This window comes from Cygnus olor, chromosome 2, assembly GCF_009769625.2.
Source record: "Cygnus olor isolate bCygOlo1 chromosome 2, bCygOlo1.pri.v2, whole genome shotgun sequence".
Taxonomy (NCBI): Eukaryota; Metazoa; Chordata; class Aves; order Anseriformes; family Anatidae; genus Cygnus; species Cygnus olor.
This window is the reverse complement of record NC_049170.1, coordinates 110,177,056-110,248,874: the sequence shown is the minus strand read 5'-3', so window position 1 is coordinate 110,248,874 and position 71,819 is coordinate 110,177,056. Positions and strand designations below refer to the sequence as shown.

Sequence of the window (71,819 nt, the reverse complement as noted above, 5' to 3'; positions counted from 1 at the left end):
TCCCATGCAGGAAATACACACGTGCACACACATGTTTAATTGTATGGGCTCTCAGAAAATTGAGAAATTGAGGCATCACTGTGGGAAGGTTTTAGAAAATCAGAATACTTCAGCTCAAGGCCTAACTACTAGTTTTAGAAAAGACAGTGGTTACCATTCAATTAAATTCTTATTAAGTCCTGTAGTTACCGTCATACAACTAAGAGAGTAGTAATTACCAATTTATTTATACATTTCCACAGTTAATTTGAAATTACAACACATTCACGCATCTTACTAAGCATTCTGAGTTACATCTCCTTTTAACAATGATTCATGATTGATGAGTAACATACCTAAATGATAAATTGCATAATGCACATTGCATAGAGAAATGCAGCCATACAATACATTTGTTAGCCACCTTGGTTTGGTATTTACAGAAAATCCAAGTGGCCCTTCAGAACTGTTGAATCAATATTTCAAGAACAAAAATTTACAAAAATGCTTAGAACAATTTTTCATATTGTAATATTTAATAGTACACTTTGGAGGTATGTATTCAGTGTTTAAGGAAAGGTTGGATGTGGTGCTTAGGGACATGGGTTAGTGGGTGACATTGGTGGTAGGGCAATGGTTGGACCAGACGATCTTGGAGGTCTTTTCCAACCTTTATGATTTTATGATAATTTCACACGAAGACTACAAATCGGTTTATATATTACACCTCAGAATAGCCTCTGCTATCATTTAGACTTCTTATATATATACATAAATTCTTACATATATATATAATATACATATTTAAAAGCCAGTAGTTTTTTTCACTTGTTCTTTTTCTTTTTTTGGGTAACTACTTCTATTCAACAACAGTTGAATTGCCTGTAAAGGCCTCTTGTCGACCTCAGTGGAGCTGCTCAGGACAGAAAAAGTTTTTGAGGAGAGCATACCTTTTCATAACACGGAATGTAACTTGAAAAGTACCTACGTGAAGTTACACCCTTCTCACTGCAACAGGAACTTATGCCTTCAAATACATTATGACATGTACAAGACATGCATGTCTTGTAGAGCTAAACAGCAGACAAATGTATAAAAAAGAGGGGACCCTTTGACATCTTTAAAATTCAGAGTCAGAAGAAGCCTGTTGCTGAGGTAAGAGCTTTAAGAAATACTGGAGTACAGGGCTTGGGAAGGAGGGGCAACAATCTTGTCTCCTCTCTCTGTGGTGGCTCTGGTTTTAAGCACAGCCTCAGGGAGTTACATTGCAGGACACCACACCCAGCAGCTGCTCATCCTTTAAGGCTTCTTACCCTCAGAGCTTGCTAGCTGGGGAAGCACCAGGACAACCACCCTGACACTGATTTTGGGTGGAAGTTTCAGAAACCTCTGCAGGTCAGTAGATCTGGTATGGTAGCACTGGCAATCCAGAGATCAGGGTTTTCTCCCTGCCTCCCTCTCTGGTTTGCTTCAGCCAAATTATTTCTCCTGTCAATCTGTAGGATGTAGTTAACATTACTTAATTTTTTTGCATGCCTCTGTGCCTTACAAGCTGCAGTTAAAAATTATAAATATCAATAGTATGATACACATAAAAGAGTGTATCATTCAATATAACTGACACTTTTGATTTTAAGAACTCATTTCAATCCCAGTTTCTTTCAGAAAAGATAACTGATGAGGACAAAAATAAATGTTTTGTCAGAAGACCTCAAAAGATTTCTTTAAAAATTCCCCCAAACCTTCTATTTATTGTTTTTTGCTCGTTTTGTTTGTTTTTAAACTCAAATGCACTACATTTTTGAATACAAGATTTTTATTAATAGAAAGCTGTAGAAACAAATATTCTCAAGCACGCTGACAAGCTCTAACTTCGAAGTGGGCAATTCAGTTACAAGTTACACTCAATTATGTTTGTGAAAGGAGAACCTACACTAGAAACAAAGCAGTCCAAGGGCAAGCCTGTTCTTTAATGCAGCATTAGAGTACGGATGAAGAAATGCATTAACCAAAACACTGGCTGCATGCTGAGGGCCTCGTTGTACATGAGAGGAAACAAGGAGTGCAGACTACATTCACCACCCATCCACCATGGGCAGAGACAATAGCCAGTGTTGGACAAGTGTAAAAATAACTCCGCTAAGAGGAGAGCTAAATGCTTGCTGTGTTCTCACAAAATAACTCATGTTTGATTTTGAAGCTTCTATCAATCCCCCAAACATTGTGTTTCAAGGAAGTTCTCGTTTCTGTGCACATAGTTGCTTTGCACAGGATTTTCTCAGCAACTTGTGTTTGCCAGTCTTTTGGTCTGTATTGCCCATAGGATATTTATAAACTCTCTGTAAATGCCTACAGGTTGTTACAGTTAGCCTGTCCCTCCAAGGAGAAGTTTAAGCTGGTTTTCCTTCTTTCTTCAGACTTGACCATTGCTCACTGGGAGGCTTTTCCCTAGGGTGGCAGATGGTGGGACATTCATTGGAAAGCTCCTCTTGTGCATCTTCCTGAAGGCTGCGTGGTATGATGAACTCTCTTTATACCACATCTTTTTTCACAGCTGCACAGGGACTGAAATCTCTGTGACATTTGTAAACTTTTTGTGCAAAACTAATCCTGCCCATGCTCCAGACCTTTTGAAGCTGGAGTTGTTGGAACAAGTGGGATGCATCTGAATCAGGTTTCTTACCAGGCAGGCGTGAGACTAAGACAGGCTGAGCCTAAGAGCCAGGACTGTGCAATGCGTCACCTCGCCAGAATGCAGCCTCCTACAGTGTTTTGCTATTTCCATGGTTTGCAGGAGACATCTTGTGGTCAAAAAGCAAAATCACACAGCGTGCAGACCCTGTTGTGCAACGAGCGTAGTCTTTCTCCTGCGAAGGCTGAGGAGTCAGGCTGCCACTGTCTTTCAAGTGTTTAATTTTCACTGCCAGGGAATAAGAGAAGTAAAAGCTATCCATCTGTCTGAAGGGCATTTTTGAACTAGGGCACAACAAATGAGTGTGCATTTGTATTTAACTTCAGCTGTTTTTTTTTTTTTTTTTTTTTTTTTTTTCTTTTAATGATGCTACTCCTGAAGGTGGACACCATTCAGCCAATTCTCCTAAATCTCACTGATAACTATTTTTGCAATAAGAGTGCAAGCCAGCACATGTACCAGGTGAATACAGAGGGACACTGAGAAAGCCCATTATTTGAAGTTATCTGTTTTTGTTGTTTTTTAAAGCATTTTTTTTTTAAAAAGTGGATCAAAAAAAAAAAAAGCATAAGAAAAAGCAAAAGGGGAGATAAGAACACCCCAACACCCCAGGGAAGCAGAAAGACGAGGTTGTTTTAAGCATTTTAGTTATAGGTCTCTCTCTCTTTGATGTTAATTGCAATTATTACACAATTATATAATAGCATTTCTCAGCTGGCCTGGCTTTTCACTGTGGCAGGTGCCATTTAGATACACATAGAAAATGACAGTACTTGTTTCAAAGAAAGTATCAGCTAGGTGACAATATAGAGCAGATGAAAGAGAAAAATAAGTGGATTGTGATGGGGTGATGGGAGATGTGGTAACTGTAATAAGAGGATGGGTGTAATTCTAAACTTATCATCATACCATGCTATGTTATTAAAAAAACCTCATGAGAAAGCAGAGAAATAATGGGTGTCCATGCTAGGTGAGTTGGGAACAAAACAAGCAGCAAAAGGTAAATCCTAGAAGATGGGTAACAACGTATTATCTGACTACAGAAGCCATTCAGCAGAAGCTGTCTCAAGGCCAGGAGTCTGGTAATGAGACCATATAGTAATCGTTTGTCTCCAGGCTGCTATTATCCGTGGTGAGAAAATCTGATTCTTGCAAGTGTGCAATGAGAAAAATCATGACCTTCCAGACCCCTTGAAGTTACAATTTATTAACAGAGCCTTGCAAAAGATGGAAATTCCACCTGGCAAAGGACTGGACACTTGTCCTCATTAGCTGCAGCACCAGTAACTTCACAGATTGTATGCAGAAGGGTATTTCATAAAGGGTTAGTTTCAGGTCGACCTGGATATTTCATTTTGAGATGTGGCCATTTTATAGGAAAATATAAAATTAAATGAATGGTCCTTCTGGAAAAAAAAAAAAAAAAAGTACACCTCAGAATGTTTCTGAAAGTGACAAAAAGAGCATTTTCAACATTTTCAGAACTTCTCTCACTTTTTGTTCCCATTTGTTGAATGAAATTACAGAGAAAGTTATGCCATTTTGCAAATGTGTCGATGATAATGTAAGTGAATTCTCTATTCCAAAATTGCTTCCCCAACAGGCTCTGTTAATCAGGTCTCACTGGTCTTCCAGAGCTAAATTTTGTCCCCTTCTTTGAAAACTGAAACAATTAACTCTTGGTCCAGCAGTGTACATCTGTAACATGCTGGCTTGAAAAAGAGCAGCCCTTCTGCAACTCAATGCAAACTGTTCATGTGGGAGCCAGTGCATCTCTGGCAAGATCTCTTGGAGCCAGACTGGGGAAATGGCACAAACATGGGTGGGTTGGGCCATCTGATCTCTTTAGAGCTTGCTGTTGTCCTATGTACAGGGCAAACCTGCCCTGATTTAAATCTTTGCTGTATTTGCCTGTCTTGGTTGCTGAAACAGCCCGGAATGGCTGACATAACAGAAAGACCTGTACAAACAAAAATCTGGCTCTTCTGAAATGTTCCTTATGCTAGCCAACAGAAAATAAGCCAAAGCCTGAAGGCTTTTCTTTAATTTCATCCCATGTGGCTGTCGGCCCTGGTCTTCCTTCTAGCCAGCATTAACACTGGGATGGCCTAATGCATCAGGAAGACATATTCACCCCTCATCCTTATCTACCCAGCCACAGATGGTTCCACATCAATACTGGACCTTCCAAGGATTCCCTATAAACTGTGAGAAGGGAATTCCCATGTCTCAGAAATGCCTGTAGGTGCTGCAGGGTGGCAGGCTCATCAGAACAGAGCAGACACAACATATTACTCTGATGTAAAAACTGAGATGTAGCTCTGTGCCATTGCTGTTGCTGGCTGGATTGGGACTGAACACAGGAGGAACATCCCAATGGCAGCTACTGACAGTCCAAACCACCTTCTTTCCTTCCTTTTCCTGGCTCTTTGTGGAATGGGTATCATTTTCTTCCGTATAGAATTTTCTTTGTTAAGTGAAATAGTCTCTGTAAGAGTAAAATTGTCCCTTTCTTGGTCTTCTACAGAGAACACTCGAAATAGAGGGAAAAAAAAAGCTTAAAACCCATATAACATTTGCAAAATTTATGTTTAAATAAATAATAATAATAAAAAACTCTTTAAAACAAATTAATTGTGTTTACTCTTAACACTGGAAAATATTGTTTGTGACTTAAATACAAAAGCTATGCCTGCTGTCAAGGTGTTGAATTTTGTGCTTTGGTCATAATACCAGCAAAGTGAACAGAGAAACACAATGCTCCATGTAAAATGGTATTATAACCAGTGCAATTTAGGTATTCATACTGCTGTTGATCACCTCAGGGCAAGCCTGGCTTCAATCAAGGCAAGAAAGTAGGTTTGCAGCTATGCTGCTACATCAGTTTAAAAATCCATAATATAGATATGTTCTTTTCTGCACTGCTACAGCCTCTAATAAGGTATATCAACTCACTTGGTTTCTGTGCTACACAGCGATATGGATGTAAGACAAATATGAAAGACAAATATCATATAGTAATTAAGTGAAATAACAATACTCCCTTTTTCACACTAGTAATTAAAGTGCAAAATAATATTTTGTAAGTATTTATATATAAATACTGTAAGCTACAATACTGACTGATTTTTGCTTCTAAACGGACATTAGTGACTGGTAGCAGACAATGCTAATCCTGATCAAACAATTAGCTTCTCTCTTCCTCTTGCCTGATAAGGGGAGGGTAGCCAAGACCGGTGTGGAAAGCTTGACACTGTCAGCTCTATTATTTCCCACCCTACTCAGTAAGAAAGCTGTAGTTTAAGTTAAACCTGCTTGGCACTTGATTCTGAGCATGTTTGTCTGCAGGGAGCCTGGCACCAGCTTTTGAGCTACCCAGCCTCCAAGTTGCCTGTGAACTCTTTGTTTGTGTTTGAAGGGCAAGTCAACAGTGCTAATAATATGCAGATAAAGAATTCAGTTGTCATCCACAGAGGGCAATTTAGTATTGCCCTGTATACCAGAGAATAAGAGCAAAGGCATGAAACAAGTAGCAGTTCTGGTTTCAGAAAAGTGTTGAACTGAAATTCTAGTCACACTAAAGATCCCTTTGAAACAAGATGAAGGGGGAAAAAAAGCTCATAGTCCAGTTCAGAATAGACACTTGATTAGGCACAGCTCCTAATTAAGCTGTGAAACTTGTTCACATATCTAATGGAAGTCAAAGGTATAAACCAGTTCAAAATGCAATTAGACACATTCACAGGGAAAAGTCAAACAAGGACAGAACATCAGAAAGAGGATACACTTAAAATCTCAATAATTCCTTAAGCCACAGATACCCAGAAGCTGTAAGTATGTGAGGAAAAATCATCAATATATGTGTGGCCTGTTCTTGTATTCTTTCCCAAGCTTCTGGTAGCAGCTGCTGTTTGAGATAGGCAAGCAGGTTTGATGGACCACTGGTCTGAGATAGCACAGCAGTTTTTACACTCTTACGTCCCCAGCTGTGTTCTCTACAGCTCTGAGGTGCTCTAGTCCCAGGAGCTTCAGTCTGTGTCACCTGTGTTGCAGACAGACACCTCCAATGTGGGGCTGTGTGCATTTTGAACAAGTATTTGGTAGAATGGTTTTCATAAGGAAATACAGAAAGTAATGGCATCTATAAAGTCTCATACAGTTCCTCCATTGTCTGTACAAACAAATACCAGAGTACTCCAGGAAAATCAGAATAGGGTCCCAAACTTATGGCGCAGCAGATTGCTATTAGTCTCAGCTATTAGTGTTTCTGCAATAAATTCATCTCTCCAAAGCTTTGCCTTAGAGTAGGAGAAAGCCTAGATTTTGACAGCTGTCATTTTGTGTTGAGGATTCCCTACACAGTTTAATTGCAAACACACCTGATATTTAATTTCAAACACATATTCAACAGCTATCATGTGAGTACAGTGCAATTTCTGCACAGAGCTTTTCTCACAAGAGACTCATTGCTAAGGTAGCATTGGTACTGCCAAAACTGAAGGCCTGGAGCCATGTAGATTGTACTAATCTCAGTGAAAATTCAGTTTATGGGTTTACATCTATTAATACTAACCGAACTGTGAATCTGAAAGTGGAAAAAATGCAAAGTACATACTCTGCAAAGCAACAACAATATTGTATGCATTATGTCAGTATAGAAGAGAACCCAGTTGATTATTGATATTTTTCCTGAAGAAGAGACTATTGAAGGACTAATTTCTGGTAATATTAAACATGGTTTAAGTAGATTTGACCCCCACAGATCAATTGCAGTTTTCAGGAACTGAATACCACTAGTGACATAAAAGCATTCCCACAGGAAATCTATTCGTCTCTACCCAAATGTCATTATCTAAAAGTGGATAAAGATTATTTGCATAGAGAACTTGAGGAAGATATTTTTCAGCTATTACAATGCCACTGGGATTAGCACTTTCAGAAAAGATGGTTTCTTCTTCCTTTTATTTTTCTTTTAAATGGATGAAAAAGTCAACCTTTCACTCAGGATTTTATTTTGTTTTTCCTTTTTTGCAGGTAAGAGATGGCAATTTTTTCTGCTTTTCAAAATTCTGTTTTAATGCAAAGGTGTCAAAGATAATCCTTCTTTTAGGACTGGGAAAATAAAAATATATTTTTTTTCCTTATGTTTTGGGGTTTTTTTTGGACTGTTACTGGGGGTCTTGCTCCAGAATACATATGTGTTTTTATACTACATAATAAATATGGGTAAGATATTGTTTGTATTTCTATACCTTACTCTTAGCAATAATAGAAATAGAAATCGTAGAAATTTAATGTGTTAAGGACTTCAATAAATGACCTAATCTAATTTTTTTGGTGAGAGGTATCAAGTATATCTAGGCTACTGGCAAAGATGTTTGTCAAATGTTTCCTAAATGCCTTGAATGAAGGAGGTCCCTCAGCATTTCTCTGTGGCTTTGCCTAGAGACTTGTCACCTTCCCAGTTAGAAAGTCCTCTGCATATCTCACTTTGCTAGTCTTGGCTGAAGATTAACATGGTTTCTTCCTGACCTTCTTTCAGGTGGTCAGCACACTCCTGCTTCACTGCATAGCACTTCACAGATTTCTCTGCACTACAGGGGTGATGGCAGTCTTCCTTCTCAGCGTCCTGATGCCCAGAAATAAGACTCTTTTGTCACCTTCCATGAATCTGCGCTATCTCAGTGCAGTAAAAAGTTTATTCAGAGAATGAAGCTCATCACATGTCTCTCAATTGTCTGCATATTTTTTGGTTGCATCCGATTTCTTTTAAGGTTTTGCCAGGATCTTTGGGACAAGCCATGAAGAAGAGACAAGAAGTTTTCTGTTCCAGAAAGTCTGCAGACCAAACCCAGTAGCTTATTTATTTCTTTGGCCAAACAAAGTGAGGTTTGGTCAACTGATAACTTATTTGGTTTGCTTTTTGGCTAAACAAGGCTGAAGATGTGAAACTTAAATGATTTTCCCCTTCTGGTGTGAAAGAACAAAAATTAAAAACTGTGGATCAGAACTGCCAAGTACAGCACTGCAGTTCTTCCTGCCCACTGGAGTGGGTATGAATCACAGTCCTTCCTTCCCTACTAAAGCGGGGGCAGATGAAAGCCACTTGTGACTGCAGTGATAAGGCCCCATGGGTGAAAGCAGAGCCTTTCCGAAAACTTGGTTCTTATACTTCCAAAGTTGCAAATCAGGGTGAGACACTGTATGCTGTCAGGTGACAATTACTATTTTTTGCTCTCATCTCTGCCTTTGTTAGTTAAAATGAACTGGGAATTGTCTAAACTCCAAGCTTGTTGTTTACATTTATTTGAAAATAAATATCTTGCCTTTAGAGACTATTATATGTCTGCAAAGAAGTCTATTTTTTTCTGATCTTACAAAAGTAATTTACCAGAATAAGATTTTTTTTTTTTTCCTGGAACTGGAGTACTTAATTGTTTCTAAGCAAATGTGGGAAAGAACTGTCATGTGTCCTTTGCTTTGTAAAGCACCATTAAGCCTTGGACCTATTAGCTTGTGTTTGGAGGTTTCATTTGTCACTCTTTGTAGTTATATAATGAAATATTTATTGGAAAAGGAGTAACCGTTAACACTCTTCCATCAGTAAACAAGTGTCTCCTTCACCTTCTGAAAATGGAGGATGGACTGATCTGCAATTAAACGACAGTTGGATGCATGGGTTTGCTGAACACATTTTGTCTGAAGAATGGAACATCTGTTCTGCCTCTCAGATTTCCTCAAGGAATTCCTCTTTTAAGCTATCACAGTTTTACTTTCTGCCAAGGATTTTATTTATTACTCTGACATGTTCAAAATTGCTAACCTGAGGTCCATTCAAACTGTACTAAAGTAACTACAGTATCTGAAGGATTTTGTACTTGGTTTTCTGTCTTAAAGTTTGTAAGCATCTGTTTTCCCATAAGTATGTGCACAACTTGCATAACTAATTCTCCTGTGCCCTTTCTTGTCAGACACATGCAGAATTCATTTGCTAATAGTGTCTGATTTCCTTTTAGGCACTTCTGGTTTATGATTCTTTACATTTTTATATGTTGCTTCCATTCCAATATTAACTGATGCTTCTGTGATATTTTATAGGGTTTTATTGTGTAATTAATAAAAAACAGCCTTTAAACAATGCTAATTTCTGACAATTCAGATGCTTAGGAGAGTCACAGAGGTTTTCTGTGCATGCCCATATCAAATTATTTCTCTAATTACGTGTTATGATTTGTCTTTTCTGGCATTCTATTTCTTCTGTATGTTGCTGAACAAATTGCTTTTCAGAGTTATTAAGAGAGAGATTATCAAAAGAATTCAGCACCCACCTACAAAAAGATAATGATTTTCAAGACCTTAGGAACTCACCTTTGCAGTACTTTTGTCCAGATTTTCAGATAAACCCAACATCCAATGCCAGGAGCTTGAAAACCTGAGTACCTCTTCTGATGCCTAAATTGGCCATGGGTACTTCTGTTCATATGCGCATTTCTTTGACATCAGGATCCCAAAATACAATGTGCAGTCCGGGATGAAAGATGATTTATAATATTAACAAGAACATATTCAAAATAAGTCCTGGATTCTATAAAAAGATATGTTCCTATACACAGGAATCACCTGCAGCTCTGGCAGCATAAGTCTGTACTTCATCTGGCTGATTTCTGACATAGAATTTAATAGACATGGCAAGGGAATCTACTGTGTAAACTCCAAGGCTGGCGACACACCAGCCTTAACCTGACCTCTAAAACAACTGCCCTTTCGGTTGTGGATCCATCTCAGTGTTATTGTCAGTTTTACTATTTGCCTTTATTTTGGGGAAGTACAGGGAATGGCATTTTAGGAAGACATAGGAAGAAGCATAAAACTGGTGTTCTTTTGGTGAGCTATCCTGCTGTGTAAGCCCATGGTTCAAACTGTAATTAACAATTGTAACTTTCTACCTCTTCTAGTTTACTCATCCAAGAGGAAACACGATCCTCAGAAACTAAGAAACTAAATTATGCTCTTAAGAACCTCAGGTCTAACTTTCCTATTTAAACCTTTTCCTGCATCTGGAGCAGTCTTGATCTGTCAATTAAAGGCATTGCTTCTAAAAGAAATAATAATAAAAAAGCTCCAAGCAAGCTCAGAAAAAAATTCTGTTTAGATGCTAACCCAGACTTTACCAAATTCTTTGTAATTCAGTTTGTGTTATCCTTAATGCTTCAGAATCCCAAACTTTTCTGCCAAAGGTAATATCCAAAGATTCAGATATGGTGTTTCCATCCTAATTGTAGAAAGCTGTAGGTACAGCAGTGATAATAGCTTTCATGGAATCATAGAATCATAGAACAGCTTAGGTTGGAAGGGGCCTTAAAGATCGTCTAGTTCCAAACTCCCTGCTATAGGCTGGGATGCCAATCAGTAGTTCAGGTTGCCCAGGGCCCCTTCCAACCTGGCCTTGAACACTTCCAGAGATGGGGCATCCACAGTTTCTCTGGGCAACATGTTCCAGTGCCTCACCACCCTCACAGTGAAGAATTTCCTCCTAGCATCTAATCTAACTCTCCCTCCTTTTATTTTAAAACCATTTTCCCCTTGTCTTCTCATTGTCTGCCTGAGCAAAAAGTCACTCTCCATCTTTTTTATAAGCCCCCTTTAAGTACTGAAAAGCTGCAGTGAGGTCTTCCCAGAGCCTGCTCTTCTTTACGCTGAACATCCCCAGCCTTTCTCTCTCAGCCTTTCTTCATAGGAGAAGTGCTCCTGCCCTCTAATTATCCTCGTGGCCCTCCTCTGGACCCCCTCTAGCAGCCCCACATCTTTCTTGTGCTGGGGGCCCCAGACCTGGATGCAGCACTCCAGGTGGGGCCTCACAAGGGCAGAGCAGAAGGGGACAATTACCTCCCTCCACCTGATGGCCACTGCTGTGGTGATGCAGCCCAGGACGCAGTTGGCTTCTGGGCAGCAGGTATGCACTGCTGGCTCTTGCCGAGCTTTTTGTTCACCTGAACCCCCAAGTCCTCCTCTGCAGGACTGCTCCTGGTGAGTTCTCCCACTCTGTGTTTGTGTCTGGTATTGCCCCGACACAGGTGCAGCACCTTGCACTTGGACTTGTTGAACCTCATTAGGTTCACATGGGCCCACTTCTCAAGCTTGTCCAGGTCCCTTTGGATAGTACCCCTTCCTTCTGCTGTATCAACCACACCCCACAGCTTAGAGACATCTGTAAACTTGCTGAGGCTGCACTTGATCCCACTGTCTGTGTCACTGATAAAGATATTAAACAGCACTGTTCCTGGTAGAGACCCCTGAGGGACATCACTCCACCAGCCTCCACCTGGACATGGAGCCATTGACCACCACTCTCTGAGTGCAGCCTTCAGACAATTCCTTATCCACTGAATGGTCCACCCATTGGACCTCATTTCATCCTACGCGAAAAAGTAGGAAGGGGTGATAGTCTTTGGGACCCACCAAGCTTGGCAGCTTCTTCATAATATTGCGTATGCGGACACTGGGCAGGCAACAAACTTCTCTGGAGAGATTATCTGGATGGCAAATGGGTGCCTCAGTGCCTCTCAGAGAGGAGTCTCCAGTGACTAACACCCTTCATGCCTTTTTTGTGGCACTGGTTCCGATGCAGGTGGCAGACTGAGCCAACTTTGTGTGGTTTGCCTTTCTAAGGTCTTTACTGTTACTTACAAAGTCTCCTCTCTCCTGCCCTAAAAGCAGGGGCTCTTCAGGGGCAACCTGTGTTGCTCTCTTGTGAGATGCAGAAAGCACAAGCTACTAGATTAAGCACAGAATGCTTAGATTCAGTTTTAACGGAACAATAAACTAGTCCATAGGCTGGAACTCACAATCAGTAGTTTAGGCTGACAAACCTGGCTAATTAATTGATTTAAGGCACCAAAGGCATGGCCTACTTTATTTGTCTTCATTCATCTTCATTGCAAATATTTTTGGTTTGTGAGGAATGAGGAGTGAAAGTTGAGGTGGTTGGGGACAGAAGAATTATCTAAACCAGAGATAGCGTTGATCACTGTAGGGAAACACTGTGCAACAGCACCAAGCTATGCTCCTTTCTGTGCCTACAAAGAAAACAACATCCACTGCTGCACCTGATGTCTAAGGACTTTGCTGTATTATTTCTAGTTCAAGCACCTTGGCTGAACTTTAAATATAAAAAATATAAAAATATCAATAGAAAATCCAGCTTATTAATTCTTTTTTTTTTTTTTTTCTTTACAATATTTTAGAAGCCTAGAGCAGATTCCAGGTTGCCTAAATGTGAGAACCAGGAGCTCTTCATTTGTAAAGCAAGTAGAGGAAAACATTGACAAGCTCAGTTCTCATGTTAAACAGAGAATTCTGTTTGCTTAGCTGTTTTTTTTTTCCTCTCTCTCAATATCTTCTACATCTGTCAGTAATGAAATTAACTGCAAACGGAAATGATGTGTCTGATCTCTGAAGCACGGTGTATAGAGAAAAAAAATCTTTTAAAGGAGAATCTACTGTACTGTCAGCCCTTCCTCCACTCCCATCATGTTTAAGGACAGCTGATTTCAAGCTGCTTCTATCTATAGTCTCTAAACAATAATTTTGTCAAGAGAACAGGAAAATGGTGACTGGTATAATGACATTCATTATTTTTGCTGTATTAAATATGATTTCTGCAAGCATTCTTATTCATCAGAAATTTGCAAATTGAGAGGAAGCACCAGATATTTACCAGCTTCATAAAAGTTATTTAATTTCCTCATCTCCCTCAGTGCTGAGTCTGACCTTTCATTTTGTTTACCACCCACCACCAGTGCTCTGGGTATAGCTACCCACGAGAAAGGCCATTCAGCTCCCAAACCTGGTTTCATATGTCAATTAACCACATTTTTTGTCTTAGCCAAAGCACCATGCACAGCAAATCTGAAATGAATCATGAGGAGCTGGATAAAAGCAATTTGGAATAGGATTTGTTGTAAGGAGTTCATCCGCCTGTACTTCCAAAGGGACTTTTGGAATTCTCAAAAATGAATTATCAGGTTGTAGAATAATATCAAGCATTTATGACAGCATAAATACAAATATTGAGAAGAAATTGTTGATGCTGTCATTCATTCATCCACAAATGTGTTTTCTTCCGAATTTTTCCCATATGCAGCTGCATGTTCTCCCTAATTAATGAATTGCCCTCAGGTTACTCACCCAGACAGATCTAATCTGTCTCTGTCCAAAATGACTAAACTCTGTCCTGCATTAAAGATGTAAAAGGCCACAAATTACTTTCTTGGTCTTTCCAACTAGAAAATCACTGCTTACTGAATGGCATTCTCTCCATGTGGCATTCAGGGTGATTTCATCACCTCAGGGCTGAAGCTTTCAATACAAGTGAAGAAAAACCTCTATTGCTAAAAAGTTTCTCAGTTCAGATTACAGTTCAACAGAAGAAACATTCACTTCAGGTTTAAGCTTATAATAATGCCATGAATGCAATAAAATGTATAAGTATAGCATTCTTTTATCTTTAATGCACTTTATAAATATTAACCCATCTTTCTTGAGAAAGGTTTCCATGTAAAGTTATGTGATTAAGATGAAGGATCAATATATTGTTACAGAAAGGTATTTTTTTCCAAACCTTATAATAAAAAAACTGTATTGAATTAGCATATAAAGTGAAATATGGACAAGTACATGTCATCTTTACTACTAGCTGACCTTCAGTGCAGTTATAAGACTATAGATATACGCAAATTTCATGTGAATTTTACTGTTGTTCTCTTACATAGCTTGATATGGTTTCACCCTTAAGGCCACCAGGGGGATTTACAAGCTTATAGGTAAAAATAAAAAATAAAAAAAAATAAAAAATCAACTTCTGCTCTGCTGTCTGGTATGAAATAGAGAGAGCATCAACAATACTTGGTAGTCTGAGGAATTGGAAATGATAGTGCTGAATGTGAATTCCCCACAGGAGTGCAAGCAGCAGGAATGCTTGTTTATTGAAGTTGAAAGGAAAAATGTCCATACAGTTTGATCTCTGTTTCCAGTGTGAACACTGCAAGTGAAGTAGCTAACACCATGCTAATATTGCTGGTTATCTGGCAGGCACAAATTTGGTCAGAAACTTTAGACTTGTATTTCACAGAAAACATTCCCTATAATCTCTTGCTGGAATTTGCCATTGAGAGCAAACCTTGTTAAATCCCTACATCTCTTTCTGCATTCATCATAATAAATGAAGAGGAAACAAACAAACAAACAAAAACAAGAAACAAACAAACAAACAAAATCTCAGATGTGTACTGCAAAATTGTGTGGTGAAAGAAACAGAACAGTAAAAGTGGAGACGTGGAGTTGATCTCCCACTTCGAGACCAATTTGCCTCTATTTTTCTTTCCCTGTACAGGGAAAGCAATCACTCTTGTTCCTACAGTTGCTCATTCATCTCTATCCTCTCTGTTAAGACTGTGAAGTCTTTGGACCAGAGCTGTTTCAAGCAGGTGCATAGAGTGCCTAGTACAATACACTGCCCGTACTAGCCAGTGCATTATGATTTGATCCTAATGTGAATAAAAATCTGAGGGGAACATTGAGAAACTCTCTGTCAGTGTGATATTCTAATATTGGAAGAACATTTGCTGTTCTTTGTTAATTTTAGAGTGAAGTAAGTTAGAAATATGAATGAAACAAACCCATCACCTAACTATTTAGAATGCATAAAAGCTTTTGTTGATTTCAGAAGTTTACTTTTCAAGCATCCTTTGATCAAGTTGTGTATGCAAGATGAAACTAGAACTTCTTAAAAATAGAACAGAAAAGAATGAGTTCTAGTGAACGGTACTTCAAGAATACGTGTGTGTTTTTGCATTCGAAATAACTACAAAGATTGCCCATTTGGGAGAAACAAAGGTAATATTGCAGTGATTTTCCAATTTCTGAACCACTTTTCTACCTTTCTTTTGTAAAAGGTACCTTGAAAATCATGAAATTCACAGCTGGCAGGCTGGTAGCTTTGTTTTCTTACCCAACTTGATTGGAAATTCTTTACTGTTGTTATGGTATGCCATACTGTATACTGGCTACCACTGTATATTTCTGCTTTTCTAATTACGTTTGGGTTTCAGAGAAATAGTGACAGTGTAAAGAATTTTGGACCTCAAGCAGTCACCCACATTTAGGACAGTGCAATCAACCCCCTGGGAAGATAATACAGGAAAGCTTGATTGCTGGTGCCAATAGGTTTTCTTTTCCAGGTCACTGCACAGGGTGAGGCCTAGAAGGTGGATGTTTTCCATTTTGTTTCTTTTTCTAGTCATTAAAGAGGCCAGCTTAGTCATGTCCTTATTTTAGACTTTTCCACATGATCCAGAGTTAATGTTCCTCAGATGCAGAAAGTTCCATATGGTCCTTCATAATCTTCAATGTTTAGTATGTTGCAGTCCTGGTGTAGTTCCTCAGGGTTTGTATTGCAGTGAGATGAAGTATTTTTGCTTCTTCTTTGGACACAGTATTTTAATCATTAAAAAGAGAAAAAAAAAAGTGATGTTGAATTTTGTACTACGCATTTTGAGATTTTTGATAACTACATCTTAAGAAAGGATGTTCTCCACCCTTAGAGTGTAAGGTATCACTTTTGAGATCAGTTTGCAAAGTAATTGTTATTGACGGGTGTCAGGGTCAACTGTCAACCTGAGCTCCAAAGTCTTCACAGACTGAATTGGTTCTGAACATCTGAAATTTCATTTTTACTAGCTGTCCAAGCAGGTTGGTTTTCTCTGATTGACAAGGTACTGACGCAAGCTGTAGATTGCCCTCTTGTTAGAGATTAAAAACTCTTTGCAAAGCATCAGCTGACCCAAGTTTTATCACTTGCATGATTATTTCTGGAAGCAGGATATTTTGGTGCAGGATGACTAATTTTTAGCTACTAGCATCTTTGATGCTTCCTATTGAATGATCATAAAAAGCTTTTTAAACACAAAATAAGTTGGTGGTTGGTACTATTCCAAACCAGTGGGCTCTTCTTACTGTAATACTAGTTTCTCTCTGTACAAAAACACAATTCCTTCTCAGCAGCACCAGCACTAACATCTTCTAGAGTTTTCATTCTTAACCGCATGCTGCAGTGGCCAGAGCTGTAAGCAATCTCCAAAATATGGAAGTCTGGTAATTTATAAACTAATTGGCTATTTTGACTTGCAAATTCCTGTGCTGAAATTGCTCTATATGAAGCACAAGCTTTACAGTAATGAGATGATCAGAATGAGAGCCAAGGGAGAAGTTTCAGGAGACAGAGCTCTGAGTGCCCACTCCTTCTAAGAAAAATGACTTACCTAATTGCTGAGAGATGAAAAAGGTGAACGTGGTGCCACGTCCATATGTTCTCCCAGAGACAGCAATGGCAGCAATGTACTTGAAGTATATGAGATGGGTATGTTTCTCTCTGTGTGACAACTTGCCTCTTAATAACATCAAAAGTGGAGGAAAATCTGAGTTAGGAAAATCAGCTTTCTGCATCCTTTCAGCCACTGCCAGGATGCTGATACCTGTGGATGAAGGGTAAAGGAGAAGGGGAAGTAGATATAGGAGAGAGTAGTGATCATTTGGTGATGTGACCTGGGCCATGGCCACCATGTGCTAATGGGACTTGTCCTCCTCTTGATGCCTCTGGTAAATTTTCCCTACAGCAATTTTATATTAGCACTGAGGCAAAGGCCTGTGTATTTGAATATGCAATTTGCAAAGACTATGTTTACAAATTACCTTGAAATTGTTATGGGAATTAATCTCACGACATGTTTCCTTACTCATGCAATTAAAGAATATACTTCTCTGAAGCCTGAGAATAGACCAAGTCTGGAAAACTATAAATAAATAAATAAAATAAAATGAAGAAGTGTTTTCCAGAGCTTGAAGACTCAAGTACTTTTAAAGGAAACTGCTGTCAATGTTTGCTTTTGTGTTGAGAGAATCCTTTTAAAAGGTTTTGTGGTGCGAAAAGCTCCTTTTAGTGGGTTTTCGTAATGCACCGGGAGAGAACAAGGAAATGTTTTTCTCACCGTGGCCAGCCGTGGAGCTCGCCCGGAACATCGTGTACCCAAACTGGGAGGCGATTTTCCCCACGTCTTGTGGGCAGAGCCAGCGGTGTGGGCTCCCTTGCCTGCCCCCCTCGCCTTGGAGACCCAATGGCCGCTTCTTCCGAGTGCTCTTCAGGATGACTCAGGCACCTTAATATGCTTGAAGGGGATACTGAAGGCGAGGGCTTGCACCCCCCCCGAAGTGACAGATTGACGTCCCCATGGCTTGCGGGAGGCGAAGTGGTTTTATTCGGAGTGTGCCCACGGAGCAGCAGGAGGGGTGGCATCCCAGCTATAATCTAGCAGCCACAAGGTGGCACGAAGGCTTTGTTCTGTGAAATGCATGCCATCGAGCGGCAGCCAGCCGTCCGCTCCCTCCGTGTGCTGGTCTCCCCCAGCCTGCAAAGCTGTTTGGCGGGACCCTGAGGGTTGCTGTGTGCAAAAGGCAGTGCTGCTACGTCCCTGGGGCTGCTGTTTCTCAGCCTGGTTAGATTAAGACCAGCCTGAGTGTATGCCTACTCTTGCACCAGTCCTCCCTTCCCATTCAGATGACCCCCGGGAGGTCTGCCACTTTCTGTCCTGTAGGGTCAGTGGTGTCTGAAGAGCAGCCTTGCAAACACAGTACAGCACGCAGGCTAAGGAAGACAGAGCCCCAGCGCCTGCTGGTGCGAGCCCGCGGTACTCAGCTGCCTGCAACAGGTCTTACGCAGCAGGGTGTAAGAGCCCAGATGAGCAACAGGTATTTCCACTGCAGCTATTCTAATATCTCCGCTCTCAACCTCATCTACAACAGATATAACAGCCGGCAAAATGAGGAAAAGCACTGACACAGGAGGCTGAAGCTCTCTTCTGCACTGAGACCTGCTACAGTGGGAGACACTCGACGTCTTCTGTTGCAAATAAGTCCCTCCTTGGGGCATTTGTCATACCTCTGTCATACATGATGACTGTGACATTCAGCAGGTTACGGCTGGCTGGGGGTGGACAGGACAGGATGGGATAGGATGGATGGATGCATCTTGTACTGCTGCAGCATTTGCTGAGGTGAAACTTGAGTCATGAGGATGTGGTAGAGAGAGAGGGAAGCTGGGGCCGGGTTATTAAAGAGTGTATCATGGGGCTTCTTTGAAATGCATTTTTATGAACTTTGCTGTTCTTTTTGCCTCTGTCGGAGCCAGAGCTTTCCCTATATCTTACTTCCCAGTGCGTAGTTTGGATGATGTTTAGATGTCACCATCAGAGGTGCAGCTTCTGCTGGCCCCCTTGCAAGACTAGTTCTTACCCTGAGAAAGTCTTCCTTCCACCCCTGCCTTAACATTTCAAATAGAAGACCATCTGAGGGTGTAAGATAATATGAAATAAACACTTCCTACACCTGGTGCTGTGCAGGTTCCGTTAACAGTCAAGCCCTGAGGATGTCAGGCATTCAACACTCCCATTCGTTGTATTTAATATTTAAAACTTGGGGGTTTCTACTCAGGACTCCAGGCCATGCAGGGATGTTAGCAGCGTGTAATAGTTCACTGGGAGCTGCAGGGATGCAGTGTTCAGCAAGTACAAGGCAGTGGCTGTGAGTTAAAGCAACCGTAAGTGCTTTGCTCACAGGTCTCAGTGGAATTAGAGAGCTATACCTGACTGCACTTCGCTCCTTTCATAAAAACTTCACAAAAGAGAAACCCACAGCCCCCTCACCTTTTCCCCATTTCTTACTAGTTAAAAAATAAAAAAATAAAAAAATTGAGTTTAATATCCCTGTGACCTTTCAGTTTTATATTGCCTAACTGGAGCAGAGAAGCTATTTTCTTCTCCACGATGAGCTTCCCTTTCACTGCAGGCTCATTTAGGCTTAGGACTAATGTAGCACAGCACAGAATACTACAAGGATTTGAGGTTTTGCAGTGCTGTTCCCTGATAACAGTTCCTAAGTTTTATAACCACGAATCATATGTTCTGGGATGTTTTGCCTCCCATCCTTTGTTATTTACAGAAATAGGAAGGAATAATCCTGAGAAAATATTTGCTATAGGTTTAACTTAAACCAAATGCAGGCTCTGAAAACAGGAGGCATCGCTGGACATTTCTCTTCACATTCTAATAACAAGTTTATGTTTTTGGTTTATGGGTCCATGCTTGGGAACTTTTGTCATCTTTCTAATGCAATCCAGTGACCGTGCTGACATTACCTGGTGCCATGTTCCAGAACAGCAGTACACACAATTGTTCATTAAGAAAAATATGAGGAAAACTCATGATTCAGCTCTCCCTACTGCCTCTCCTTCCCCCAGGAAAATCAAGGAAGGACACCGACTATATTGAGTGTAATGACTAATAGTACTGTTCACCAATCAACACTGGAAGATGGGGAAAGATTTCTTCTGAAGGACAGCTTTTGCTCAGTTGCAAAGTCTCCTTTGATTACCTTGTTCTCTGAGGATGAGTTAAGTGGTTTTAATTATTTTTAGTTTAGTTCAAGGTTATTAATCATCTTCTAGCTATCAACAACTACAGAAATTCACCAGTGTTTCATGTCATTCAGTGTAGATTTTCTTTTTTGGATGCGTAGTTTTCTTTGTCATTCTAAATAATGTTGATTTCTACCTAGCCTGGTGAAGGCCACCACTCAATGGTGTCTGTCTTGGGAGGTAGCATGGGACTTTCTTGAACTAAAATCACCCCTATAGAGGCTGAACACTGTACTTCCCTGAATCCATGCCAGAACCCATCAGTGGATATTTGTTTTACAGATTAATGGCATTGAGTGTTTGGAGGTAACGGGTGGTGTAACTCCTGAGTAGCAAAGCCACACTGACGGCAAAAAAAAAAAAAAAAAAAAAAAAAAACGAGTCTGATTACCAAAGGTGATCATCTGACCTCACTGAAGTCACTAGGAGTTTTGCCTTTGACATCAGTGAGGTCAGGTATTTATCTTAGAGCTATTCTGTTTTTTAGCTACGTGCTCCCAAGGAAGTCACTGAACTTGCTGTACATCATGCTGTACTGGGTAAAATAAATAGATTATACTTATAAATACATGCCTTATAAGAGCATTGTGAGACTAGCAGTAATGGTTTTTGATGAAAGGTATAACATCACTGTAGAATATTTTATAATGATGAAGAATCCATAGAGTAAGTATGGATATGTCATCAGCAGATCACATGAAGATTATCTTTCATGCTAATTCTGTGATGTGGGGATTTTAACACAATTTTCTCAGAACTGAACAAATATTTGCCACTTTCATAAATAGAACTTTAAACCCTTATTCCTGTGTTTACCTTGTAGTTCAGGCTCTGGAGCTCTGGGATAATTACATAAAAATATTCTGCATTGGGAGGAAGCAATCCCTAGCTCAGAACAGAACTGGGAGAACTGATCTGAAGAGGTAAGTTCAGCAGATATATTCAAAACAGAGTTACTTTCTGTAGAAGAGAGGTTTGAGTAGATCATATTCTTGACAACAGGTTTTATTTGTCTGCGATGGAAAGTTTTTCTTTCCCCCCGCCTGAGAAGTACATGAAATATATAAAGGTACCTCCCTTTGGAGTCCTTATTAACAACAATGCAAAATTGAAACCCAAAAGGCAAACTACCTTAAATAGTTACAATTAGATAATGAGATAAGACTATTTTTATAATTCGTTGCTCATACTTCCTGTCTTTTGTGTTTCACAACAAATTCTTTTCTCCCCCAGATTTCACTTATCCAGTGATAAAACATTCATTTCAGACTGTTAAAAGACCAGTGAGACCAATGTATACATTTTACAGCAACCTCAAGAGCTGCTGAGACTTAGAAGAAAGCTGTTTTCATTGTAGGGTGAAATATGTCAGAGAATCACCCCAAATTACATGCAATTAACTCCTTTTTCTAAAAGCCCCTAGGATCCAAATGCAGAGTCAATAGCGTACTTGCAAATAAGAAAGCCCCGGGAAAAGGAATTACACTACAGTGCAAAAAATCATGTTAAAGTTTCAGGATTGTAAACATCTCCACGGAATAATGTAGTTTATTATTTCAGACACAGTGGTTATTGTTGACAAATACAGTTTTCTCTGGTGATTTGAGGATCGAAAGAGAAAGTTCAGTCCTGCAATGTCCTAGCAACCTCTGGTTGTCTTGAGCTCTCTAAACTGCTATGAAATTCAAACAGGACCAAAGGCAACAGTATTTACATAATGAGCTCAATAGACACATGCCTGGAGTTAAGAAATCACATAGGAGTTTCTGCAGACAACCCTCATTCCTAATGAGAAAGGTCAATAAATCTCATCCAGTTCTGTCTGAAGTCAGTGATATCCTTTCCTGTGGCATTACAAGGGTCAGAGACTGATTTTTGGCATTACAAGAGGCCATTACGAACATCTCATCTGACCTTTCCATAAAGCAGGCCAAGGAATTTTGCTCAATACCTCAAGATCTTTTAGGAAGACAGCAAGCCTGACTTTAAAGATTTTAAAGTAATGGAGATTGTAATCCAATTTTGTTTAAGTGATTAATTGCCTCAGCTGTTACAGAAATGCATTTTATTAGAGGATAGAGATGGATCGGGCCATAAAGACATACAAAAGAAATTCTTTGTGCTTTCTTTATATATAAAAAATAAGAATCGCTCATTTCTCTTTAGGCTAAGTAAAATCAAGTGCTTTACTGAACTTAAATGAATAAATAAATTAAAATATAGTTGCAGTCTTTGGTCCCTAAACATCCCCCCATGGGTTGTGTGTGCAGCTAGATGTTCATTTCATGAAGCTTGATTATGGTGTGTTTTGGGGCAGGAAGCCCAGAAACTGGTGGTTGAAGGCAACTGGGTGCTACTATAGCCCCTGGTCTCCCACAGCTGGAGAAGTGGCCATGGGTGGGAGGGAGCATGAAGGGCTGTGGATGGAGGGATCCAACTCACAGCCTCGCTGGGGACATCACCTTGTAGATGTTCCTGTATTTCCTGTGAGCCCAGTTGCAACAGCAGCCAAAGCATGTGTTGGCTGCTGGTCCTAGTGTCTGTCTGTCCTGCCTGGCACGGTGGGGTGCACAAACTGCCTAGAAAGGTCATATTCCTAACCAAATGTCTTTCCTTTTTTTCCTTAATGAGACAGCCTTTGCAATTCTGTCATCGCAACGTGCAGCTCTGACTGATATTTACCAGGCTCTGCATGACCCGTCCCTGTCGTCTTCAGTGCGGTTAATTGGAATTATTGAGCGGAGCCCGGCTCCAGCGAGCTGGGGCCCACCCCTGTTGGGACAGTCCTCACCTGCCCACCTCGGGCTGCCTCCGCACAGCCTCGCTGCTGGCAGGCAGGATGAAGCCGCACTGTCAGAAGCCAGGGGGGCGTTCGACAGTTTTCCAGCACAAGCATCACCGAATTGGTGTTTTGTAACAGGCCGCACACTGTTTGGTAATAAGAAAATATGGACGATTCTATTTATTCTCTCTGGCTCCCGCGATGATAAGAAATGTTCTAATTCATTATTAATTTGTTCCAACTATTTCTGGTAATTCTAACCTATGAATAACTTTAGCTATGCCATTAGCAATACCTCAAAACTACAGATGGGTTTTAGTTTCTGGACACAGGCACGAGGCAGTCCCACTGTTTCTAAACGTGTACCCAAAACTCCGTCATATTTGGGTACATAACCAATACTTGCCATTCACGCTGGGTTACAGCTTCAGCAAAAGCACAGAGAAAATGTGGCTGTTATTTGTCTGGTATAAATTATTGTAGCTCAGCAGCAGCCTGTGAAACTTTGCATATTCAATCTGTTTAAGGATTCACTCTCCCCTGAACACTAGACCAAATAGAGAGGAGAGAGGGAATAGGTCCAGATCTGCTGCCATTACCGAGGGCTTTTATTCCAGGAAGAACTTCAGTGACATTTTGTAGGTTGCTGGCTCACAGAGTAGGCCCTTGGAATATTTAATCTTCAAAAGCTGACTTTTTGTTGTTGTTGACTTTCGTACTTTATTTCTCCACTGTTGAAACGTAAATGACTGATCAAAGAACCATTGTCAGAAAGGATCAAGGAAAACAACACTTTTATTCCCTCATAGAATATGAATTTACACAGGTGAAAGATGGGGATTATAAATATACCTATTGCTCATCCAAGGAAATCAGCCATCACACGCGTAGCATGGTGGCACCTCCTTGTGGAGCCAAGTCTGCCGTTAGGTCTTTCGTTAATCCAGAAAGTGCTTTTCTTGCCTTTGTGTTTTGATAGGAATGACTCTTCCTTCGCATCAGTGTTGTCGCAGTCATTGTGCTGGGTTTGCTGCACAGGGGGAGGAGGATGCCCATCACGTAAGGTCAAGTGTTGAACCCCTGTGTGGGCAGTCTAGCAAGGCCCTGACAGCCCACTGCCTTTGTCTCTCACCATGAGCTCTACACAGGGACAAGAGTGGGATGACTGCGCTCTCTGTACTCCCACGCTGCTGTCCTGAGAAATACTGTTGTGGCTCATCACTTCAGAAAAGAAAAGAAAGGCAAAAACCAGCCCTTTTTCTCAGAACATATTTAAGAATGGGTTTCAACTGTTTGCTTGGAAATGGAGGTAAGGTGATAAAAGTCAACAAGGAATTATCAGAAAAATCCTCCCAAAGAATTTACTATGGGATGCTGACAGCTAACTCTTGCTGGTCACCTGTGAAGAGTTTGTCAAGGGACTCCATCAGCAAGTGAGCCCTCTCCATTCGGTCAATGCATTTCCCTCCCCTCCTGGGATTTTAGACTGTTTGTTTTTTTTTGCCTCAGACCCTTCACTGTACGTGTCTCTAGAGTTGCAGTACCAGTTCTGTTCCTGGTTGTTGCTCTCATTTTTTCTGTGGTTTGTTCCTCCTTCCCAAAATGTTCCTGAGTGAATAAACTTTCTGGGTAACAGCTTTACTCTTTGAGTCTATGGCAGATGTGGGGAAGCACACTGGTGTTTGTGCTCTTCACAGTGCTCCTAAACGTACTGCTGCTTTTACTTGCAGAAGAAACCACAAGAGAGAACAGTTTAACCAAAGGAAACCATCTTTGTAAATGATGCATTTCTCTGTGTCTGAGCCTATTGCGATCTAACCTTGAGGGGGAAACTGAGGTTTTCCTGCCTCCACTGCAGGTGCCAGGTCTCAGCTGGAAGTGCTGAGATATCCAACAAGCCCTACCTTCCCATGCTGGAGCTTTCTTAAGTGCCTTCCCAGGCACCACCTCATGGGGAGGAGGAGGCTGGAGGGCTGTGAGAAGATGAAGGCTGACGTTACAACCATGAAGCTGATGCAGACATGAACAGAGTTCATCAGCAGACTGGTTTGCAATGGGTTGCCCAAGCCATCTCTGTAGGATAGGAGGCCAGGGGAAAGACAGTGACAAGAAACTCAGAAACCCATAAAGGTGCATGTGTGAGAGAGAGGCAGCTGGGTCGGTAGGGTTGTTTACTTTTGAGAAGGAACAATTCATTCCTTTCTATATTGGCAGAAAAATGTATAACCTTTCATGATAACATTACATATTCCAGGTCCATCAGTCTTCCAAATTCCTTTTAAAACACACAGCTAAGGTGGGATGTGCAGAAAAAAAATGTCGATAGAGTGGCTGCACTTCCAACAAGTGTGTGTGACATATCATCCAGCTTTATGGACCAATAAAATTCCCGACAGTTTGATGGACTGTTCTTGGTATTTCTTTATAGAAATCTGCATAAATATGAAAAAAAAAAAAGGGGGGGGGGGGGGGGGGGGGTGTTCTGAAGAGTGGATAAGATACCCATCATTTTGCATGATGAAATGTGTTTCTTTGAATTATACATTTGGCAGTAGGCTTTAGAGCAGTCAGTCCCAGTCAGTCTTAACAAGGCTCAGGGGTTGTAAGCTCCACTAGAAATATCTATAGAATTATAATGCTCTACTTAATAGAATAGATATTTAAAATAGCGTAGTCAGGTAAATTAAAAGGTCTAATTTAAGCTGATAGCAGAAAGATGAAGGAAATTCTGCCAGTGAAAACCTACTTTCCTTCAGATGCTGCCTTAGGAATTTGCCTTAGAGGCAAGCATTACAAACACCAAATCCCTCTCAGCCCTGAAATTACACAGTTATCTAGAAATTTGCTTCTACGTGGAGGACAGATTTAAACCTTTATTTATTCAGCCTCAGCTGTGTTCATGTTGTCTGCATATTCACGTTGTGCGCACACACCCATGAAGTACACCGAGATGCGATGAGACTTTTATTGGCATGAATCATTTGTGAGTTACTCACTCACCCTAAATGAGTGTCTAGAAGCCGTATTTTTGCGAACCGTCCTGGCATCACTCCTGCGTGCACAGTAACACCAGGGGCGGCACCGGGCCGCTCCGGAGCATCAGGACCCTTGTAGGTGAAGCGGTACCGCTGCGATGCCGATGCCTGGGATTTCGGGCATCCTGGCACTTTCTGGAAGGAACCGGGGGAGCAGGGGAGACAGGAGAGGAAATGAGGCAGTGTAAATAAAAAGTGGTAAAAAAAAAACTAAAGTGAAAACAGCCACAGCCTTAAAATGTATTCCCCGCGATTCTGGTCTCTTTGGAAAGAGAGAGCCTTTCCTATTCTTTACGCAGAGACTGCAAAGGCAAGATATCCACCTAACCCCAGCCACGCTTGTTTCCCTAAAACCTTTTTTTTTCTTTTTTTTTTCTTTCTTTCTTTACTTTTCTTTCTTTATTTTTATTTAACACCGCTGTCGCAGAGTCACTTCAAAAGGACACAAAAAAACCAAACCAAACCCACCAGCCCCCCAAACCCATCTCCGGCAGCGAGCGAGGTTCCCCCAGCATCCCCTCCCAGGGCAATCCCCTTTCACAGCCGGGACCGGGGGCTTCGGCGGCGGCTGGGGGGGCTCCCCCGAGCCTTCCCCAGCCCCCGGAGCGGGCACCCCCGGCCCCACCGACGGCGGCGGCGGCAGGCGCGGAGCTGCCCGCGCGGTGGCGCCGTGCGCCCACGGACGATGCGCGCTGGCGCAGCGCCCGCAGCTCCCCGGCTCCGCGCCCCGCGGAGCGGCCGCCGGCGGGGAAGCCCCCGGTGACCCTCGCGGGAGCCGTGGGGGCCTTCCGACCCCTGCCCGGTGTCGCTTCCTTTTTGCTCCCCCCACCGGGGACCCCCGCCGTCTCCAGCCCGTGGCCCCCGTCCCTCCGCCCCGGCATTGCGTCCGTGGCCCTTTTGGAAGGGGATAATTCATTCACGCTAAATTTCCTTCTTCTCCGGAAAAATGTTGCAGCTGCAAATGAGCATAATAGGGACGTAATTGTACGGCGTGCCTTTTGTTGTTGTTGTTGGTTTTTTTTTGAGAAATCGATTTGGGCTCAAATAACTCGGCTAAGCACGTTACACCGAAACCATTCAACTAGGAAACAGGAGAAGTAAATTATTGCTGCTTCCTGAACTCTCTGCTTATGATCCCAATAATTAAAATGTGCAGTAATGGCTCCTGCAGCCAGCCTGCGCTTCTCGGGGCAGTTCTCGGAAATGAAGGGCCCGCTTTGGGCGCAGGGGGAGCTGCTGCGGGGCCGGGAGCCCGCCGGGGTCCGCGCCCAGCGCTCGGCTCCCGCATCCCTGCTCCGGGGGAAATAACCCCCGCGGCGGGGGACTCCCCGGGGAAGGGATTTCCCTTCCAGTCCCTCCCGCAAGTCAACTTTCTTGGCTTTTTTTTTTCCCCCTTTTTTTTTTTTTTTTCACCCCCTCTTTTTTTCCCTTAATCCCCTCCCTCACTGCCCCTGCACAAGCATGGGAGGAGAGAGTCCCGAGTCCCCCCACGGGCAGCGGTGGCCACGCGTGAAGCCCCCCACGCGGTCACGGCACCTCTGCTCGCCCCCGAGGAGGGACCTTTGCGTAATGACAACAACATTCCCAATAGTCCTCCAAAAAAAAAAAAAAAAAAAGACCCTCTCCATCCCCAAATCCGGGTGGAAGTGGGGGTCCTGCATGGGGGTGAGCCGGAGAGGAGACCCCCCCCCATCCCCCACCACCCTCCTCCGCCCCTCGGCCCCTTCCCGCAGCAGGTACAGCTCGGCCGTGGCGAGCACCCTCGTAAGGCTTTGCGGGATGGGGTGGGTTTTCTGGGTGTTATTTTCTTCTTGTTGTTATTATTTATTTATTTTAGCCTTATTTATTTTTTTTTTTTGGAAGCGTGAGTTGGTGTTTATGAGAAGCTTTATGACTCCTGATAAGCTCATCTTTGAGGACGACACAGAACCGTGTTCCTTGAGGAATTGGGGTGGTGACGTCTTTTCTGATACCCGATTATTACGTGACCGGGGAAAAAAAAAAAAAAAAAAAAAGAAAAAAAAAAAAGGCATTTGATTCATGAATAAAAATCCGGACACCACCACGGGGGCAACAAACAATATTGCCCGTCCTCTAAGGTAACGAGCAGGCGAATGTTTACGAAGAGGGCTCTTGCCGAAGCGGGGTGTTTGCAAAGATTTGGTTGCTAATTGCGTATCAGACGGAAGGCTGCGGAAGGCTGGTCAAGTTTGGAGCCACCGAGCAGGAAGAGAAGAAGAGGAGAAGGCTGAGAAGGCTCTCAGTGAGGGGAGAGAGCTGGGGAAGACAACAGCTCACGCAGCCAGCCCGCGGCTCCCCGCCTCCGCTCCCTCCCGGGCTTGCTCTCTCTCTTCCCCCTTCCCCTGCGCTCCCTTCTCCGGCGACACCTCGCTCCATCCATCCCTCCTCTCCCTTCCCTCGCAGACTCCACTCCAGATCCGTGCTGCTACCTGCAAACTTTTTTTTTTTATTATTATTTTCCTTTTCGCTTTTTTTTTTTGCTCTTTTTTTCCTCTTTTTGGAGCGGATCCCTCTAAAATCAGCAAACAATTCACTGCTGCTTTGGCGGCGTCTTCACCCCGCGGGTCCTTCGCCCATCGGAGAGGCGATGCCACGAGCGTTTTAACTCCTTTCGGCCGCAACTTGGGAGACAGCTCTATTTTTTTCCCCTCTATTTTGGGTTTTTCTTTTTTTTTTTTTTTTTCCCCATATATTTTTTAAAGACCTGCCCTTTTAGTTTCGCAGCCAAACGCTCTTAGTGCCGGGTGTTTAGAGTTTGATGGTAAGGACACGAGGCGGCTCGCCGGGGCCTCCCCGCCGCGGTCCCGGGGCGGGCGGACGGGCGGGCACCGACGGGGCGGGCGGCGGCGGCACCGCTCCGAGCCGCTCCCCGCTCCGCGCCGCTCCGCCGCCGAGCATCCTTCCCCCGCGGGCTCGGCCAGGGCTTGGTGGGTCGTGGGCGATTTTTTATTTTTTATTTTTATATATCTTTTATTTTTATTTTTATGTTTTTATATTTTTTTTGACAGCGGTTTTCCTTTCCCTCCCGCACAGAGTGGCAATGTGTAGCAAAGCGATCCTAGCACTCCTGGTCTATGGCATAATAATGCATTGCAGCGTCTACTGCTCACCTGCGGCTGGACTTCAGTACCCGGCGCTCAGGTGGGTCCGGCCCCCGCCCCGGGGCTCCCCCGGGCCCCCGCAGGCCCTGCCCTTGCTAAGGGAAGGGGGGACGAAGTAAGAGGGGAAGGGGGGACAGACACCAAAAGAAACCCCCTCCTCTTTTCCTGCATGCCCACCCTGTCCGTCCTGAGAGAGGAGACCCTGGCAGGGCTGTAAGCGCCGGGGGGGGACAAGTTGGGGGGATGCTGTGCTGATGGGACAGGCAGCGGGTTACCCCCCGGCTGCAGCACTAACTTCTCCGGGGAGCCTTTTGTCCCCAGGGACCGGGAGAGGAGGGGGTGGGGAGTTGCCTTCCCCAGGACCCCCCTTCCTGTGTCCCCCCGCCCCAGGACCCTGGCAGCTTTGGTTGTTTGCAGCCGGCCGGGGGAGCGGCGAGCATCCCTGCCCTGCCGTGGGCTGGGGGCGGCAGGGTGCGCCGTCGCCTGCTGGCGTGCGAGAGCTGCCGCGGCTCGTGTGGTGCCGGCGGAGTTTGCGGGGTTTCGGTCCCTTCCCCTATTTACCTGTCTTTGTGCCACCTCCCTCCTCGTGGGGGAAGGCGGCTGCCGAGGTGTCGCGGTTTTCTCTCCTTATCCATCTACTCGGCATCAGGGGCTGGTGCCTGTGCCGCCCCTCTCGGCTTGTGCCGGGGGTGCTCGGAGCCCCCCGGAGGCGTTTGGGGCAGCAGCGGGGTCCCCCCGTGGGATGCGCACCGGCCTCTGGACGGCTCCCGGCAGCCCAGTCCCACCCTGCTCGGGGGGCTCGGGGGGGAGCTGTGGGCTCGCTGCTGCCGTCCTGCCCCCCCCCCCCCCCCCGAGGTCGGTTTTGCTCCGGGGGGACCCTGTGGGGGACCCCCGCCTCGCGGCTCGGCTTTTGGAGGGGAGCGAAGCCGGGTGGCCCAGGAGGGTGTCCTTTACGGGGTGTCCTTTGGGGGGCTCCGAGGTGTCCTGGCAGGAGCCCGGAGCCCGTCGGGGCTGGCCCAGAGCAGCCCCTTCCCCTCCCCGGGCAGAAGGGCGGCAGGGCAGTGGGCTCGGTGGCCTGCGGGGCCATTAGCCGGCGGCAAGCTGGCTCCCCTCCATTCAAGCGCCTGAATTAGCAGGAGCGAAACACTTTAGCGGCATCTATTATTAATACCTCCGCTAAAGCTCGCAGACAAAAATAGCTGCCTGTATCGTACGATGACCTACATCGTACTGCAGAGAGAGAGGCGGGGAGGGCTTGGGGGGGGGGTGGGGAGGGGGGGGTGGGGGGACACGACACCGAACCGGAGGGACCTCAAAGGGCAGAGCCACCATTCAACGAAAAGCAGCAACGGGAGCAAGCCCCACCCCAGCCCGCGGGCGTTGCGGGGAGGAGCGGGGCGCAGCCCCCGGGGGGCTGCCGCTGACCTCCCGGTCCCCGTCGGGGATGCTGCAGGCTCCCGGCCAGCCCCTTGCACACGGCCGGGTTTGTGTGTGCGGGTTTGTGTGTGCGGACGTGCGTGCGGGTGCTGCCCGTGCGTGCGTGCGCTCCGCTTGGGAGGCACCAGGCTCCCAGCTCTCGGCAGAGGGGAGGCTGTTCCTCGGGCCTGGGGATGGGGAAAAAAGGGGGATGCCGGAGGATTTTCCGCGACCTCGGCGTGATCCGTCCCTCGTGGTCCTGCCCCGCAGAGGCTGGACGGGGATGGGGCGGGAGGAGCGGGTGGGCACCGCCGGGGGAGACACGGAGGGAGCTGACTCCTTCCCCTTGCTGCTCTCGTTGCCAGGCTGGAGGATGAAGTGTACGACGAGGACGGGAACACTCTGCAGGACTTCGCCTACGACCACGAGCCCCTGGGGATAGCGAGTCCGTCCTCCGTGCTGGGCGAGATGTACACCTTGTACTACCCACCGGAAAAAAGGTGACCGCAGCTCGCGGGGTGGCAGGCGACAATTTCGAGCCGGGTGTGTCCGAGCCGATTGGGGGACAAAAAAAAAAAAAAAACAAACAACCCACCAAGCCGCTAGCAATTAGAGAAAAACATATTTAAAAAATACCCGACCCCAAAACAAACGACCACCTGCCCGGGTCCCGCTTTCCTGCCCGGCCACCAGAAGAAATAGGGTCGCAGCCTTACCTCCTGGAGGGCTGCGGGTGGGGAATGGGGGTCCCGGGGGGGCTCGGGGAGAAGCCGCCCCCCGCAGCCGGCGGGGAGGGCCGGGGGTGTCGCCGCTCACCCGGGGGCTCTTCCCTCCGGCCCCAGGCACGCCGATGGGATCTTCAACAAAGCCTACAGGAAACTCCTGGGCCAGTTGTCCGCCAGGAAATATCTGCACTCCCTGATGGCCAAGCGGGTCGGGTAAGGCTTTCCGCTCGCTCTTTTCCCCGCGGTGGGCGTTGGTGGGCGCTGGAGGGAACAAAGCGCATCGGGCCGTCGCCGGGGATGCCTTGCGCCGGCGGCGGGGCTGGGCTGGGGGGGATGTGGGGGGATGTGGGGGTGTTTGGGGGCTCCCCGAGCCTCAGCCCCAGGCCACGGCTGCCGGGGCTCTCCCGGAGCAGCGGGAACCCGGCGCCAGCGCCGGCGTGCAGGGAGGTTTCCTCGGTGTAACACGCCCTTGCGCGCATATGTGCGTTTAGATCCGTCTTCCTTTCCCCGATTATTATTATTTTATTTTGGTTTCACGCCGAGAAGTTGGGCATCCCCTCCCTTATTCCCCCCCCCTCCATCCCCGGTCCCCCGTGGGCAGCGGTGTCCCCAGGGGGGGACGCGGCGGGGCGAACCCCCGGGGCACTCCGTGGCGGCGGCGGGGCAGGGGCGGCGAGATGCCCCCCGCGGGAGGTGACATTTCCTCGGCTGGATGAATAATGCATGGCCGGGGCTGTTGTCTTTGTCTGCCCGCGGAGCCGCCGCGCTGCGCCCCCGGGAGAGGCGGCTCGGGGCCGGGGGGCGCAGAGGGGCGCGGAGCGGGGCGGAGCTGGGCTGGTGGTGGAGCTGGGCTGATGGGGATGTGCTGGTGATGCTGTGCTGGTGATGATGCTGTGCTGGTGGTGGAGTTGTGCTGGTGATGCTGTGCTGGTACTGCTATGCTGGTGATAGAGCTGTGCTGGTGATGGAGTTGTGCTGGTGATGCTGTGCTGGTGATGCTGTGCCGATGGAGCTGTGTTGGTGATGCTGTGCTGGTGGTGGAGCTGTGCTGGTGGTGATGCTGTGCTGATGGAGCTGTGCTTCTCGGTGCTTGCAGCGGTGCCAGCAGCGGCCTGGGGGACGAGGCGGAACCGCTCACCAAGCGGCACATAGACGGCATCTTCACGGACAGCTACAGCCGCTACCGGAAACAAATGGCTGTCAAGAAATACTTAGCGGCCGTCCTGGGGAAAAGGTATAAACAAAGAGTTAAAAACAAAGGACGCCGAGTAGCGTATTTGTAGCGATGAGTAACCAGCCCCTCCCGTGTATACAAAGTCCTGAGAGAGAGAGAGAGAGAGAGAAAGAGAGAGAGAGAGAGAGAGAGAGAGAGAGAGAGAAACCCACCACCAACAAAAAAAATCTAAACAAAAACAAAAGTCATTTCCAAACTGACTGAACAATCACCGCTCCTGTGTTATCTAAACATGTATTTATGTATGAAGTAAAGCCATTAAATGAATATTTTGATAATAATATTGTTTTTCTTTTGTACAAAAGCACTAGAGAAACGCACAGATCTACTTTGTGGACCAATCCTTAAGTTATATATAATATATAAATATATATATATAAATACTACTACGAATACTAAAGAACAATTCTTCATATAAAGCCTGCACAAGAACAAGAATTCGCCTGAGCTGTTTATGTTTTTATATAAAATAAATAGAAAAAAAAAGACAATCATTGTTTTGAATATTACTCCTATTTTTGTAACGGAAATTAAAAGGATAGTATTTTTATCCGCGACAGGGTCGAAGACATTAATTTTCACCATTTGCTACTGTACATAGAGAAGGATGCCCTGCTCCCAGGGGATTTTGAGGAAAATGATTTGGGAGAATTGCTGAAGCAGATTCTTCCCCCGGTGAGTCTCAAGGCAGGCTCCTTTGCCACTAGCTCTCTGAAGGGGCAGCGTCCCCTTTGCTCTAGATTTCGATTTTTTAGTTTTATTTTTCCTGCTTTCTTTGATTCCAGTCGTATCTGTATTAGCGTCTCCTCAAATAATGAGCTTAGAGGACAATCCCCACGCGAAAACAACAGCTCGATCCAAATTGTGCACATCTCTGTTGCCTATTGGAGGGATAATAGTTAAAAAAAAAAAAGGAGAAAAAAAAAAAGAAAACCAAAACCAAAACTCAAGACCAAAAAATACCTAAAACCCCAACGACCCCCGAAGCAAGGATAGCGAGCACCCAGCCCCGCGCAGTGCTCTTGTGGCCGGCCGGGCAGGGCTGCGGGGCAGAGCGGAGCCAGGACCCTTTGGGGACCAGCGGGGACGTGAGCTGGGGTGGCCCCAAGGGGCCGGGGGTCCAGAGGCGACCCCCCCTCCGATCCGCTACCCAACTGCCGCGGGCAGCTCGGTACTGGACCTGGATGCAAAGTACAGTGTGTTACTCTCCAGTGCTGTCCATGCTTCTCATCGTGTGTAAATGAGCAGGGTTCTCGCCTTCGCATTTTTTCGGTCGGAGTTGCTCTTTTCTTTGACTGTTGTTATTATTATTATTATTATTATTACTATTATTATTATTTCTTATAGACCCTCCCGCCTCTCATCCTCTCTTCGCACTTTTCCAAGCACCGTTTAACCCACCCGAGTCACCTTTTTTTATTATTATTTTTGGGGTTATGTTCTTTTTGGGGAAAAAAAAAAAAAAAAGATTGTGAACGCTCTCTCACTCCTTTGTTCTGTTTTATGCAAGCTCTTATTGTAAAAGTTTAGGAACCCCTGTTGTAGCTACCACTAAAGAATTATGCACTACTACTAAAGTTTTTGTTCCTTGTTTATTGAGTTTGGAGGTAAAATGTATTTTTCTACATTCTGGCTTATTGCTTAGTAAAATTTATTTCATAAAACGAACTTTTGTCATACAAGAATGTGTAGTGTTCACCTGTGGTCCGGTTTCTAACGAGATAAACCATTTTCACCTCATCTCTCTATGTACGGACTCCTATCTTACCTTGCACCCGGGGGACCCTCGGCAGCGGCGATCCCGGCCGGGGGGCTCGCCCCCCTCCCTGCCCGCGGGCAGGTGGCGGAGGAGGACACGTAGGTATCGCTTCCTTCCTTCCAGCTCCCCACACAAACCTTACAGGAGTCTTTCCAAAGCCACAAAAAAAAAAAAAAAAAGAAAAAGAAAAAAAAAAGAAACAGCCCCGAATTCGAGCCGTCGATTGCTTACGAAAACAACGTTCCTCATCCTCCCCCACCCCCCCCAAAAAAAAAAAAAGAAAAAAAAAAAAAAAAAGCCTCGGGCAAAACCGCCCCCGGGGACAGCCCCGGCCCCGGGCAGAGCTCCGGGGGGGTCCGGGTGCTGCCGTCCGGGCTCCTGGGGCCGAGGGCCGCGGGGCGCAGTTTGCAGCTTTGGTGCCTTCTCTTCACCTTGTAAATCGCCACGAGTTGACGGATGGCTATCTAGTGGCCCTACGATGCTGCAACACATCGGCTTGCGTTTTTAGTCGTACTTCTGTCTTCTGTTCTGTGGCAATGAGCAGAGTTTGCTGTGTTTGTGTCGGCTGTGGTGTAATGACCTAGGGCTCTCTTGACGTTTTCTTTCTGACCTTAGCCGTTCGAGTTCAGTGGCTAGCTGCAAGCATCATGAAGTGACCGCCTAGGTTATCCTCTGTGTACTTTTTAGAAACGCCAACAGCCTTACCAAAACTTGAGCAGATTTGAGATACAGTGCTAGTTTAGGTAGATGTTAGTCTTGGAGAACTTATTTTGTGTGCGAATGAATATAAAAAAAACTGCAGCAAAGTATTATTACACACATGATATCTATAACTAGGACTTTGATAACTGTTATACAAAGTGTGTAAAGTTTGTATTAATAAATTTTTGTAAACAATGCAATTTCGTCTAGTGTTTGGGGGAGAGGAACCTAGAAGCTAGCAGTGAAAGCTGCATCGCATTTAAAAAAAATAATAACAATTAATTCATTTTTAACATTTAATCAGTGCTTCTAACTTTTCGTGCCTGGCATACCTTCTTATTCAGTCTCCACATGTTGTCACCAAATAACCCCTAACGCCTTTACTGGTGCTTATTCTTCTGCTCGAGTCCATTAAGAGGAACTGCCGAAGCAAGTCTAGCTCCACACACACAGCACCGAAACCCCAGCTTTCCAAGATCCGCAGCCCGGTGCCCCGCTCTCTGCCAATTCCCGTGCTTAGAAGCCATTCTTTTCCAGCGGCGTTGGTCTGTTTGAGGAGCTCGTCACCTAATCCGCTTTTAATGAGCTGTGTGTGTGCTGACACTCTCCCGGCACCTCCCGGCTCGGGCGGTGGTGGCGACTCGCTTTGGCTCAAGGTTGTGCCGCGCTGTCCTAAAAAATGTGCCTGCGACACATCAAGACTTGCTTAGGGCTTAAGGAGTAATAGGCGGCCGCAACGAAAAAGCACAGGCAGGGTGGTTTGTCGGCACAAAGCCGAGGACAGGATATCCGACCTTTAATCTTCAATTCCGTTTATCAATAGCTGCTCGTGTTTATTATTTTTATTGTAGCTCAGGGACTATATTCAGCTACGTTGGAAGGTAACAGCAATTTAGCTTAAACTAAACTCTATTTCCTTCTAAGCTCATACAATTAAAAACTAAAGCACAGGAATTAAATGACAATTTCCTAGCAAATTATTTTTTTAAAAAAACTCTAAGTCCAGGATTGGAAACAGACTGGTCATATCCTCCCCGCCATGTGTTCACCTTATAGGCTAATTTTGACAACAGCATTTTCCTGACTAACAGGACATTGAGAGAACTTAAAACTCCGCTGGTATCGGTGGTGTGCGTGCAGAATTAGTGCAAAGCTAGATAAAAGCTCTGATTCAGGGCAGATTCGCTCAGAGAAGAATGCAAAGAGATACTCATTGGGGGAAGGGAGAGAGAACAGGGATTTCTCAAAGTAATAGTGTAAGAAAATCAAGTCACTGCTTCCCAAGGACAGCACAGAGTGACAAACTGCTGTTAGGTTTATTCAGTAATTATGCAGTGCTCATGCATATAATCCCATTACATTTCGTGCCCACCTAGAAAGAGAATGTGCTTAAGAGATCCAAGCTGAAGACCTGCTTGGCATTGGTAGTTCGAGATTGGTCCACCTGAAAAAATGTGATCTTCAAGTCCTGACACTTGAAGATGTGCAGAAGGGGTGCAGAATTCTGCTGTACATGGCAGAGATGTTCCTAGACCGAAGCTACTGAAATCACTCTTTACTGAATCAAATATGATTTCAGAAAGAAGCTCAGCTCTGTTCCCAGTGATTGAAACTGCTACCTGGAGCGATACACTTGGAAAATATTGTGCAATACTGAGTCATATAGTGTGAGTTTTGTGGGTAATTTGTGTGCTGCTGCTGTGTGGCTCCCTCCAGCAATGGAGAAAAAGTCTTCTGAGGGAATAAGAATGACTGGACAACACATGATTTTGGAACCCTGCATTGTGAAAACCTCCCAAAATTCAAAGCGACAAACTCTTGTCAGTTAGTAAAGGAGGCTGAGCAGAGCAGGACATGCAATCCAGACCCCAGCCTTCAGAAAGGTGTTGCAATGCCACATCTGTCACATAGTTGAACTGGGCATCAAAGCCAGAAAGCCTCAAAGAATACATTTCTGTAGAACTTTAGTGTAACTCTGGACGTGACCAATGCCTTCCTGTCACAAGATGTGCTTGCAGAGGTGCTGATCTCCTCTCCATGTGCCTGTCAAGACTTTTTCAGCCTTCTTCATAAACTGAAGTTCATCCATTGGCTGTATATGTTTTCACCTAGAGTTAAGGAAAATAGAAAATCAGCAGGAAGTTTGATCTTTTGGGGGCTTGCTCCTTGATACTTTTGCAACTTAATTTCCTGCAAGGAAAGCATGTTACTGAAAATTTTAAGGACTTATTTCTTAGCTTCTCAAAGTGCATATCCTTTTAACGACACTCATAGATTTTTTAAGACCCGAGGGGACTCTTACAATCATCTACTCTATCTTAGATAATACAGGGCATAGGATTTCATGGAGTCCTTCATTTAGCATTTAATTTCTGAGTGATCTATTCTCTATGACAGCAGTCATGATTACATGACTTGCAGGAATGACATATTTGCTGGATAAGTTGTTCCAAATGGTGCAGTTTAGCACTCTGTGCCCTGTTTCAGTTTGTCTCATTTTAAAGTCCAGGATATTTGCAGCCTGCTGAAGAATCTCTAATGCCTGGAGATTTTCCTCTCCATGTAGGCAGTCTCAGGGAGAGATTTACTCTCCTCTATGCCCTACCTTTGAGGTAGAAAGGTTGATCTTCAAGTGCTCACAGTAAGGGAGATTTTGATTACTTCTGAACCACTTGCATTTTTTAATTTCTGTAGTAAGGTTTTGAGACTAGAAATGGTTACAGTATCTGGCAATGACAACCTCGAGGATGTGGCAAAAAGTGATAACTTTTCTCTTCTTCCCCAGGTGTTGCTGGTTGCTAGCAAGTGTCACATTTGCTCTCTTGGCTATTGCGTCATGACGGGAGATCAAAATCCTTTCCCACATCTTGCTTCTTTCCTGGATGATTACTTCACATACCTAGAGGCCATGGCCCTATCTTGCTCTCAGAGACATCCATTTCTTCCTGCATAACCACCATGTTTTGTCATCTCCATTGTCACCTGGCACCCATTCCTGTAGCTCTCAGAAAGAGCAAACCCATGACAGCAATGCCATTTCTGTATTGTGATATATGGGCCAAATCCAACACCCGTGCAGATCTGTGTAATCATGTCAGAGAAGGATTTGGTCCGGCTGGAGCACAAATCCTGGGACAGAGCAAATCACACAGTGACTCGTGGCAGGCTGCTGGCCAAATCTCCTCAGCTGTGCTTGGGCTCCTAGAGGCAATCCTGTCTTGGCACAGCCAAGGTCCATTACTCTAAACATGTGTGGGACATCTTTAGCAAGTGCCTTTTGCTAAAACTGAGTGTGGTTCAATTACTTACTTGGAATACCTGGAGAAGATTAGAAGGATATGAGGCATTAGAGGTAAAGGGGTTGAACTGCTAAGGCAGAATAAGTGTGAAACCTGTGGTATCTTTTGCATCTTTTGCAGTAAATAGTGAACTGGCTGTTGAGAAGGTTTTTCTGAGCCTAAAAATCGGATTTATTTTTGAACAAAGTTATTTAAGAACCAGAAATATGCCAGCTTACAAGCAGTGGAAACAAGCATCCTATGTTTGCCATTTATACAAGAGTGTTTGTTTTACAACTTCAATAATGATAAAATAATCCAAGATAGATAGTTGCATTGATCTCTGAAACAGCATAGTTCCTTTATGTGGTCCACAGAAAGTAGACCTCTTTCTCTTGAGGCTTTGAGATGAGTTTCAGCTCTTTTTCTTCAAAGAGAACCTCGTGGAGTTTTATGGCATTATGAATTAGAGAAGTTGGACAGAAAAAGGGCAGTCACTTCTGGTTCCTCCGTGGTGTCATCCAACATCTTAATAGCAGGATATGAGGAGCTACATAGGTATAATTGGATGGGACAAATTCTGTCATGAATAAAGACCTACCAGATGACATTGTCAGTGTGGAAATGTGAACTGGAGAAAGGAGAAGGAGGTAGGGAATGAACAGTTCTACTAGAAAGGGAATTTTAATTGCCATCTTCAACAGATCCCTCAAAACAGACATCCAGCTTGGAACCTGTTTTTCTCATTTGCTGGATCAGCTGCTCGGGAGTGCAGGGCCCACTAATTTCATCTGGGTGTTAAAGGGTAGAGAAATTTTAACAAAAATTCTGTATTTTTTTCTTATTGGCTGCACATTTCTGTAAGTCTTGGATTTTGTCCTCTGTTTGTTCATATTGGAAAGGCTGGTCAGCCTCATATCCTGTCTAGTTTTGTAGGGTTAATATGCTCCTCTGGCAGTGTATATCCAATGTGGTATGTGTATTTACAGGTGGAGAGGGCAGACTGAGGAAATAGTTGCCCGGGCTAAAGGGTTTACCATTCAAGATTTGACAACAGATCTAAATTTGTATTCATTTTGGACAGATTAGATCAGACTCAGCCTACGGCTGGTCTCTGTTTTGACATTTATCTTCATGGTGAGAAGAATGGTTACTTTTGAGTGTTGGAGTTATGAATAAATGACTGTCTTTCCCTCAGGAGTGAAGATTAGTGTCACAAGAAATCAGCCATCATGTATGTTATATGCTGAATGTATGCTCCCTCAGCTCCCTCAGCCTGGATGGGATTGAAACTTCACTGACAGTTTGAGAGGATGAAGAGTGCTTGGGCGGTGTGGGAATCAGGCTGCTCTGAAAATGGTTAAACTCCTAATCAGTTGTGAGCTGTTATGTCACCAGCAAAATAACAATATATGTAAATTAATTCATAAAAATAGCACAAAGAAATATTTCTCTCCCTTGCTATGTATACACATGCATATGTGTATGTATATACACATATTTCTAAATGAGACAAAAATTATAGGAACACATTAAAGTTACAATATTTATGTATTGGCCATAGCTAAACTTAGATACAACATCTAATTTACACTGACGTCTTTCTTTAACAAGTTTTGTAGGAGAAATGATTTAAGTTCAAGGAAGTGCAGTGAGTCATCTGTACGGTGGGCCAGTGGCTGAGCTAAGTTTAGAATCAAGGGGAAGTTTGGCTCTTCTGGCTCCAAGTTTTTCCCTTTACATCTCTGCTTTTCTCAAACATTCTTTGTGCTTATGAAAAAAAAAAGAAACTTTCTTCACACTTTTTTTTTTTTTTTTTTTTTTTTTTTGTAATGTATCCCTGGTTCTCTGGTCTTGAACACTAAATCTCATTCTGAAAAATCAGGTTACCTGATGACCTTGCAGGTCATCATTGTGATAGCTCTGTTTTCAGAGGGCTAAGATTTAAAAGCATAAATGAAAGGTGAAATCAGTCCACATGATACCTGCGCAAAGAATCATTCCCCATCACAAGAGAACAAACCAAGTGAGGCTGAGCAAGGCCAGCCCACCCCAGCCCACCCAATCCAACAGTTGTTGCTGTCTGCCCATGATAAAACTGTACGTAGGCATTCTCTTCAGCTCTCTCTCCTTCCAAGATTTTTTTTTTTGGGTCATTGGCTTTCCTGTCAGAACAAGAGAATCCTACAAATTATGTGGCAACACCACCCATGTGAAATCCATCTCTTTCCTTGTCTGAGAGGTGCCTTCAAGCCAGAACAGGGGAAGATTAGTGCTCTTTCTCCATTAGCGGGTTATGAGCCCGTTTCCTCTGTGCCAGAGCTGGGGGCATTCCTCTCATGTGGCCTGGGTTGGAACCTCGTGCATTCCCCCCAGCTCTCGCAGCCTCTCCACAGCACATCCTGGTGGATGGGTATTACAAGGCACTACCTGTTTCTGATACAAATCAAATGGTTAATCTGCTGTTGTACAGCTTCTATTGATTTTATTTTATTTTTTATTTTTATTTTTTTCCCCTTGGCCAATAAATATATACAAACTAAAAAAAACTGGCCCAAATTCTATAAGACCATGCTTGTTTAATGACTTCTGTTTTCCCTGGCTGGCTGGCTGCATTGCTGTGTTTTGCATCAGGAAAGAGTCATGACACAGCTAAGAGGTGATTAAACCAGGGACTTCATGTAGCACACTGCATGCAGACAGGTGGAACATTTATACCAAAAGGAAGCTGTTTTCTGATTACATCTGACTTTGCTATAATAAAATGCAGTTATATTTTATAACAGTTTCATTTTATTCTAGTTATACTGTGATGACAGGATTATTACAACACTGTTTATGCTTTTTGCTAAGCTTAGTCATTGTTTAATCTTATAAACAGAGAGTCAGCTTCATGCCTGATAGTTGTTGCAGCTCACGCTCCTGAGCCCTACCACAGCTGTAGGTACAATGAGACAGTGATGTAAAATCAATTAGATAGCCTGGTCATTACAATAGTCCCACCACGGGAACCTCATACTATTGTTACTGTCCACTAGAGTTGGGCACTTTGAGAAAATGAAAATATTGAAGTTTGCCTTGAGGTGAATAACTATTAATTATCGATTATCAGTATCCAACAGGAGTGTGACTGCAGTCACTATTGGCCAATGCTCTACTCAGCCTTATCTTACCAATAACAATGGGGTTAATGTCAATGGAGCCACAAGCAGAACGAAAATGCCACTCAGCATGAGTGAGCTTCATCAGAATCTGACCCCGTCTTGTTAAAGATGACTTCTTCAGTATGTGCAGTCTTTTCACATTCTAGATCAGTGGCTCCTGAAAGGTGGGCTTCAGAGTCAGAAAATCACAACACGTCCTGGTAACATCACAGCGAGCAGCTGTCACTCTGGTAAGATGAATGCCATCTTTTATAAACTGCAGTTACTGTTCACTTTTCTCCGCTCTCCTTCTGTCTCTGCTTTGACCTAGTCTGAGTCATTCTCTGCATGGGAAGCGTTTCTTCCTGTGAGCATACATATGACTGGGGTTGTGTACTGATAAAAGGGGTATAATGTGTCCCCTGACTCTCCAGCGAAGTGCTTCTGCCTGGAATTAGGATACTTGGTATCACAGTGAAGACACAAAACAGTGGGATTTTGCTAGATTCCCGTGCTATAGGTAGATGCTGGGTGGAAAAATAGCCTTTAAATAGCAATAAACATCTTCTGTGGGGAGCAGTCTGGCACAGCCTGGGAGGGTGAAGCAGGAGCAGAGGGAATCTGAAGGCTATACTGTACCCATCTGGCAGGGCACCCACCATGCAGGGACCTCAAAAAGGCACCAAAGAGGAAGAACTCGGTTCCTCCACACTTGAATTGTGATATTTCATTTTCAGATTTTGGGACTAAGTTTTCTACCCAGCTCTAATGGCAAGAACTTAAGAGCATTCATAAGGACCAAGCCAAATGGCTCACCCAGCAGCCTGTTTATGATGGTGGCCAACAGTATGTGAAAAGTCTATGAATTAGACTTAGGCATGTGGAACGATCATCTTTGCTGAAACAAACATCTGGCCTTCAGTCAATTAAGGACTCGTTACGCAGTAGCCTGTCTTGAAATTACTGTTTAAGAGACCCGTATGGACTGCCAAGGATTTGGTGGCTCTTGTATTTTTGACTGTTTTGGCCACTTTTATTTTTGACTTTATTTTGGCAACAAATGTCCCATTTTATTTATGTACTATATGTTCTTGTTATTTGATAAATTAATTAATTACATGCATAACTTCCCCTGAAGATTCCAAGTATCTATGGTCACAGTCTCATTTTGTGTATATTGCCAGATGGGACACATTTTAGCTGTTGTTGGAGGGTATGGAAAAGTTACAGCTTGTTTTTTTATAACCATACAACCAATGGAGAACAGGAAAACTCTTTCAAACCGTTTTTTTTCCTCATTAAAAAACTCATATCATATCTAAGATATTTCTTCCTATTTATTCTGTCCAGTCTTGTTCACACTTTAGAGCTTTTTAAAAATTTCTTCTTACGACTTAAAAAATACTTCACTTTGTGTTTATACCCAGTACAGCTACTTTTTATGTATGAGTTGCATTTTGACTTCTGTTTCTACAACGGTGCCTCTAGAACAAGCAATACTATAAAGCATTGCATACTAATTTGGTTTTGCTTTCCGAACTGCTCCAGTACCTGAGTTTGAAGTTTAGGAGTGGATTTTTGCAAACTAAACCACAACTAAATCAAATGATGTTTCAGGATGCTTTTGCAGTACAAAGCCACACGTTTGAATCCCTGCTTCAGCTGGTTCAACAACTTGCCTAAGAACTTCCAGTGATTACCCTGAAACATCAAAGAAATGACATAATTTTTCACCCAGTCTGAGACTTTCACCAGCTCAGTCCAAAACTTTAATTGTTTTTATCTTGAACAGTTCGCTTTTTGTATTTATACACACCGTGTGGTATGGAAAGAGTAGCATTAACTCTCTAGGCAAAAGCAAATACTATTGAAATATCTGCCAAGCTTCAGAGTACCCTAGGAATTTCATATATGCTATATCATTTGTTCATCAGATATGCTATGCACCCATTATTTCTTTGAAGCTCACTGAGAGCTGCTGGTGCTTGCTGCATTTCATGACTGAAGCCCTTTCAAGTACAAAATTCCCTCTGGCTTTCGGTGGCTTTCTGTGTGTGGAGCATCAGCCCAGGCTCATTGCCACAGGAATGCAAAAGGGGCACGGAAATGCCTTTCTCTGACCACTTGCAATTGAGATGCTTCACATTGCAGTGAAAGACATAAGCCAGCAGGAGTTTGTTAGAGTCTGGTTGCCTTAATCAGAAAAAAAATCTGGTGAGCTGAAGATGTCCAGATGGGTTTAAAAAGATAAAAATAACATGCTGTGTCCTTCCCTATGATGAGAAATAATTCCATGTCAGTGATGCTTTCACAGTGTACCCCCTGTTCTGCCTTTGAGATATTTCCACAGCAAAGAGTCCCTAAGGATCACAAGTGAAGGCAAGTGGGACTAGGTGCAGTCAGCAGGCGCTCTGTGCTGTTGGTCAAAGAGGGAATTAGCACTGCAGAATAAGAGGATACCTCCAGGAAAGAAAACTTGATTCAACCAGAAAAGTCTATCCATGCCAGCACACAGGAAACATGGCCAGGGAAAACTTGAGGTAGTGGTTGGGACAGTCAAGGAGGCATACTTCAGCACTGAGGACCTTTCTGGTAGGAAAGCAAACAAATCAAGTTGCCTTGTATCCAAGACCCATCACTTTGCAGAGTTCCTTATACCAACATCATTTTGGGAAAATCCAAGCTGGACACACGTGTAATGAATACATAATCATGGGTGCGGAAGAAGGTTTAATTTATATCAGAGGAATCAAAAGTGACAGATACATCTAGATCAGATTGGGTGCTGGGGTTTTGTTGCAGTTTCAAGTCAGCAAAAAATCTACAGGTTTTTAAGAGTTTTAGTGGAGAAAATTCTGGAGAAAGTGGAGTTCCATTTCTGCTGTGAGTGTTTGTAGAAATGATCATGAGCTCAAAACCAAATACTTTTCCCCACCCCAGATGGTTACTTACACCCCTGCCCTGCCTTGCAGTAACCAGGCCCTCTGCTCTCCTCAATCTTTGTGTGGAGCAGTCTGCGGAAGAAAACTTTCCTTCCAGCTGTATTAAAGTTTTTCAACAAACTTTTTGGTGAATCCTAGGTTTTTCACAGCTCAGTCTTCATGGTTTAGTCAGTGGAAGAGATGAAAGTGTTTGTTGGGGCTTCCTTGTTGTGCTGGGGAAGCCACATGCATATGCAGCAGATGAGCACATTCAGGCAGCAATTCAGTGTGGATATTGATGTATAGCGATATTGAATATGAATGCTATTGTGCTAAATGAAATCTCAACAGGGGAACCTAGGAATGTTCTTGGTGGATCAATGCAGCAGGGGTGGCCTGATGCCTTTGGTATAGAGGGTAAGTGCCCCTTTGGTAAGCTGTGATCTGCTCAGCATGAAAGGCAAAGAAAGAGTAACCAAACTTAGTCTTACAATTCAGGTTATGATCTGAATAAAGCTAAATGCAGAAGTCACTTGAATGGATTACCTCGACTCTGCACAGATTGCGCAGATCCTCTTTTAGATCTTGATCTTTAGACTTAGTAAGTGTAAGTGACAAAGGTTTGCTATTGTACAATAAGCTTGCCACTACTCAACTTTTCAAAATTTGGCTCCCTAACCAACAGCACTGAATGTCTTTGCACTTTTGGAGTATGAAGCTGTGGAAAAGAAGTATTAGGCTTTCCTTTTATGCGTCCCTGTCTCTTCACTTCTCCCCCTGGATTTTGGATTGGAAATATATCAAAAGATTCTCTATTTTAGACAAAAGTTGGCATTGAAAGTGTGCTGTTAACAAGCAACTCATCTCTTTGATCTGAGTCAAAGCACAATTTACTGGACAGCTGTTGCTCCTGGACCTTGGTGCTTGTCATGGTAATTTTGCTTTGTAGGTTGGTGGTTGGTGTATCCTGGAGCCAACAGAAGGAAGAGATGGCCTGGTGCCTGAAACAGCCCTGTGTTCCTACACCTCCTGCCCGGCAGCGTAGGTGTTTGAATTTCACTGGTGTCTCTCCTCGCCCTGGTAACATACACCAAATGACTGTGGGCAGGCATCCACCTGATTATCTAAAGCCCCGACATAACCAAACACCTGGCTGTTTGACAGGATCCACAAAACAGATATTACTTTGCCCACTTTCTGTGCAGGACGTCATCTGATAGGGTTGTAGGACAACAGGGTCTTGCCCCTTCAGGACACAGCATCAGGCAGAAGCCAGTGGTTAAGCTGAGGGCTGGGAAATGGGGGTCACATCCTACTGATGCCCCCTGTTTGCATGTTTGGCCAAATGCTTTCATGTGAAAAAGTCAAGAGTGATGTTTAGTAACCTGCTGGACCCAAAGGAGCAGAACCTCCCTTTGCCTGTAGTTGAACTGCAAGCTACCTTTCTCCCATGTCATGTCTTCTTTCACAGGACATTACATTGTACAGTGATATTGCACCCTACATGTGTGAAGCAGTGAGTTGGAAGTTTTCTGTAACCAGAGGATTTGGAAAATGGTAGGAAAAGTATAGATTTTCTTTTTTTTGTTTTTTAATTTGCATTTTTCCTTGATGATGCTTGCTGTGGGAAAGAATTAAGTTGGGAGAAAGTTGAAAAAATTCTTTATTATGACATTGTTCTTGTTGTACTTTAATTCTTCAGAAATTCTTTCTGTAACTAGTATTTCCGAAAGTCACTTTATTTTTTAAAATTTGCAGTCATAAGAAATTGCAATTCGCATATGTTTTTGGCTGCTCCATAATCCTGCATAGTTAAGTATACGACCATGAGGATGCATGCATAGAGTTACCAACTTCATTTTTCAAGGTTTGTCTTTAGAAATATGAGCTTCTTTCATTTCGGCACAGTATCACCAGGTCTTTGTACTATCTCTGAGCCCTGTGGCTTTAACCATCCGTTTTGTTTGCAAGCCAGCAATGTTTATACTTCCTATTTGTAACACTTACATTTTCTTCTTTTTTACAAATGTGTCAACAGGCAAAAATATACTTAAGCATTTCAACGACCAGCACAGTTGCTGGATATTATCAGGCATATCTGTCACTGTTGAAAAATAAAGGTTTAAACTTCCTTATTTTATAGATACACCTAGCAGCACTTTCTGTGCAGTAAATGCGCATGGATGTGCACATAGCTATTTATCTATGTATATAGTTCTGTAACGTTCTCATAGAAGCAAATATAATTTTGTTTCAATAAAAAAACAACTCTTCAGACACACCAGATTTCACCAGTATTTGTTATTTTTCCTGCAAAGCAGGAAGAAAACCAGCTGTTTTTCTGAAGGGTATCAGTTTCTAAAAACCTTATGTCTGCCTACAATAGAAATATATGTTTGTACACATTCAAAAAAAAAAAAAAAAGGAGGAATCTTCCAAGTTTTAGGTTGTTCAGGAAGCGTCAATTCTCTAATACTTTTAAATATAACTCCTGATTTACAGCTTTATTTTGCAAAATCCCATCTTGGCTCAATGAGCTTAATTCTTTTTAAATTGTAAATAAAAATATTACTTAAAGTGAGTATAAATGCAAATTAGAGCTATTTAGTTGTCTTCTTGCACATCCGAAGAAGTATAAAAGGTTCTCATTTGAGTGAGGATACTTTACAATATTGTCGAGAGAGAAGCCCATGAAGTTTCTGCTTGCCCTTCATGTGTGTAAAGTCACCAGTTTGGACACGCCTGGCTCCAGCATGTGTGTGTACACACAGACAGACAGACACAGACAGATACACATCTCCTGGCCACTCTTCTGATGGCAGAGAATAGAAGCCATGGTCTGTGCTGCCAAAAAGCTGCAGTGGTACGTGGTGGAGCCGCGTTACCATTATAAAGTGTGTGTGAGGCATGACATTGCTAACAAGTGTTTTGGGGCACCCCAGCATGGAAGTGATGCTCAGAAGCACTACGCTGCAGGAAGTGCCATTGTTACTGTCCTAGAGAACATGCTTACAAAATCAGGATATTTTATTCCCATGTATTATTTTTACTATTTATTTATTGCTTATATTGCCATAGCAACCAGCAGCTCAGCCACAGATGAAACCCCCACTCTGCTAGGAACGGCACAAACAAGAATAGGCGAGGAGCTCATCTTCGCATTAATAATGTGTTCCTAATTATAAAAGATCTCTGAGGTCATGTATGTGACTGCAGACAATAAATGTAAAGCAAGTTCCAACGTAAACAGATAAATAAAACCACAAGCAGGCCCTCAGTGATAACTTGGCTGTCCTCTGAAACTCCATGGAGAAATGCTGACAGTATCAGCAGACCTTGAACCATGCACTGATGGAAATTAATCCAGGCTCTATCAAGTTGGGAAGGAATGGCCACCCAAGGACCTCATACTGCGGCACCTCCATGTTTACCAGGTGGATGGTGAGTGGGGACATCTCCACTGGTCCAGCTCACCAGGACTTCCTCACATGGAGAGCTGTGCCATGCTCTTCTGCACAGGTTTCAGACTTTAATGAACCTGGGATCTGGAAGTATTCCTTTCCCCATTATCCCACCATTGACTTTAGAGAAATTTCATATTTGTTAAGAAGAAAAGTTGTCAGCCCTCTGTAAGAAACTATCAGCCTGCAAGTCCCATGGGGAGGCGCTATTGAAAGGATCATGATTACATGACACAACGACCTTCTTAAATTCTCCTGCATGTCAGAGAATATCGATTCCTAGTGTGGTATTGAGCTGTGCAGTACGAATGCTATTTTACATTCCAGAAATGCTAGCTCTGTTAATGCCTCCAAATCTTCCTTCAATTTTTACTGCCCTAAGAAGAAGCTGATTAACTCATTCCTTTCCTTCAATACCTCTTTTAGTTTCCCATTTATTCTTATCTTTTTTGCTCTCTCATCTTCAACCTTTCAAGCTTTTTCTGCAGCTTGTTGCCGTCACGTCTTGCTGCCTGAATGAAAACACAATTTATTTTACCAGGTTAATGTGGGGAGTTTGCACAATTTTTATTATTTCAAAATGAATGCAACCCAACATGTATGTGCTAATTAAACAAACCATATGACTAACGTGGCAGCATGCAGACCTCGTAGCTCTGGCAGCAGTAAGAAGAGTCCTGAGGGAAGCATATTTCTTCAGACTCAATTGCTGTAAGGATCTTTGCAGGGATGCCCTCCTTTTTTCTGAAGGCACTGTGTTTGTAGGGAATATGTTCCTGCCTAATGGTCTAACATTGACAGTCCACTGCCTCTTCTCCTTTTTTCTCCACAGTAAATTGGTGATAAATCCTCCTGGTCACCCTGTAAAGTAGAACATATAACTAAAAAAATTGCGTTTCAATCCAACAAGGCTTCAGAAAGCAGGAGTGTCTGCAATATTGTTTCAAAAGGGGATTCAGCAGGCATGAAGTCCTGCTGTTTGCAAGCAGTTTCACTTATCACCCAGGAGAAATGGGAAGGCAGGGGCTTTTCACATCTACCTCACATGAGCTGGAATGCCTGAAGCCTGGCTTTGATCACAGGCACAGATTTTGCAGCTGGCCAGAGCTGCACTCTGCACCTGAGCTTCCAGGAGTCTTCTCCGCAGGGCACAAGCCTCCTCTAAAGACACCTTTTGAAGTTGGAGAGGGGCGCAAACTTTGTGTGAAGACACACTCGGGGAGATTTTCTCATTTTCTTCTCCTTTTTAACAAATATGGATTTGTAAGCAACTTCCTTTGACTTTCTGTTGGGACATAGTGCTTATTGAAATGGGTTGGAATTCTCTGTGTGAAAACCATGGCTCTTCAGATACCATATGAACAATTTTGGGTTTTGTTTGTTCTGTCTTAAAAATATACACACTAGAGAGAAAGAATGATAAAGAAAAAAAAAAACACAACTGAAGGAGGGAAAACCTTCGAGTTTTGTTCAATCTCTGTTTGGACAAAATACCTGTTTCTGTGTAGGAGTCTTTTTAATCCAAATGTCCAGATAATTTGTTATTAGTGGGCAAGCCAGCGGGAAACTGTTGTGGTTTAACCTGGCCGGCAGCTTAACACCACACAGCTGTTTGCTCACCCTCCCCCCTCCCTCTCTGGGACTGGGAAGAGAAACGGGAAAGTGAAGCCTGTGAATTGAGATAAAGACAGTTTATTAAGACAGGAAAATAATAATAACAATAATAATAATAATAGTACTACTACTAATAATGTGTATGAAACAAGTGATACACAATGCAATTGCTCACCACCCCCTGACCGATGCCAAGCCTATCCCTGAGCAGCCAGCCCCCCACCCCGGCTAGCCACCCCTATATATTGTTCAGCATGACCTCAGATGGTATGGAATACCCCTTTGGCCAGTTTGGGTCAGCTGTCCTGGGTCTGTCCCCTCCCAGCTCCTGCTGCACCCCTAGCTTGCTCGCTAGCAGGACAGAGCGAGAAGCTGAAAAGTCCTTGGCTTGGTGTAAGCACTGCTCTGCAACAATTAAAACATCAGCATGTTATCAGCGCTCTTCTCATCCTAATCCAGAACATAGCACCCTACCAGCTACTAGGAGGAAAATTAACTCTGTCCTAACTGAAACCAGGACAGAAACCAATTCAGATTTTGTGATCTTTAAGGTCCCTTCCAACCCAATACTTTTGTATCTGCATGTGTCTACAGGCAAAGTAGCTGAAGTCTCAAACGCCGTCATTTATTGTTATAAAGGCTTCCTACTCAGCCCAGAGCATCAGGGGAAGACAGCTTCATAAGTGGACCCTGGTGTCTCTCCGAATGTGTCTTGGAGACTGAAGTCCAGGCAGGTGAATAGCACTGATGTGAAGAATGAGGGAGGAGTGTGCGGACAGGCCGCATAATCAGCACTGTTCAGCTCTGTTGGACTGGGATGAACGGAGTCCCCCTTCTTTCAGCTACCTCATGCATCCATGCCTGGTGACAGCCTCTTGTAATTAGTTTTGGGAGGACAGATCCAAAGTAAGACTAGGAGGGCAACAAGCTACCTGCTTTGGAGAACAGTTTTTGTAAGAGTTTCTGCTTTCTACCCTTTCTGCTGCAGACACTGATTCATCTCTGACCTTGGAAAAAAATGTGCCTGCCAGCTATACTGATCTGTCACATTTGAGTATTTGGAAATTGCTTGGAATACTCTGTTACAGAGTCCTGTATCTGGACTGTCTGCTACCAACACATTTTTGAGTTTCAGCCATCTCCATCTTTAGCTTCTTAGGGATACTTCTGATGGCTGAGGGATATTTTATAACTGTGCACAGACCAAAGCAGTCAATATCACCCCAGTGGCTATTTGCTTCTGGCTCCTGTACTCCATCTTCACCACATGCTTCCACCTGCTCTGAGGCTGCTTCAGAAGGAATGCTTCTTCCTACTTTATCTTGCATGAATTAAGCTTTCATATGCTCCCCAGGCTACAGATGAGTAAATTCCCTTCTTTACCAGCAAAGACAGGGTAAGTGGCTCTGTTGGTGCTTAGGCACACCCTGTCAGCTTTTCGCAAGGGATGCTAATTCACCTCTCTTCTGTTTTTGGCCTTGAATGTCTGTTCCTGCCAAGTATGCTATGGGAATTGGTGTTAAATGTTGCTGTCACTTGTAGTATATGAAAGATGATAAATACTGTGGAGGCAAGCTGTGAAGAATGAAGACAAGAAGCTGATGTTTGGTGTGAATGAAGAGGGGGAAGGCTGTGAAAAGTGAAATCACATGCTCAGAGAAAAAGGCTAGGACAGTTTTCTTCACTGTAATGTTATGAATGGAAATAGGTAGGAAAGTTATATTTGACAAATGTGTAGATGATGTTAGTCAAGACAGAAGATGGTGAGAGCCTGGAGGAGTGTTTTAGGTTATGAATGAGAATAAAAACATCTAGTTTATAAATGTAGTGCAAAAAGAGGCAGTAAGAATCAAATGGGGATTAAGCTAAAGAACACGCTGAGGCTATGGACCTGAGGAGCTGGAGAAGTAGCAGGACAATAGTATTTCCATAGTGACAGAGAAAAGGGAAAAATGTCAGGGGGAAAGACAAAGAGCCCTACTCTGACCATGCCACTCTCAAGCAGATGGCTGAAACATGGCGCAGGTACTTTATTTATTTATTTTGCAGATGAAATTATCTAAAATCTGATTATCTGTATAATTATCTGTAAATGAATTATCTGGAAACAACATGAAAAGAAACAGAGACAGAGCCCAGGTGTAGAAGGCTTCTGTAGAATACTGGAGGGAAGAATGAGGAAAATCCTTTGAAAGATATGCTGAAAGTGCAGCTAGAGGGAAAAGAGACATTGATGAGTCAAACAAAGGCCATGGAGAGCAGCTTTCCAAGAGAAAGAGTTTTGCAGGCAGGTTGGGGAGGGTGACAAAGGATTCTCATTCTGACTTTTGCCAGGAATGATTCATGAGGGACTTTGGCAAAAATATGATTTCTTCACCAGAGGGCAAAGGAAAGAAAGAAAAGAAAGAAGGCTTCAGACTAAACTTATCTGGAAGAGCTCCAGAATACATTTGCAGACACAAGAGATGTTTAGGATGGCTGATAGAGGGGACAGTGGAGTCAAAGAGTTTATTTTTAAAAAGACTTAAGATTATATGGTGAGGTGGAGAATCCCAAGGAAAGCTGAATTAAAAAGAATACAAGAAGGAGTGATAAAGTGCTAGGTGGATTAGAAGATAAACTTGGAAGAAACTAACGGTGAGAGGCTGTCGGCCTAGCATGAATATTGCAGATTACATGTCCTGTATGTCCTGCAGAAGGAGAAGAGAAATCTGAGAAGGGAAGGAACTTTGAAAAAAACCTTAAAATATTAATTCCAGATAAGTTAATAAAATGCTGTGCAGGGAGAGAAGTGTATGGATGGGAAGGTGAAATGATGGCGGTAAAGGAAAAGAAAAAGACTGTTGAAGGGCTGAACCGAAGATAGAGAAAAACTGTCAGCTCTGGAAAACTAGAATTCATGTAAAGTATAGAAGCATAGAAAGTTTTTTTTATTGTTTATTTTGTTTTTGTTTTTATTAGGGATGAAGCAGAACTGAAGATCTAGAAGAGAACTAAAGGAGAAAGGGAAGAGAAAGGAATGAATGCAGGGTGGAGGGCACTGACCAGATTGGAGAGGAGGAACAGAGGAAGCAGGAACTGAGGAAGTGCTGTGGGCTGGGGGACAGACGTTGCAATGGGAAAGGGGGAAAAAAGAAGTGTGAGTGGGGAGAGGTAAGGTCTGGAGAACTTCATGAGTGTGTGGTGACAGAAGGAAGAGAAAAGACATAGCAGGAGAAACTGGAGAGCAGAAGGAGGGATATCTATACTTGTGATATGGGCTGGGTAACAAGGTAAACTGAGGAGACAGATGGTTGATCCTCATTTGTCAAGACAGGGAAGGGAATTTTCATCAGTCCTTTGACCAGGCAGGTCAGATGAAAAAGCCAAGTTAATGGCACAAGCAGTTAGGTGTGTTAACAATATGGTACATGAAGATAGAGAGAATGGGGGAGGAAAGCTGGGAAGAGAGAGACAGAAATCTAAAATTGTTAGAAACTGCGAGAATGCTTGTAATTTGTAACACTTTCAACTGGGGTAGAGCTTTTTCATAATAAAGTTGTAACTTCTGATACTTTTACCGATAATACTGTTGCCTCTATAAAGCTCAATCACAATGGCTTACTTTTTAATGTTAGGCATAATATTACTCATTAGCTTTTTATGTTTCCAAAATTCATAATACATTATACATAATACATTAAAGTGTTTTTCTGTGGGCTCCCATTAGCATTTTCCCCAGAATGCTATCTCCTTAGCACAGCAATTGTGATATACCCGTTTATATCTAGAAGCTCCTTAAAACTTAAAAATATTAAGCTTACTAAATGATGTATTAACTTAAATCATTAGTCAATGGCTAAGAAATCTTGAGGGACTTCCTAGATCAATAAGCATACTGTGAATTAATAGGAAAATATGTACTGAAGGAAACTATGAAAAGAATTCTTATGCATGCCAGAATAACGATAATGGTCAACGCTGAAATAGACATTTCTCTCATTTTCATTCATATAGCTGCATGTATAAGATAAAGAGCAGATGTATAGCACCTCTGACAGATATATATATACAAATTTATAGTACATATGTACAAATGCAATCTGAAATACAGAAATATACCTACCTAGCAGTAAGAGCTACAAGATTTCTCAGCAGGTTAGGGCCTTTTAGCATAGTCCTGGAAAACTCTGAAGCACATTCTTACTCTGAACCTTTACCGATCTGTTGATGCATCTGAGTTCAACAAATTATTTGCTAAGCCAGACACTCTACGTGTGACAAGTGCCACTGCCATTTTCCAATTAAGTGCTTTTGTTTTCCATTAAGGGCACAGGACTGCATTTCCACTGGAATGGATTCCCTCAGTCATCTAATGTGTTCTCGTAATCCATCCATTTCTTTACAAAACTGGCTTTCAGATATATTAGAGGTTTAATTAAAGTGCCTAACTTTGATGTTTACTGCTCTAAGTTTCTCATGGGCAGTTGCTAAGGCTTTTTGTGAGTGTGATGCTTATTTACAGGGGGGTTGTTTGACACTGCTATATTGCTGCAACTGAGAAATAAGTGATATGTATAGTACTGCTAGGCCCTTCATGGGCAGAAAGATGTATAAACTGGCTTGATTGTAGATGTGAATTCAAAGCATGGTGTTAGCTCCATGAGCTGTTGTCTCTTTTTCTTCTCTCATTGTTGTTCTTATCCAAAAGATCCTAACTATCTTTTCATTTTAGAGAATGTGGGCAGAAACAAAAAGAGATGGAGTTGTTGATTAAAATTAACGCTTGTCAGCTGAGTTGCATTTGTACTCCTCGTGCATATATCTTCCCACAGCTGCAGCCAGTTTTTGCAGGTCATCTGACAAGGAATAACCCTTAACTGGTGGTAAAGTGGGCCCTTGCAGTCGTGCATACACTACAGCCATAGCCTATGCGCACCACTGAGCCTTTCTTCTTCTTGTTTTAGATCTCCTTGTCTAGTAGTGGAGACAGCTTGGGACCATGCTCACAAATGTCAAACCTTGTTTCTTTTGGTGGTCTCTGGTGTCTTGCTTTAAAACTCTCACAGCTGTAAAAAAAATCAAATAAGTGTGATTTTAGACACCAAGCCAGTTATCTTGCTGTTCATGTCAGGATATAATTCCCTTAGCTACCAGGTAGGAAAGATTTGGCATTACTATTATGAGGGTGACCAGAGCTGGGAAGCTGCTGGAAATCTTCTCTGCTTTTGTGAGGTGCAAAAAAATAAAAGTTGATGAACTTGGGCAAAGTTGGGCTGAGGAAATGGCTATGTTTGTGTGAGGAAATTAAGTAGTGCCAGGGAAGGCCCCAGGGCACAGGTATCTGATTGTCTGTACTGTTATTGCTGCAAGGGCCCACAAATAGCATGCTCATGACCCACAGAAAACAACAGCTCACAGCCAGCTTCTGGACATGACTCAGGACTTAGCAGCTCCCAAAGGGCATTTTAGCCTCTTTTGGAGGCTAGGATTGTTTAACAGCTTGGACAGGGCTAGTCTGTGCCTGTAGGTTTCAGTGCCAGAGTGCAGACCAGGGCAAATTTAATTATCTAAAGTGAGGAAACCTTACAGTGCTATACATTACATGTGTCAGGAAAATCCAGAAAAGGAGTAAATGGCCTGGTGGTTGTTCACCAGTGAAAAGGTGAGCTGAATCAGTTGGTGGTGGAGGTAGGGACAGTACCCTCCACAGAGTGATCCGTATTAGGGCAGACATAATTTCTTGAATCTTCCCTCTAGCGATGAATCATCATCCTTACTGAGCTTCATACAAACTATAAACTTCTTCATCTTACAGCTCCTGCAGTAAGAAAATATTCAATAAATAGGCTTGTGAATAAAATATTACAACAGACTAATGCCATTTTTCTATTTATTTCCTATGGCTAGCCATCTCTAGGAAGTAAACTAAGGGAAGCAGAGGGTCTGTGATTTCCTATTTGATATTTTACAGGTTTATTAGTTGACAAGGACTTTCATCGTGTCTAAATGATGGTTATAACTGATAAAAGTTTGCACTGCTTATTATTTTTATTTTTAAGGTCTCTAAGGAGTGCTTGAGAGATTGTTTAACCTGATTGTTTTCTCTAACTTGGACAAACCATTAATAGAGCCTTAAAATGTTCAGTTTATATTTAATTTCTCTTCTGTTGTGATAGGTCAGAAGAAAGGAACTTTTGCATGATCCTCCCTGCTAAGTGCTTTAGCATGACCCATACCATTGTTGCATATTGACAGCTCGTCAAGCAATGACCTGAGGCAAAGTGGCCATCTGTCTACGTATAAGAAAAAGATAATTTCTAAAATACAAATGGACAAGTTGTTCTAACAGTTTCAATGTAATTATTACTAGCTATGTGTTGTCTAGAGCCTGCAGTATCTCCAAACACCAATCTGTATGTGCACACATACAAACATGCATACAGTTGTCAGGATTAAGCAAAGAACACAGCAAAAAATGAGTTATATTCTGACCAAGACATTTGAAAATAATCTTGCTTTCAGGAGCTTTGGTCTGTGAATTTCAAAATAGAGATTTTAATTCATAAGACAGAAGCTCAACATTCTCTGGAGCTCTGAACCTCTGGAGATAACTCAGTCTGGACAAAACATTAAAACTTACAAATTCTTTTCAGAACCTGAGCCACCTTGTAATTTTTTCCAGCCTGTAAAACTTGTTGGCTTTACGCTATTACACATACTGCACCATAAAAGATCTAAGCTGCAATTGTACTGCAATCCATTTCTGAGGGTGAAAAGGATGGCTCTGCATTTGGATTCGCCCTGGTTTTCTACTGATGCAGCCCCACCAATACTGATGAGACCACTGCCACCAGTGGTAATGAGATTGCTCCTTATTTGCAACTTTGAAGCGATTACAAGCTTTCCTTCTTCCCAGCAGTGAAGTTTCAAGCACCGTTTACTGACACTCAGGGAAAGCATACTTGAAATTCTTGCCTGCTTTATGTCAAAGTTGCATCTGCTAGGAGAGCTTTATCTGTGAGAAAGTGAATGAGGTTTCAGATAACCTCTGCGACAGACCCTTAAACTACACGTAGGTTCATAGCATTACGAAGCTGTGAAGTAAATTTAGATTAGTGTGGACTAAATATAAACATGCTGTTCACTGCCCTGAGCAGTCGATGTGAATGGGCTAGACTCCTGCCAGAAACATGAGCGTAAGTCCCTGCTATGCACTGATTTTTTTGTGAAGGCTGGAGTAAGTCAAGGAGATACCCAGCATGAAAACCTGTGGAATGGAACCCCTGGCCTTCACTCTGCAATTGTAATGTAGAATAACAATAATTAATTACTGAGTAGGAACAGTTCAAAGATTTGTGGGTCAGTTTGATGGCCATGAATGCTTTAGCCACTGAACCAGTAATGTAGGACTCCAGCAGTTACCACTGCATGCAGAGACCGCCTTTGCTCCAACACATGCCTGTCCTGTAACGTGCCTAAAAGATTAAAAAAAAAAAAGGAAAAAAAAAGTATTGATTCAGACATCTGGAGCTCAACAGAACACAGATATTAAAGTAACAAGGAAAATTAATAATTGTGGAACTAAGAATTTTTGAAGGTGAATCAGTGGAGACCTTGGATGAGAGGTATGTTTTACCCTCTCCCAGAATATAACATAAGGATGAAGGCTTCATATCAGCAAAGAGTAAAGCACCACTTCTTTATTTCTTTAGCCTTTATGAATAACATTGAGGAACAAGGAATTCAGCTTAAGAACTGATGCTGCAGTTTGGTCAGTTTGGTCCACAGAGCCTGCTGACTGAGTGGGGGCATTCATTCAGACTCTCAGTCAGGAGATCCTTTTAAGCACAGATGAAACCCACACCTGTTCACCTCATGCACATTAGGACTCATGCACTCATGTCTATGAGTCACATACCCACAGGCCAACATCATTTAAGTGCCGTTGACTTCAGTGGGATCTGAGACTGACTTCACCCTCCTTAAACAGGGATGTTGCTCAGAGCAGTGCCTGAAAGCTGATTTTCCCCAAAGATGACAAGGATATATTAGCATTCATTGGTATATGATCAAACTCTGAGTTTGGGTGGCTCTCATAGGACCGTGTTTCTTAAAATCTAATGTGTCTTATTGTGTTTTCTTATTTCCAAAGAATCTCTTTTAAGTCCTCAGTCATTAAAGCCTATTTTGGGAGTATTTTTCTGCATTAACTAGATTTCATTTGATTAAATTCAGTATCTAAAGGTATATAAGATTTTCAGTGCTGCTATTTAAAATACCTAGGGAAGCAATTTTTGTGTGGTGTTGATTAAAAGATGGCTTAAACTAGTAAGCGTAATACTCCTTTTATATTATTTTTTAATTTGCAAGCTAGGGAGAAACCATACAAACATCCCAAGATATTCATAATGAAAGCGACATAGAGGACAATTTGTTCAGAACTGAAAAGCAAGTCAGACTTCATATATCTGTCTGTAGAAAGTACATTCACGAAAAATCACTCTCCTTGACATTAGCGTTGGCAATGCAAGTACTGAGGAAGAAGAAATAACCCACTCCTTCTCCAATCTCTTGGAAGAAGTATGCAAGGTTATTTGTTTTTGTTTTTTGTTTTGTTTTGTTTTTCTTCCTAATTTTAACCCAGGGGCTCACATCAGCCAGTTTGTGTTTTAGGGAAGGTTGTCATCTAAAGCTCAGCCTGAGTATTTCTGGGTTTTGATGAGAGTGAATGCTTCATTTAGCTGACTTACCTGAGTATAAGCTGCCGGGCTGTTCTTCATCCCTTGCTATCCATGCTACAATGAAAGAAAATAGCTCTCGTTCAGCTTTGTGTACAGATAGAAGGAAAAGCAACACAGAAGCCTTCAGGGTCTCTCGCAGCAGGTTGAAGCTTTCAGCAGACCCGTAAATGCAGCACAGCAGCTCCTGGCTGGTATGAGTGCAGAGACAGGAGATGCTGGGGACCATGGCATTGCTCTGTACCCTGGCCAGCCCTGCAGAATCCAGCTTGGCAAGCTACTCTGCTTCTACCACTTCCCAGCCCTGTAAGGAGCCTGCAGGAGGGTTGTGGAGATGGGAGCATGGGGATGCAGGTGCTGAGGAAGGGATGGGCAGGAGCACAGATGGGGGATGCACTTACCCGAGGCTGCCGTGCTCAGGGGAAAGGAAACACAGGTGAGCACTTGGCTGTGGTTTTATTTACCAGTATCAATATAGTCACAGAGACCCTGGGACATCCCAGTCTACCGTTAATTATTTCTTGTCGCTCCTCTGGCAAGCAAAGAGCACATTTCAGGTTTCCTTTTGTCTTTGCAGCTGATTTAATCACAGCAGCTCCTAAATCTGCTGTTTGGCTACAGCCTTCGAGGTGAATCTTGGATCACAAATATATGCTCCACTGCAAGACAAAACAAACCTAATTCTGTGCCTCAGGCAGCAAAGCTGCCAGTGCAGATTGTTGCCGAGTATTACAGCCACTTTTATGGACTGGGAGCACCGAAAGGGCAGCTTGAGCACAGAAGGGGAAACGTGCTGCCAACTCCCTCCACTGGCCACCTTGGGAGGCAGAAAAACACTAAACAACAACTGCAAAAAGTTAGAGAAGATGAGAAATGGGCAAAATCCTCCCACCATCTCCAGGAAAATGAAGAGACCTGCTGCTACCTGCTAAAGGTAGAGTTGTGGTTTGCTTATAGACTGCTTGTGCAAGGTAAATGATATTTAAGGAGAAGCACTTCATTCATCTGCAAACTGTCTGAAGGACAAGATGTGTCATCTGGCTAACACGAACAACAAATTAACAACAATTAAGTTCTGCCTTTAAACTACCACCTATATATCGTTAGGAAGGTAACACATAAGCAATATTGTAGTAGGATATATAGTTAAAGTTAGGAAAAACAAAAAACAACCCTGTCAGTGCTTTGTAATGCAACAAGTTCCTGCTGTTAGTGGAATTTTGCCTGTGCTGAGAGACTCTCATTTAAGAGAAATACCCAGTGCTAGGAAAAAGATTAATGGGCTGAAGCTCTGCAAGTTCAAAAGTGGAAATGATGTGTGCTCGGTTCTACCTTTTCACATTTTTTCCTTGTCTTCCTCCCTCAAGCCTTTGTTGTATGAAGCTAGACAGTGGCCAATTGCTTTTCAGTTGAGTATTGGGTGATACGGATCTACACACCTACACCCAGAAGAGCTCACCCACAAGTCTTAGCCTATTTGCCAACTGAAGGTATAATTTTTATTTTTTTTTTCAGTTGCTGCCAGTGAATTTCAATGAACATTGCAAATTTCTCATGACAGAAATGATTTATTACCCAGCAATTCTTATGCAAATTCAAAGATACAAGAGATAGATCACTACTTGGGAACAAACTAACCTGAACTCTTCATGCAGGAGACTGTTTTGCTTCATGTAAATGGATTTGAGGAGGTAAGAAACTGACTGCGAGGCCTCATTTTGGGATGAAAGGGGCACACACCTCCTCACTTTGTCCATCATGGCTGCTTTACTCAGAGACTTGTGCTGCCTTTGGCTAATGTAGACCAGGCAGCACTGATTAATTGTGGCTAAGGATTTTGCCCTGTGCCTTCTTGCTTACCAAATACTCAGTAGCTGAGGGATCCTTTTTTGCAGAGTCACATACTTTGACTCAAACGTGTGGGCACAGAAAAAGGAAACGGCAATTTGAGTTTTAAAACCAACTTTTTACATTTAACAAAACTGCAAAAGTGTAAGTGTAGACAGATTTAAATCTTTCACGGTGCGGGCACTGTCTTCTGCTCTGTGCATTGGACAAAGCAACGCTCAAGTTGCCTAATCTGTCTGTTGCAAAGATTATAGTAGCTGTAATGGCAGATGTCTTTCATCATTTCTAGACCAGGAGATCAGCTTTAAGATGGATCAAAGCACTCAGGAAAGAAGGAATGTCACCTTTGCTGCTTTCCAAACTTGGCTGAATTATTGTGTCATTTGGTAACAAGAAGTCTGTCCTTACAGCCTAAGGAGAAAAAACTATCCTGGGCAAAACCTAATGCTTATAAAGTAGGGCTTTGTGTCTCAGAATATGAGGATCAAACTCTCCTCACAGCTAAAAGATGAAATTGTTACCTTATGTTAGATACACAACTGCTGTTTAATTTTAATTTATGCTGACTATTGTTCCTTCAGTAACTAAGAATAGAAGAGCGTGAGATTACATGACCCTGAGTCTGTACAGGAGAGGCAGAAAAATTTTTGGAGAGGGCTCCAAAGATCATTTTTGCACATGAAACTCATGCAAACAGCTTCAGGGATGACTCTGCTGTCTGGAAACTTTATCTTCTTCTTGCTGTATGAGAGAAAGGATCATAATTGCTATTACCAGGCTGTGAGTCCGATGTTTAACAAGCCCCAAAATAACATCATGGTCAAATTATTCTATGGATTTGGGACAACAGAATGGCCACATTAATGTTTTGTCTTATGATGCCTCCAATAGAAGAGAGTAAGAGCATTAGAGAGTTCAGAGTTATGATGCTAAGGGCAGTCTTCAAACTGCACAGATCAAAATGCCCAATGAAATGTTAAATAAAGAGAAATGTGAGAAGAACAACACACGATCACATTTTAAGAGCTTTAATATGTACAAATTTGGCTCGACTTGAACAACTGAAATAATTTCTTAAATTGAATAGGAATGAACCTTATGCACTGTTCAGAAAAGGAAGCAGATAAAGCACAACATTTCAAAACCAGCAGCTGTTCAAATATAAATTTCCTGTTTATTGAGATTTCAGTTGTATCAAAATAAAGGTCTCAGAGAGGCTGAGCAAGTCAATCATTATATACCTTGTTAGTGTGACAGCCCCCTGTGTATTGTTTGACTGGAAAAAAACCACAAATACCCCAAGCCCCTACTGTGTCTGCTTCATGGTGCATAAATCTATTGTGTGACACGTCACTTAGAGTTTTGATGGCAGACTACCAAATGGCAGAGGAAAATACACAATCAAGACTTCATTTTCATAAATGAAATAAAAAGTACACACAGGAAATACAGAACAGAAGTGTTTTCATTAGTGCTATTTCAAGGGTCCATCACTCAAACTGGAGACTTCTGCAAGCCTCACTGAACATTTGATTACATATGTAAATAAGTGAGTTTTCCAAGTGTATATTATTTCCTTTTCCAACTTTAATGGCATTCAAAAGCTTTCTTGTAATAAGACACCTGGTCTAAGTTATTTTCAGTGGTATTACGTCCTGTACCTGGCTGGACTGACAAGGACAGAGCTCTTGGGCTTTGCCAGCACTGCCACCAGCCGCCGGTGTGCTATGAGGGCTTCCTTTCACAGAAGCCTCCTTGGAGATGTACCTATATTAGACATATTTAAACACCAAAATGCATGGCCTTCGAAGTCAGCAATAGAATCAGAATGCATTCCAAAATGAAGGTTGAGTTAGCTGCAATCTTCAAGTCCTGTGTTCTCCTTTACCTAATTATTTGTATTGAGGAAACACTTCGAAATCATTGACTTAGTTTTGTTGGACATTGAACAGAGCAAAAATAAAAGGAAGGATCTTACCTCTAAACCTTCTGATCAAAACTTGCATATACATTGTGCTAGGGAAGCTGGCAATTTTGGGAAGAAGTATAAAAAAAGACAGGACATAAAGGTAATGTTTTCACCTTCCTCACATGCATCACTTCTGGAAAAAAAAGAAATAAAACAGATGACTGAGAATTAGATTTTTGAACTAGATTTTGAGAAAAAGAGAAATCCAGTATTGTGTAGTAGAAAAAGTTGGCTAGTATTTTCTGGGTTAAGTTGAATCTTCTTAATGTTATCACTCTATTTCCACTGGTACATTCCTTCCAAAACTTCAAACATCTGTTTGCGTTATTTCATTGAGCCCAGGGGGTCCCAGGATTGAAATCATGTCTAATTTAGGAAAGTTGGTCCCCAAAGAGGGCTCTATGCAACACTGCCCAGAATAAAGGAAGAAGGAAACAAGTTAAGCAAAGAAACAGTGTGTGGGATCCAGTCTGTTGAACCTGTGCACTGAGCTTGTGTTGAAATGCTGCATGCACCGTGAGGCAGTCCTACAGCAAGTGCCAAGTTTCCTGTCTGTGGCAAGGATTCATGTGAAGGTCTCCAAGGGAAGTTCCTGTCTCTGCAGTGTAGATGTTACCCTTGTTCACAAAGTTTTGTCTCATTACAGGCATTTTCTCCATTTGCTGCACAAGATTAACCCTAAGAAAAAATATCATAAAGCAACTGGGACAAGAACAAACACAGAAGCATGTCTGAGTGTTCAGCCTTTGTGCTAAATGATGGGTGACTATCAAGAGATGATATTTTCTGAGGATCCACCAGTACAATGGTACAGTCAACAGCAACTGATGGCACTTTCAGAGTTACCTGGAGAATGTAGGCATTACCATACTGCTGCTTTCTAACAGGAGTGGAGAGTGTACTCCTTGAAATGACTTGGAGAAAATCTCAGCTGTAATTTTCACCTGACATAGACAAACACAGCCACAGTAAGAATATAAATTTCTCTTGCTGGTGTTGTGGTCTTATTTGTACATTCTGACAGTAAGGCAGGCTGGAGAAAAAATGGCTTTCTGCTAATTAAAATTAATTCTGCTGTGTTAAAACGTTTCTTTTGTTCTGTTTCTGCGTGTTGTTTTCTTCTGTCTGTCCCCTTAGAGGCAGGAGTTCCAGGAGGGAACACAATGATTTCGACTCCAAATTTGATGATGAGACTGGGCATTTTTGGTTACTCTTTCTCAGTAGTGTGTTGTTATTAACATTTCCACAGTTGTAAGGTGAACTGATCATTCCTGAGAAGCAGGTGCTCTATTAATGTTTTCTTTTCTTTTTATTTTTTTTTTACTTCTGGAGAAAAGAAAGAAAAATTGTGGTGGCTAGACCTTTAAGGACAGTAATAGGCATGGGTACAAGTTATTGATCAACTTGAAGGTAAGTTAAACGAGAAAAAATTTCTTCCCTAGTAAAGGAATCTCTACTGTATGTTTCCAGATTTTCTACCTTGAAGATTTATTTTAGTTTAAAACAGTATTAAGAATAAATGCAGGTGGATAGTAGAGCATCCTGCTGAATGCTTTTTCCAGTCAGATGAACATTATCTGCTGCAGTTTTCTGTTCTTCCTGTTTTAGACCAGGAGTGTTGCTCTGAGTTGTAGTAACTATCTTCTAACCCAAACTGCATACCTCTTTCAAAGACAAGCAGGTAAGGGTCCAGACCTTCTAGAGGTATGAACAACACAGCTGTACCAACTGCACTGAGCACTACTAATCCACACCAGCTGACCCTGCTTATGACTGCAGGTTGTGCCAGCAAATTAAAAAAGGCTACAGATGTGACACAAAGGCCCTCAAACTCCTTTACTGGAGGGGGAAAAAAAATCCCTATTTTCACTCTCCATTTCCTTTTGTGCTTCTCAACACTGTTAATTAATTCCCAGAATTAAGCTGTTAATGGCAAACCAAAAAAACATACAAAAAAAAGTGTATTTAAGCTGTCAAAAACTCCATTACTCTCCTTGTTATTCTGATTTCAGCTCAGACTTAGAGCAGGTCACAGGAAGGACTTTCATATAGTTAGCAGCTCCAAGATCAAGCTCTCTGGTGCTTGTGATGAAGCTTCCCTTTCTAATAGTGTTTCTAGCAACTCCCTTCTCCAGGCCAGATGAGACCTGGATTTCTAGAAATTTAAGTTCTTAGAAATTATCGTGCTGTAAACAAGCAGTCAAAGGAAAAAGAACCTCTTCCTTCAATTTATTTCAAAAGTTGCAGGTGAATTTTCTTCACTCTGATCAACCTTAATTACATCTGTTGCTCTTTTTTACAACCAGTAGAATGTAAAATATGCAAATGGATACAGTGAGCTACAGATTAGAATTGTTGAATCTAAACCTTGCCCAGGAACTTGCTGCTGTGGCTGTATTTTAGCTTCTTACATAGGGAAGTGGGCCTCAGATAAGAACCCACAAAGAATTTAGAGCAACAATATGCAACTCCGTATTTGCTACATTTCAGGAGGATGGCATAATCATCTATCTCAAGAAAGCGAACAGCAGATGGTACACTGCAGATTTGTATGTTTGCACCACTTATTATTTTATAGAATAAAGAAAGTAGATTTTAAGATTTTAAAAATATTTTCCCTAGATGTGATAATGAAGTAGTTCTTGTATCATCCTCTGTTACGCAGACTTCTCTTAAAGGGTTGTGCTGCAAAAGTTCTCTTCCGAGATGTCCATTTGTTTTTCAGTATTTGATAGCAATGGCTATTCATTCATATGTAGAGATCTAATTCTACCTATCATGATTGATTCTGTTTGCACATAATTTTAGTTCTTCCTATATAATGGAGAAAGAATTGCAAAAATATAAATTAATACGATATGTGTTTTATTGCTTAGCATCAGAAGCCATGCAAAAGATCTTTTAGTAAAATATTTGTGCTGTTTGCTTTATACTTTGCAGAAAGAGTCAGATTATGAGAGCTACTTTGGGAACACTGGTGTTGCTGACATAAGACCCAAAAGAGGGAGTTTGTGTTTCCAGATGTTTGTTCTTGCCTCCATTTCTGTTTTTCTGTGTACATTTTTCCCCATATACAATCTAAAAGCAAAAGGAAAAGGCAACAAAACCTCTTTCTGGCTGACTATACTGATGCATTTGATCCCAATTTACTTAAGAAGAGACACTACGGTTTGGTCTAGTATGGATGTGCGTACTCAAGATAGAAAAAAAAAAAGTGATCTATGAAAAAGATTGGATTGACAGCTCTGGGGACCGAAGGCTTTTATTCATTCAGTCAGCTGAACACAAACTATAACTGTGCATCCTCCCTCCCTCTCCTCTATTAAGATGCTCCAGTTCTTTATTAGAGAAATCCCTACAGGTTTGGATTTGTGCCAGGTCAGTGCCTCTCTTAAGAGCAGCCCAACAGGGGCACTAGTCCCTTGTGGCTGAGAGGATGTGGAAATCTGTCTGGAAGGAAATAATCTGAGGGAATTTGACCTGGCAGAACATGGATTCAGTGTCCTGCATGTCCTGAGCTTTTCTGGACAAGCAGAGGTTAGTACTTTGTTATGGATCCCAAGCCACCATCACTGAGTACTTCCAAAATCCTACTCCCTTACCCCTCACCAATTTACAGTACTTGAAGGTGCTTGAGCTTCACATATGGGGGAATGCTAAATTCTTAAGCATTGTGAATTAAGATCTCTGACTTTAACTCACCATACATATTTTAAAAGATTATCAGTCCTCCAGAATTTACTCTTGAGCAAACCTATTAACTTCAATAAAGCACCACTGACCAAAAAAGAAACGGACATTAGTATTTTTGATTAGGGTTTGTATGGTTGTCTTTAAAGTGAAGGAAAACAACACCTTTGAAACACTAAAGCACCCCAGCCATATTTCAGTTGCTATAAATACAAAATTATACGATAGACTTAATTTCAGTTAGTTAAGTAATGGCAGGAAACTATCAACACTTCTGCTCTCAGAGTAATCAGTGATAATTTACAGCTAGGGAGAGTAATCAATATGCAGGAACTGACTTTATTTTGGGTAAATTGAAGTCTTTGACCTGGCAAGGACTGATGACTCGCCCTAAAATAGACTAGAATTTCCTATGGTAGAAGGGGTAGTCTAAATTACTGCATTTATTTACCTGGAAGCAGTAAATATAGGGATATATCTGTTCACTAGGAAATACTTCACTCTTTTCCAACATATTTCTAAATGATCTGCCTGAACAATTTACATGTGCAATGTTTGTATGCTGCAGATACTGCATCACCCAAGACAAACTGTGCATTGGTCATCTTGCATCACATAAACACCAGGTGATGGGAGCCCCGACAAATTGGATACTTTCCCTTAAAAGACCCTGGTGTCAAATCACTTACAACTTTGCCCATTTTCATCTAGATTAACTCATATTTTTTCTGCTGGATATCTATCTCTGGCTAAATGCTTAAAGAAAATGTCAAGTGATATTGGATTTGAAAATGTAAGTTGTTTCCTCTCATTAGAAAAGCTTGGGAACATAAAAATGAACTTTCAAATTTGGTTCCTTCTGTACCTCTCCCAGCATGTATTTCATGGTAATCCTCATTAGGACTATTATAAGGAAGTGTTTCTTGATAACTTCTTGGAAATCCTCTAAATATAAGTGAACAAAGAAATCCTTCTCAAATAATTTTAAGAGTTGTTAACAGAACTTCCTAAATTCCACAAGATAAGTTTGTTGAACAAAATATAACCATCCCTTGGCTTGTCCAGACCACAAGCTGTGCAGTGCCAGCTGCACCCAGAAGCAAGAAGCACAAGGCAGCATGAAGTGGGTGGTGGCCCCATCACTAGATGGTGGTCTGGGATGTCATTGACCTTGCAGCTCTGCAGCCCTACAACAATGGAGACCCGCTATCTACAGATGTCTTTCACTGGTTTGGGCAGGTTAACACATCCAGAAAAAAATCTTTGGCAAGATTTTCCTGTTCTTGAAGTTAGGGTTCATCAGTTCACATTTGCAAGCTGGAGAAAAGGCTCATACTTGACAAACCACATAATTGTGAAGAGCCACAGACTCAACCCATCTTAACTTTTATATCCTTTCTCTGCTTACTTTTTTTTTCTTTTTTTCTTTTTCTTTTTCCTACTTGGCACATGATTTGTAATGGTACTGGATTTTAACATAGCAAATGTATCATAAACTGACAGAGCAGTTCCTTGAAAATCCGTGCTAGTGAACTAGTATTTTCAGGGCTTCCAATACAGGCTTAAAGTCTTCTAATTTTAGCTGAGGTTCAGGGCTCCATGGCTCCAGAGATCTTTTCTTTGTTTCATTTGTAAATGACTGAAAAAAATCACCGCCTTCCAGAAAAAAAACTTCTTGCAGATCTTGTCATGCACTTTATTCCCTTAGGTAGGCTCTTGCTGTGTCAGGGCCTCTGGTTTAATAATAATCCTGCAATCCTATTCTGTAAGTTTTCTAGCTTGATAGGGTCTTTGCTGATTAATGTTGTCAGAACGAGATGTGCTGAAAAACACCTTCTGATGCATTACATGAAAGGCTCAATCTAACAGATGTACGAGATCAGTGTATTGTCATGTTCTTTTACCAGGAAAAGTCAAGACTTTGGGCTAAATCAATGATGCAATTTGTTTAATGTGAAGTTTGATTTTTCTTGAGTCAGACCTCACCAGTTTTTCCTTTCTCTGAGGCATGCTAATAAGTTTCTTTTTAAGTTTCTGATTTCCTTTATTTATTTTTTTTTCTAGATTTGGTTCTCCCACTGTGAGTGAGTTATCTGAAGGATATTTATTCATAAAGTAAATTCTTTCCTGTCTGGTCTGAATGAAAATATCTTGTGGATTCTCCTGAATTTTTGAGAAATATTTTGATCTTAATATTTTGTGTAGGACAAAAATCTCACAGCTGTCAAGAAGGTACATTTGCTTTGATGAAACTTCCAAATCTTTTGTTATGAAATATGTAAATGCTCTGGTGTCCAGGTGGAAAATATAAAGATACTTAGATATTTAGATTTAGTATGCAAGAATAAAATCTGAAAAAAATCTGAAGATAACATTACATCCTTGAATAAAATAGATCTTTATTTGGAAATATTGCATTCAAAGGTCCTAGTCTTGAATCAGGATAAAAGAAGTGTCAATGGTAATTTGCACTGAGTTCCTCGTTATTAAGAAATTATATATATAATTGCATATTTTGCAGTAACTTCCCTCCCCTCCCTTCCCTCCCCTTCCCTCCTCTTCCTTCCCCTTCCCTTTCCCTCCCCTTCCCTCCTCTTCCTTCCCCTTCCCTTTCCCTCCCCTCCCCTCCCCATCCCCTTCCCTCCCCTTCCTTCCCCTTCCCTTTCCCTCCCCTTCCCCTTCCCCTTCCCCTTCCCCTTCCCCTTCCCCTTCCCCTTCCCCTTCCCCTTCCCCTTCCCCTTCCCCTTCCCCTTCCCCTTCCCCTTCCCCTTCCCTTCCCTTTCAAAGGCAGAGGAGCAAGGAGTGAAGGTGAGCCTGTGAGAGGGAGGTAAGGGGAAGATGGTGGTTTTATTTTTTCTATTTGTTTCTTACTACCTAAACCTGTATTAATTGGCAATAACAATTTATTTTTTTCCCAAGCTGAGTTTGTTTTGCTCATGACAGTAACAAGTAAGCAATTTCCTTGTCTTTACCTCAACCCATGAGATTTTTTGTATCCTATTGTCCTGTTGAGGAGGGAGAGTGTGCTTCTGAGTGGACATGTGGCTGCTGGACAAGTCTAACCTGCCACATCTGGACATGTATGATGCAGAATTTATTTGAATTGGCCTTTATTTATTTTATTCCTTACCTTCTTCCCCTTTAGATTTTAAAGACTGAAGCATTCCTTTTTGGCAAAGCTGAATCTATGAATGTTTCCTCTTCTCTGTGTCTAGCTATCATTTTGGGAAACACTTACCATTTAAATACCAATTAAAATACAGGAATAGAAAACAGAAGGAACACTAAAAAAGAAAAGTCTTGTCTCCAAATCTGGAGAGACATATTTCCAAGCTTGTCTAGGATCAAAGCTCTTTTACGTGGGACAGAAAATCACCCATTATTTTTGTAAGTTGTATTGTTACAGGTTTACTACAATAATGATGTAGCTGTAAAGAGGTGATTATTAATGACATGTAGGTCAAATTCATCTCCAAGGTACATGAGTTTTAATGAGTGAAGCCTATTTTCCTCAGCGCTCAGCCCTTTTAGGACTCTGCACAAGCTCCCCAGTGGCTGAATTGGCTGGTATTACTGGTTGGCAAAGCATTGTGTTCAGTCCCTGGATGGACACTTACCACATGAACATCATGGGGCATCTGGCACATCTGTGAAAATTTGTCTTCCCCAGGCTTGAGCAGAGGTGAGACATTGTCCTTTACTGCAGGTCATGTTTGTTGGAACAAAGTCATTCTTCCAGTAGTATTGCATCACTATCTGCATGAGACAGTGAGTCCTAATTTCTGGTTTCTCAATGTCTTCAGGAGTATTTCATGGATCCCTCTCCTGCAGCTCATAGCTTCTCCCCAGGCTGAGTAGCTTCTCTCTGTCTGCTTTTCAGGCCCAAGAGCCAGCTGCAGTATCCACACAGGGTTCCTCTTACTACAAAAATACTCAATTTGTCCACATAGCTTTTGGAGCTTCCCTTAATATTATCTCAAATATCCATAAAGTCTAAGACCACAGCACGTTTACTCTGTTTCGAAACTCTGCCCCCCACACTGAGATTTGGGTTTTGATGCTACCTCCGTTCCTTGGTTGGAACATCCATAAACCCTGATGTGTCATCACTGTACCCCACCGATGGGTAAGTTGTGCCTGGCATAGAGCTTCACACACTCAAAAGGTTTTTCCTGACCTTCTCATCAGTTACATTGAATTCAGCAAGTGTAAAACAAGAGGAGTAGATCTGTGGAGAGCAATGGTACTGAGGACCGCTTGTCTTCATGACACGCTTCTCAAGGGTTTTCTCTTTGTCTGGCTCTAGCCATTCTGTGGCCAGAATGCCCATTCGTGGCTGGAAGACATCAGATGTCCTCCTGAAGGGCATCTTTGTGGCTGCTTCACCTGAAAGGAATCTAGTTCATGTGCTTTGCTGCTGTGTGTGCTCTGCTGCTGTGACTGCATGGAGAGTAGGGATGGCTGAGCAATTCCTGGCCTGAACTAAAACACTGATGCAAATGCACCACAGGCTGTACATGAACAACTCCTCTAAGTTGCTGTAAGAGCTTTTTCTTTAGCTGTGTATGCAGCTATGACTCAGTGATGCTTTTGTTTTGTGTGTCCTACTTTTACATTTCTAATTCCCATCCTCACAGGCAAGAAAGCTGTATTTATCTGCTTCTCTGAGATGATGCAGGCTGAATAGGAAAGAACTTGCTGTCTTAATTCTTGTTCCCTTTTTAAAGCCTGAAAGTAGTCGGTTGCCTGTTCTGTGGGGAAGACAACAAAAAATGATGAACAACTAAGTAAAAGTTAGCAGAAAATGTCATGAGAAGTGTTTTGTTGTCCTGGCAAAGTTCCTTTTATAAAAGCACCCTTGTTCCAAATACTTAAAATATGATCAAGCCAGTTAAAGTATTGCCACAGGTTAGCAACCAAGTTTCTGGTAGAAGACAGGTAGTAGGTGGAAAAAAAGATGGGGATTGTCTACCATTCTATGGATTTAGTCTTTAGAGATTCATTATTTCTCTACATTGCAGAAACATTTAAAAAAAATAAATCTCTCTTTAGGGATTTCACTGCTTCAGAACCATTTACCATATTTAAAAATCAATTGAACACACAAAACTGATAAAACATGCTTGTTTTTAAAGTATCTTATGTCCTGGCTGTACCCATGTAAAATGCAAACCATCTAGCGCATTTGGAAGTAAGGTCAGTGGCATTTTTGTCAGCACGATGGAGCTCTGTCATCCTTCAGTAAATCTAGCAGTAAGAAGAGTTTGCAGGACTCAGATGCTTCTCCTCAGCCTGCTGTGCCGGGCGTCTGTCACATGGCCCATTAATGGCAAGATGTTGACACTCTGTCATTTTTCACAAAGTTGTAAGTGAGCTATGAGCCAAAAGCAGATAAAAAGACAAATTAACTCATGCAGTATGTAGCAGTCTGCCCATGATCAGCCTTCCCTGCCTAGACAGAAGAAAGACTGAAGCAATACTTCCAAAAAGTACTCGTTATTATTCAAATTTCTCAACACAGCAGTTTTGAAGTGTGGTTGCATAATATTTGTGCAATGTTGTGTTAAGAGAAGTGCTTATCACAGACCTGAGACCTCAATTTGGAAAAATAATGGTATGGCATGTTTGATTAATGCTCCTCTCTGATACTGATCAACGGCAGTGCAGTAGGAGAAGCGTGGGCTTCCTCAATCTGCCAACAAGAAGGTCTTTCAAGCTTGCCAAGAAAACTGCTATTGTTTGTGCCCAGGCCCCAGTCTCACAAGCTGTTCTGTGCGGGTGGACCTCAGTGCTTTGCAGAGTGCTGGTGACTTTGTTGACTACAGCAAAATGGAGAAATCCATGGCATGAATGCAATAAATCCTTCTTTGCTTGGAAAATGGGATTCAGATTCCTCTGAAGAACAGCTCAGCTCACTTGCATGCAAATGGAGTCATTGCTAGAATGGATGGATTTGATGCTCTTTTAAAAAAGGCACAGCTAGAATATGCATTTTATACATATTTACTTCGTAAGCTGAAATCCAAGGATGAATTTCAAAGCAGATTTTGCCATGTCAAAATCACACAATATGTATGTCCTGTTTGATAGGCAAAGCTTAAATTGGCAAGATGAGAAGAGCTGAGGACGTCTTCTGAGTTATATAATACAGCTGCTATTTCTATGAGCAGAATAAATGGTCTGTATGGCTGAGGAGCCTGCACCA

The 71,819-nt window shown here is 42.5% G+C and overlaps 1 protein-coding gene and 1 long non-coding RNA gene across 4 annotated transcripts; both read left to right on the top strand.

Moving 5' to 3' along the window:
* Nucleotides 1–1,276: 1,276 nt before the first annotated feature.
* On the top strand, nt 1,277–8,545 carry LOC121064436. The gene is made up of 3 exons (XR_005816504.1): nt 1,277–1,374; nt 2,397–2,494; nt 8,214–8,545. It is a non-coding gene; the product is annotated as an uncharacterized LOC121064436 (long non-coding RNA).
* A 19,482-nt stretch (nt 8,546–28,027) lies between these two features.
* On the top strand, nt 28,028–33,448 carry ADCYAP1 (adenylate cyclase activating polypeptide 1). Of its 3 annotated transcripts, none has more exons than XM_040550164.1 (5): nt 28,028–28,111; nt 29,067–29,174; nt 30,916–31,050; nt 31,393–31,488; nt 32,372–33,448. In XM_040550164.1, exons 1-5 carry the CDS (start codon nt 28,053–28,055, stop codon nt 32,556–32,558), a joined length of 585 nt encoding a protein of 194 aa, XP_040406098.1. In that variant the 5' UTR covers nt 28,028–28,052; the 3' UTR covers nt 32,559–33,448. The 3 variants fall into 3 exon arrangements, with proteins under 3 accessions (XP_040406098.1, XP_040406099.1, XP_040406100.1); XM_040550165.1 differs by lacking the exon at nt 28,028–28,111 and adding an exon at nt 28,118–28,794; XM_040550166.1 differs by lacking the exon at nt 28,028–28,111 and adding an exon at nt 28,118–28,794 and having other exon boundaries at nt 29,042–29,174.
* Nucleotides 33,449–71,819: the final 38,371 nt, after the last annotated feature.

Coding starts and splice junctions, on each gene's coding strand:
- ADCYAP1 (XM_040550164.1), top strand. CDS start 28,053: ATGAATAAAAATCCGGACACCACCACGGGGGCAACAAACAATATTGCC. Junction 28,112..29,066: donor AATATTGCCCGTCCTCTAAG/GTAACGAGCAGG, acceptor CCTCCCGCACAG/AGTGGCAATGTGTAGCAAAG. Junction 29,175..30,915: donor CTTCAGTACCCGGCGCTCAG/GTGGGTCCGGCC, acceptor TCTCGTTGCCAG/GCTGGAGGATGAAGTGTACG.